General features: G+C 40.8%; 2 protein-coding genes across 2 annotated transcripts in view; both read left to right on the top strand.

Annotated features, from left to right (window-relative positions):
- The window catches only part of rsrc1 (arginine/serine-rich coiled-coil 1), a 455,856-nt gene extending 438,639 nt beyond the window's left edge, over positions 1-17,217 (top strand). The window contains exons 8-10 of the mRNA XM_060834209.1: positions 8,665-8,768; positions 11,261-11,404; positions 16,973-17,217. Of these exons, the coding sequence (XP_060690192.1) occupies positions 8,665-8,768; positions 11,261-11,404; positions 16,973-17,071 (347 nt within the window). The 3' untranslated portion in view covers positions 17,072-17,217. The remainder of the gene's footprint in view (positions 1-8,664; positions 8,769-11,260; positions 11,405-16,972) is intronic.
- A 12,606-nt stretch (positions 17,218-29,823) lies between these two features.
- mlf1 (myeloid leukemia factor 1) lies at positions 29,824-67,694 on the top strand. The gene is made up of 7 exons (XM_060834208.1): positions 29,824-29,936; positions 33,174-33,300; positions 40,417-40,503; positions 41,877-42,005; positions 50,966-51,125; positions 58,407-58,518; positions 67,577-67,694. The coding sequence occupies exons 1-7, from the start codon at positions 29,902-29,904 to the stop codon at positions 67,683-67,685; spliced, it is 759 nt and encodes a 252-aa protein (XP_060690191.1). The 5' UTR covers positions 29,824-29,901; the 3' UTR covers positions 67,686-67,694.
- Positions 67,695-72,089: the final 4,395 nt, after the last annotated feature.

Raw genomic sequence — 72,089 nt, 5'->3', positions numbered from 1 at the left:
CTGGGAAGTTTTAACTGCCTGCCTGCCCAGTTTGTATTGTGTGGAAAGTTGAAAATTGCTTCTGAAGTATGATGATGTATGAACAGTTAACTCTACAGCAAATAGGAAGAATTAATTTGTTTTGGATAAATTTCCCAAAATTAAATGCTCCATGCCCATCAGAAATGTATATGTGCAAATAAAGAGGGAAATATTGACTATTATAAAAAGTCGCGTCCAAAGTGTCATTAAATGTACGAAGAATGCAAATGTGCCCATTCAGTGCAGTTGTTCTATTTTTCATTTTGATATAAATATAGCTGTTTATATTTCATTCTGTGATTATTTTAATGGTGTTTGACATAACATATAAAGCTGAATATCTATGGTATTTGTACTGCAGCAATGAATTCAGTTTACAGCTTATTATCTACTGACCTCTACTGGCTCTGACTGCATATGACTATTTTAGAACAGATGTGGCTGCATCATTATCAGCCATCTAGTGGTGATTTTCAGGAATTAACTTCTAATCAGAAGTACAGTACAATTGTTGATACATGAGACAGTCTTTCACCTGTTTTGATGCCTTTCCATTTTTTTCTTTCTCTGTCATGTTTTCTGCTTTTGTCTTTTTGGTTTCTCCTATTCCTGTGACTCTCTTTTTGCTTCTCCTTCCTCCTCCTCCTCATCCCTGTCTCATTTCAACTTATAGTTCTCAGTGTTTATGTCATTCCTTAAAGCTAGCATAGTGGGGGAAGAAAGGCAGAAATGACTATATACTACAATGTGGTTTGCAGGAAAATATACTCAACAGCACACCCCATATTTTCACCTTCACTTCCCAGTAGCCCCTTTCCTTTTTACTCCTGTCACTTCTTCGGTACATTTACCTTTGGTGCCCGTGCCTCCCCTTCGTTCGTTCTTCTGTCATTTACATCTCTCCTTGACATACTTGCACTCCTGTGAGGACAGATGGAGGGATTCCAGAGGAGCTCTATCTCCACCTTTTTCCTTATATCCTCTTAGACCTTTCTCCAAATAATCCTGCAGTTAGAACAATTACAGTTAGGATCAGATGTCTGCATACAGTTCACTCTATTTGTATTTGACATACAAAACATAAATGACTTCCAAGACATTTTGAAAAGTTTTGATTCCTTTCTAGACTGTCAAATTTGCTCATTCATTCAAGATCATCCTGGAATTAAAAGATTACCTGCATTTATTACTGTATTGCATCCACCTGTCAAAAAGCTAGTACCTTGCTCAAAGATACTAGGTCCTTGATTTTTTTCAGAGGGGTAATAAACTAGGCTGGGGTCCGATCAGTCTGCCTTGGTACAGAGATGAATAAGATTTTGAGAGGCCTTTTGTTGATATGTAAACAGATGAGACTTCAGGCCAAAGTGGTCACGTTTCAGAAGTGACCTGTATGAAGAAAGTAGAGTGGTCAGCTCTCTAGCTGAGCTGAGCAGTTTAGTTCAGTCTGAACTAGTAAGGAATTCAACAGTGAGCTGTGGAAAAACTCTTTTCTCTCTCTCTCTCTCTCTCTCTCTCTGCCCTTCAACTTCAACCTGTAAGCATGTGTTCCACTTATCTGGTTTTTAAAGGGAGTTTGCTTATTAGGACTGTTGTATATATTGGGAACAGCATAATTAAGTCTAGTTTGGATAGACTGAGTTCTATAGGGGTTCTTTATTCGCTTCTTTGTGTTTCATTGTGTAATTTTGAGAATAAACTTTTGTCTATTTTAAAATCTAGTATTCAACCTGGTTAACTTACTCTGGGTAATTTTCTCTGTACACTTACCAAAACAAATTGCAAAGTTATGGTCTGGGGCTACCTGCTTAAGAATGTTTTGAGTGGTTTGGCCTAGTCCATAGATGAAAGTGAGGACTGCAGATGCTGGAGATCAGAGTCAAAATTAGAGTGTTCTGAAAAAGCACAGCAGGTCAAGCAGCATCTGAGGAGCAAGAAAATCGATGTTTCGGGCAGGAGCCCTTCATCCATTTAGGGCATTTCATATCTATAAAGAATTAAATTATTTTGTTTTCAATCTTCATGCTGATAGCCTCATGCAACTTCAATATATATTTGATATAATCTTCTCTCTCAGCTCTGAAGTTGTCTTCTTGGGTTTGTTGGAAGATTCTCTTCTGCATCTTGTTGAATGAGCAATGGTCATTTTCAGTCTCCCAGGAGAGCCCATTTGACCATGATTATTATTACAATTATACCATGATATTCCCTGCAAAATAAATTATGACTACGTTTGTATAATGCATGTTGTTGCAGGTGAGTGCAATCTCTTTTTTTTTCTTGCCCTAATCAACACCCTCTTGGCAGACCATTATAATTCCCAAATCTTGCATACTCCTACATTACTTCAACTATAGTTTTGAGCAATCTCACTCTTTCTGTCAGCTTCCCTTCCCAGGTATATTAATGGGACCTTACATTGCAGGTTTGTATAAAATTCCCTTATATGCAATGCAGTTTTAAAGAACTTCACAAGCTGTGGAAAACGTGAAGCAACACCCTTTTTGGAGTACTCTTGTCAACCTATAAATCTCCCGACTATTGCTCATAGACCCCTTCCAGTCAAAGCTTGCATCTGCAAGTAGTTCTTCATGGATCTGAGTAACCAGCACATTTGTAATACAACACTTGGAACCTCAGGATCAGAAGCTCTAAATTTTCTTGCAATTTAATGACACTAGACTGTTTTATTACACCAACAAACAGGAGTGATCATGTGTTACTGTCTGTACCTTTTGCCAAAAGTACATTTATGTTGGCAGGCAAACACTTGACAAACATGGCTATGTTTTGTTTCAGAATGTTGGTTCTTTCAAGCATAACTGATTGCCATGTTTTTATGACAAATTATGTCTTGCATAGGATCAGGCCCTAATTTTGGAAGGGCGTTCCCTATCCTGGTAAGGCAGTCCAGCATCCTTTTTAATGGTTTACCTTGATCTATTAGTGAAAGCCATAAGGGGGAATAAAACTGCCATTACCTCATTGTAAATGTTTTTCAAAATGACTTGGCCCTCCTGACTACTAGTCTCAAACCAGGAGCAATCTGGTTGCTGAGAACAAGATTAAACTCCAGGGATTATCCCTGAGATTTATTGAGATTATTATGAGCTGCTTGTTGTTTTCAACCTAGATTATACCATGTGTTAAGTCTCTCAAGAAGTTTCATATCCAGTGTCATATGTGTGTTCACATGTGTGCCGTTTGGTGGAAAGAACGACACTATGAATGTTTTGATAGATTTTAAGGGACAATTTCATTTGAATTATTTTTGTGGAAATTGTTGGGGGAGCCTCATAAAGTGGCATACGCAATTTTTAAAAATTTAACTTTTAAGTTCAAATACAGGAAAATGTTTAATATGGTCATTCAAACAAAACGCAAATACTATACTGTTCATTGTATACTTCAGTATGTAATGACAGAATATAGCCTTATTAGACAATGCTAGCTGGAAGATTTTCTGAGGAATCTAATTACATGTCTGTTAATTAGAAAACTAACTTTTAAGTTGCTTCTCAAAGTTTAGTGCTCAAGTTAAAACAGTAACATTGATTGGAGAGTGGAAGCTACCTGAATTTTTAATGTATAATATACTGTGAGTGAAAGAAAAATCACTTGAAGGCATGTGTGCATTTCATGAGGTTATTAATCTTCCTTTGTTTACAGCATGGTATGATAGTAAATCACCATTGTACTTCTTACCAAACTAAAAGAAAGAATCAGAACTAATATATATATATATATATAAAAACTTGGAGTAGCTTTTCAGTGCTCTTTGAAACAGTCAAAGTACTATATTGTGTAGCATGTTTCCAATTCTGCTTGTTATCAAAACATCGAGTAAAAAATGAGGTCTGCAGATGCTGGAGATCACAGCTGAAAATGTGTTGCTGGTTAAAGCACAGCAGGTTAGGCAGCATCTCAGGAATAGGGAATGTTATCAAAACATCTCCACAACAAACAGAACCGATGCAATGTGGTAAAGTTTTATTTCAATGCAGCAAATACAGTATTTAATTTTCAAATAAAAATTAACCAAGTAAAACAAAACTTCAGTCTTTCCTTGGATATGCTTTCAATAATCATAAAGAAATATGAACTCCAAATTCATCAAAAAATGAAATATATGTTGAGTGCTATTCCCCATATAGCTTCTAGAAAGCCTGAACCTGAATACTTCAGTTTCTGTGTTTCTAAATTATTCTGAGTTAGCGTCCTGCAGAATGCAGAAATCTTAAAACTGTCACCCTTCAAATTGTTTCTCATTCATTAAACAACTGCAAAAGATATGATGACACTGGTGCAATTTGCAATTAATTCTTCAGAAGCAATTGGATATGGTAGCATCATACAAGTTGCTTCTAAGATCTGCAAGACTCGGGTATCACAGCTTTAAAGGCCCCCAGAAGGTTGCTCTCTCATTCTTTTGAGATGGTAGTGAGGACTTTATCAAGGTCAAAACAGAACTTTTGGCCACCATCAGTTCCAAAGAAGGGTTACTGGACCCGAAAGGTTAACTCTGATTTCTCTCCACAGATGCTGCCAGACTTGCTGAAATTTTCCAGCAATTTCTGTTTTTGTTTCATGTTTTCCAGTATCCATAGTACTTTTTTTTCAAAATAGAACTTATTAATTTCTTCGTTTGACTCGAGCCAAGGCATTAAGTGCTGATAACTATGGCATATTGATTACAGCTATACCAGCACGACAAAGGATTATGAGCCTTTTATATGATTGGGGAGTTTGGGCACTAAATTCAACATCTTCTCTGATGACAAATCCAATTCCAGATACCAGAGTCACTGTCAGTCTTGCCTTTTTAGTAGAAGATTTATACCCCCAGCTTGTTCCTTCAGCTGCACCTGCCCAGGAACGCAAGTCTCATTGACAACAGTGATGTCAATTTGTAGTCTCAACAATTCATCTAATATGATTGCATTCTTCTTACCAGATGGTCACTCTTGATATTATCCATGAATGTTCTAACATTCCAAGTTCCAAATGATGACTTTGCTGTGCATGATGTCTCAGTAAGGAGGAAGTGGGACAACCAAATTTAGGATGTCTTTTCTGGCCCGTTCCTCATTTGGGAAAAGCAGAGAATATTCTGAAGTGGTCTGTTCAGTCACGGATGTTACACCCTAAAAGTACTCTGTTCTAACATGGGGGTCTAGCGATCTTCATTTTTTATTGTTTGTGTATAGATTCTTGACTAATGACTCACGATCACAGCCCTGTCCCTATCACCAAACCTTCATTGCCATAGTATTTGGAAAATGGACTGAGGTAGAAGCTTCATGTGACTTTGTTTAATGCCAAGAATTTTGAACGTCATCATTCTTCACAAGATCTTGACAGATTATTGATCAGAATTTAGTGACAGAATGCCAAGATGAGCCATAATGTTGATGTCTGGAGGTGAACCATAGAAAAGCTAATGGTGTTCTCCCACTGACAAAGTGTGTTGTAAAAACTGGAACCTCTTTAGTGATATCTTCTTTTGAAGGTCATTTATTTATTGCAAGGCTTACTTGTCTCCTAAACTCTCTGTTTATGAATTTCTTAAAACTTCCCATTTCTTCTAAGCCTTCAATCACTTCTGAGGATCTTCACATGACTTGCTGTTCCATCTTCTTGCACTGTTTTACTTCGTGTACAGAAGGTTGTAAAATTACATCTTTTCATTTTACTTTATTTTTGATGTTGGCCTGAATTGAGAAAATGACTTTTACATCAAAGGACTAAGGCATGAATTGTTATACTTTTATTCTCTTCCCATCTCTCCTCTCTGACACTCTCTGTCTCTCATTCTCTCTCCAGTAAAATATACATGAAACTGTTAAGAAAATCAGTAGTTTTCTCTCATCATTTGCAGTAAGCTGTTGTTTTTAACCAATAATTCAGAGACTTTATCATTTGTGAACCAGTTGCTGTTCGCCTCCTGGAAAGAGGTGAAAGAATATGAAGGACTTGGAAATCAAAAGAATCATCGCATCACACTCTGAGGACTAATGCAACTGAACTGGTTCCCCAGTATTACTTTTCCCTCTGCCAATAAAACATTTTGTTTATTGTTTTTATGCACGTCTGTGTGTATGTGTGTCGGGGTGTTAAGTGAGGCTTGATTTTCAGCGCTGTACCCCTGTTGGGTTTAACAAGCTGTTCTGTACCTATTTTATGAGGTACCTATCTTTTCCTTTGTGTCATGATCTAGATAGTATATATGATCTGTTAGAAATCTTATTTTTTATGATTTATGACAAAATAATTATTAATTACCTCATTGACATGCAGATGAGTCAACACTATCTTAAACAGTGATGGAATCTTAAAACACAACAGCAGACCATTCAGCCCATCTGTCTGTCCTGATCCCTGAAGGAGCTATCCTATTAATCCCATTTCCCTTCTGCTTCTGCTTCTGCCTGGTTCTGGAATTCTTTCCTTTATTTGAGTATATATCCAATTAATTTTTTAAAGGTCTTGTTGCATTTGTTTTCATCAGCCTTACAGAGGTACATTCCAGATATGTGTGTACCACATCAAGAAAAAACTCACTCCACACCACCCCCCCCCCCCCCCCCCCCACCAAAATTTCTTTTACCTCTCACTTTAAATTGTGTCCACCTACTAGTGGTAACTCTCTCTATATATAATGTATACATACATGTATATTCTTTCTATATATTCTATCTATTCCTTCAAAACCCCTCAGAAATTTGAATATCTCCATTTATGTCTTTTGTTGCTTAAAGGGAGACAATCTCAACATATCTGGTTTTATCACATCACATGAGAACTGATGTCTTTCATCCCTGGATGGTGCGTTCTTATTTACCATTTCAGTAATCTTTGCCTGTGCTCCCTTCAAGGACCTGATATCCTCCTTACATTTTTGATGTATAGAATGAGATAATAGTCCATCTAAGACTGAACTAGTGATTTCTGAAGCTTCTGTATATCTTCCTTGGCTGTCAACACAATGCACCTTTTAATATGCCAAGGATTTTGGGTTTTTTTTGTTTGAAAGCCATAAACAATTTGTTCTTCCACCTTCAAAGGTTTCAGTATATGAACTGCCAGATCATTGTCCTTACCATCCCGAATATAGTGTCAGTTACTTTATATTGCCTCTTCTCATTCTTTGTTCCAAAATGAATCACTTCACACTTCCCTGCATTAAATTTCATCTATCAATTTCACTTGTCTGTTGCTTCCTGAAGTTTGTTACTTGCCTCTTCATTGTTCTTGATATTAACAATTTTTGGTATTAGTTGCATAGTTTGAAATTATACCTCATGTACTCAAGTGCAGATTGCTGATATACATAAGAATGATGTGTCAGTCCCAAAACCAGTCCCTGGAGAACACAATTCTATACTTCACAACAGCATAAAAGGAACTGTTCAGGATTATTCTTTGATGTTTGTTGGAGATTTTTTTATTCCTGTAGTCACTGCCTAGATAATCTCATGAGCTTCAATTTTGCTGGCAAGCATGTTATACAATTCTCTGCCAAATATGTATACCACCTTCATCAACCCTCTCAATTATTTTGTTAACATGAACATTATTGAACATGATTTTGCCTTTATTATTTATTAGGCCATGTTGTTTCATGTGCTGATCAATTCTCCCATGGCCTGTGATCTTTAAAAAAAATTCTCTCACCACCAACATTATCTTAACTGGCCTATAGTTACTGAGTAATTCCTTTTTTTTTGAACAGCAATGTAACATTTGCAACTCTTAGTCCACTGTAATATCTGGAGATTTTGGCCAAAGCTTCAATATTTCCTCCACAACTTCCTTCAGCAACAAGTGTTCCATCTGCACTGGATGGCTTTTCTACTTTTGAGAGTGATACAGCCTTTTGGATAACACCTCAATATCTACTTCTTTCTTACCCCAATTTATCCAGCCCCGCTTCCTTTACTGTGACATTAACAGCATCATCTACTTGTGTATTGTAGTACCTTAGCCATATCCTCTGCCTCATCTAAAAGATTTTCTTTTCGGTCCCTAATCAATTCAGTTATTCCTTTCACAATTATAACTCTTTGTTTATTAAAAAAAAATTAGTGTTCCCATATGATACCCACTAATCTTTTGTTATACATTCTCTTTATCCCTCTTATTTCCTTTCTGAGCTATCTTATGCGCTTTTTGCATTCTGCTTTACATGAGCCTGCTATTTATCATAAGCAATGTTTTCTATTTAATTTCAATAACAATTACTTCAGTTCTGCAAATAACTTTGCTTTCTTTCATTCTTATAAGAATATGTCTAGTTTTTACCCATGTGTTTTGCCCCCACAAAGTTTACTTTTGCTCATTTGCCATTTTAACCAGTAATATTTGTTTCCCAACCATCCAAGCCAGACTTTTTTTCTAATTGTACAAAATTAGCCCTCTTGATTTCAGTTTTCATCCTTTTACAGACATGTTCTATATTGAATGAGATTGTCTGTGTAACTTCATACAACAATATTATTGGTTAGTCACAGCAGCCAATACAATAACTTTGAAAGACAGTTTTGAAAGTGATACATGTGACAACAATGAATCAATCAGGCAATCAAAAAATTACAGGATTAGTTCTTTAAATAAAGATCTGTAAGTCTTGCATTTTTTTTTCAGAATATACCATTGAAGAACAGGTGAAGCGAGTAAAAAGTATTGAAGCTATTGAAAGTGATTTCTTTATCCAACAAACCTTTAGATCTGGCAGAGATGTAAAAAAGGTGGGTCTTAACTTTTATGTCAGTTTATCCTCAGTATTTAGTCAAATATTTTAAAGAGGCACTTACAATTGCAGTTCCTTTTTTTTTTGCTGAGTACAATTGTAAGGTTGGTTATTTAAAATAAAAATAAACACATTCCAGTGGAAAACCAATCAAGCAGAGAACCAGTAGAAAAATGTTCCATTTTTAATTTTAGGTTAACATCACTCTCTTTGGAGAGTGCTAGTGAATGGAACAATTTCTACTTGAAGCAGCCAATGTCAACATCAAGCACACTAGCTTCAGTTACAGCCAGATAAAGAGTTAAGAAACAGAGGAGGAACAGATGACGTGGTCTCTTGATCTTTCTTTACCATTTAGTAAGATCAATTTGATTACCTTAGAGTCAAAAAATCTATAATCTTGATCTTGAAAACACACAATCGCTACACATCCATTGTCTTTTTGTGGTAGAGAACTCTCTGAATGAATCTTAAATAGATTATATTTGGTCCTTGTATTTGTTAACATAGATTGTAAATGCCTGAGGTCTCCTGTTTTCCTAGGATTCAGCTTGGCCAACCATGTGAGCGGCACGGTGGCTCAGTGGTTAGCACTGCTGCCTCACAGCACCAGGGACCCGGGTTCGATTCCCACCTCGGGCAACTGTCTGTATGGAGTTTGCGCATTCTCCCCATATCTGCATCTGTTTCCTCCAGGTGCTCTGGTTTCCTCCCACAATCCAAAGATGTGCAGGTCACGTCATGCTAAATTGCCCATAATGTTAGGCGCATTAGTCAGGGTAAATATATGGTAAGGGAATGTGTCTGGGTGGGTTCATCTTTGGAGGGTTGGTGTGCACTGGTTGGGCCAAATGGCCTGTTTCCATATTGAAGGGAAGCTATTCTAATCTCTGAAATTTCTTTGCTACAAGTATACCTTTCCTTAGTTAAGGATCAAAAATACACCCAATAATCCAAGTGTTTTCTCATCAAGTTTTTTCACAGCAAGATATGCTCCTGTGTTCAAAATCCCTTGCAATGAAGGCCAACATTGAATCCCCTTCCTAACAGTTTGCTGCACCTACATGCTTATTTTCTGTGACTGACGTACAAGATGTCAGGTTGATGATACAAGAGAACTCGGCTGAACATGGAAAATTAAGAGGAAAAAAGAAATAGAGAAAGAGAAAAAGAGAAACAAATAGAGGACGTGGGAAGAGTTTGGCAGCTAATATAAAAAGAACATTTATGGTGATACAAGGCTAATTAAAGATCAAAAAATGAATTTATGCTTGGAGGCATGGGACATGGTTGAAGTACAAAATGAGCATTGTGTTTTATTCTCTTGTGGAATGTGGGCATCGCTGGCTAGCCAGCAGTTATTGTTTGTCCCTTGTTCCCTTTAAGAAGGTTCCCTTTAAGAGCTGCTGCCTTGAACTGCTGCATTCCATATGCTGTCAGTACACCCACAATGCCATTAGGGTTGGAATTCAGGATTTTAACTTCACAGTTACTTCATGAATAAAAAAGATTCTGTTGAAGTTATTGTAAAAGAGGTAGTAGCTAAGGCACTGGATGAACTAAATATGAATGAAGGAGAGATATGAGAAAGGTTGATTATATTAAAGTTGATGAGATACCAGGACAAATCAAATGTTTCTCAAAATACAAGGGGTTCTGATGAAGGGTGACTGGACTTGAAAGGTTAATTCTGTGTTTCTGTCGACAGATGTTGCCAGGCCTGCTGAATTTATCCAGCACTTTTCTGTTCAAGTAAAGATGAAAATTAGAGGGTGGCAGGCAAAATTATAGCAGAACAATGGCCTCTTTTTAAAAAATAGATAATTTGGGTATGGCTGAGGTACTTTTGCCAGAAGGGACAAATAAATCAACAGCAGTCTGGGCAGTACAAGTGTTTTATGATTTGAAAGAAGACAATAGTTCTGGGGGCATTTCTAAATTTAGAAATTTGGCATGCAAAATTATAGCTGGTTTGGTGTGATCATGTATTACTATTATAAAGTCAAATTTAAATATACTGTTCAAATTATTATTCCTACTAATGTTCTACATAATGTAGAATACTTTACATTTTCCTGGTGCTTCTTCTAAATTCTTCTGCTAGTGTCTTATTAAATCAAATACCAATTGCGACTAGCAAAAATGAAAGGGTATTTTATTTTTATTCTCATAGAATGTGGCATTACTGGCTTTGCCAGCATATATTGCACATCTGTAACAATGTGCTAGAATTTAATTTAGGACAACGAAATATGCTTCATTTACAGAATGTTTTGGGAAAAAAATGGTAAATTCCACAAATCAATTGCACAAATATGGAATATTGTGCCATAAATTGTTCTGCATTGTTTATTTGTCAAGCAGAAACTGCTTTTCCACACCAAAATTTATGCATATTGCTAATGAATAGGAGCTGATATATTTAAAAATTATTAATTTGCACCATAAATTTGGATAATTATTGTTTGTCTTTATTTTTCCATTGCTTAGGCACAAGAACCTCCTGAAACCAAGCATGAATCCAATGTGCTGAGCAACAGAACAACTGATTTTAATATTGAAATCAAGCAAGAGCTTGATTACATTCCTTCTACAATCAAGTATCAAGATGATGACTCATTGGCTCATCCAAGTGTAAGCATTTTCTGACTAAAACATAAATTTGCAATGGCTACTTAATTTATGATTTGGTAATAACAAGCAATGAAATACAACAAACTGAACCAATTGTAATTAATATTCATAGCTATCACCAAGTGTGTTATTTGTTTTGCTGCAGGGAATTAGAGTCATACAGCACAGAAATGGCCCATTGATTTTGCACTACAATAATTACCACTAAAGGTGCACTTAATCCCAATTCCTTGCTCTTGTCCCACGTCCTTGAATGTTATGACATTTGAAGTGCTCATCCAAATATTTTTTAAAGCTTGGCCTTCACTATCTTCCCAGGCAGACCATTCCAGATTCCCACCACACTCTCCCCCTTACCATAAAACTATGCCCATCTGTGATTCAACCCTCACCCAAGGGAAACAGCTACTCTCTAGTCAGCCTACCTTATACCCTGCATAATCTTATATACCTCAATCATGTTCCCCTCAATCTTCTCTGCTGTAAAAAAAGCAAACCAAGCCTGTCTAGTCTCTCCTTGTAGTTCAATTTCGCCATTCCAGGCAACATCCTGGTGAACTTCTTCGTACCCTCTCAGATTACATCCTTCTTTAGTGGGGTGACCAGAACTGCACATAGTACTCCAGCTGTACCCTAACCAACTTCAACATCACCTCCTGCCTCTTATACTCTGTGCCACAACTGATGAAAGCAAGTATCTCATATGCCTCCTTAACTATTCTATTCGCATGCTTTGCCAACTTCAGGAATCTGTGAATAATTACCCCAAGATTCCTCTGATCCTGTAAGCTACCCAGTGTCCTGTCATCATCTCACACTTATCAGTGTTAAATACTATCTGCCACTGCTCTGCCCATTTGACAAGCCCTCTATATTTTCCTACAACCATCTTCTTCACTCGTAACCACCCCATCATTCTTGGTGTGGTCTGTGAACTTTCTTAACATTATCCCCCGCATTTTAATCTGTATCTTTTATGTGTATAGCAAACAATAAGGGTCCCAGGGCTGATACTTGTGGTACACCGTTGGACATTGGCTTCAGTCACACAAATAGTCTTCTAGCACTATCCTTTTTGTCCTATTCCTAAGTCAGTTTCTGATCAATCTTGTCACGTTTTCCTGAATTCCACATGTCTTAACCTTCTCAAACAGTTTCCTATGTGGAATCTTGTCAAAACATTTGCTAAAATCCATATAAACAACAACTTCCCTCATCCACACACCAGATCACGTTTTTGAGCAATTCTGATAAATTTGTTAGGCATGACCTCCCTCTGACAAAGCCATGCTGACTATCCCTACTTAACTCATGTCTTTCCAAGTGGATATAATTCTCTCCTTCAGAACTTTCTGCAATAGTTTCACTATCATTGACATGAGGCTCACTGGTCTGTAATTTCCCTGGTTCATCTCTATAATCCTTTTTGAAAAGTGGAACCACGTTTACCATTCTCCCGTCCTTTGTCACTTTATGTTTTGAGACTTTTACTCTAACAAACTAAAATTAACATTAGTTAAAAGGAAACTAATACACCAAACTAAAACTAAACTACTTCACATTAAAATTCCTCATATGACAAAATGCTTTCACATGTTTTTACTTCATGCATGCTCCCAGCATGCATAAATTCCAAACTCATTCCAGATTTTAAGCAGATTGTATTTTCCATATCAAACTCCATTGAAAGAAATTTCACTGTTTTTTAAACATGTCCAAACAAACATCTTATTTGCTAAATCTCTAGAATTCTCATCTCTTCAAATAAAAGATGAGTTCTTACTTGCATCCTTCTAAGTAGCTGAAATAAAATAAAGTTTCTTCTACAGCTTTTGCCAGAGTGGCTGCTACTTGTTCCCCACAGAGTAACTCCTTTGTGTTGTGTGTCTCAGTGTCCAGAAGACAACTTGTCCCTCTACTATAGAGTCATAGAGACTTACAGCATGGAAACAGACCCTTTAGTACAACTTGTCTTTGTTGACCAGATATTCTAAGTTAATCTAGTCCCATTTGTCAGCATTTGTGTCTGTTTGAAACCCAGTGATGAACAGCTGACTGCACTCTGTCTCTGTTACTGACCCAGGGGAGAACTGATAGAACCCATTGTGTGGCTGTCAGTTGCCACAGGGAGAACAGACTGACACCATTGTGTCTCTGTAACTGACACTGATGACAGAAATGTAGGAGTCAATCTGCTCTCCCTTGAGTCAGTGACATATTGTGCAAGTGTGTAAACTGTCACTCGATTTTCCTTTAAGTTTCAGTTATGAATCACATGGTCTTATCTACAGGCAGAATACGAACATTCATAGGATCCCTACAGTGTGGAAGTAGGCAATTTGGCCCATCTCATCGACACTGCCGCTCCAAAGAGCATCTCACCCTGTCCCTGTAACCCTGCATTTCCCAAGGCTAGTCCACCTAACCTGCACAACCCTGGACAACATGGGGCAATTTAGCATGACCAATCCATGAAACTGCACGTCTTTGGATTGTGGGAGAAACCAAATCACCCAGAGGAAACCCACATGGACACGAGGAGAATATGTAAGATCCACACAGGCAGTCGCCCGAGCTTGGAATCGAACCTGTATCGCTGGTGCTATGAGGCAGCAGTGCTAACCATTGAGCCACCATGCAGTCACTCCCTCGAGCTTGCTCTTTCATTCAATAAGATTATGGCTGATCTGATAGTAACCTCAAGTCCGCAGACCCACCTACCATTGATAAGCTTTCCCTTCTTGCTTAACAAGAATGTTCCCTAAAAATATTCAAAGACTCTGCTTTCAATCCTGTTTCAGGAAGAGAGTTTGACTAAGACACAATTTTATGACCAAAAGATTTACCTTAATTCTGTTGGACAAGCTCTTAATTTTGAACATTACCCCTAGTTCTAGATTCATCCATAAAATAAAGTATCCTCTCCACATCTACCCTGTCAAGGCTCCTCAGGATGTTGTATGTTTCAATCTATTCACCTCTTCTAAATTTGAATGGATATAAGTCTGGTCACCATCCTCCTCTTCAGAACATTTTTTTTTACCTTAAGTTAAATGAGATATTTTAAAACATAACTGTTTTCTAAACTCTCAAATTCAGAACATTGATATTTGAGGTTTGAATTTCCATCATGCACCAACTTCTCATTCATAAATTATTATATTCATGTAAATTTTTATTTATAATATCACAATACCTTAATTAAGTAGTTATCAACAACTTAGTCAAAATAATCAAGTAGGAGTATTTTACCAACACATTAAAACCACCCAGTCTAATTTCAGTCACTGGATATATACTCAGTTGTTTTCATTGGGTTATGTGTCCAAATTGTACATCAGTTGATAGCTTCAGTTTAGGCATTCTTAATTGGCAAAAACAAACTTGAAATTAGATCAAAATCCCTTTATGCTTTTTCCGCTACATTTTTGAAGTGCTTTTTCAAATAACCTAGAAATGAGGGGCATCAAAACTGAGTTCTGAAGCTATGTAGAGAAGTAATGGTACTAACTTTTGACTTCAGTAAAGCAAAGATTGGTATTGGCAGATTGGCCATTTGTTACATAAACCATTTAAATATCTTTTCCCTAACTTTCTTTTCCTGCTTTCTGGCAAATCATCTTGGATAGTGCTTGTCTGAATTTAGACTCGTGTTTGTGATGAGCAGTTAATATTTTGCTTGAAAAAGTGCAATAGTACATCATATTGCAAAGACAGCATTAATGAAAATTAATCAATGTCAAACAGACAGTTGGCTCAGTTGACTCAGTGCAGTGCAGGCTATGGCTGATAGCACAGTCCCCATACTGTCGTGAGATTGTTTTTTGAGACCTATCCCCTCAAATTGGTTAACAACTTTGAGCTGACTGTAGACATAGGAAAAACCCTGAAACAGTCATCCACTGCATCTGCTAACCTACCTAGAAATATTGGATCATTTTCTAGGATTATACAAAAGCAGTCAGGACAGTAACATGCACAGAAGTTAAATTGTTTTTGTGGGTTTATGTATAACAAGTAAATCTTTGAAATCATTTACATTTTGGACATGCTCAACAAGGGGTCTAACTTGCTAAAATGAACCTGTCATTCAAAATTTTAATAAGTATTAATAATGGTTCCTACTAACTTGCCATTAAACTAGGCAGTTAATAGGGTCCAAGTTTATAAACCTTCTGAGTAGATCATGCAAGAACACTAAAAATGGGAGCAAGGTTTAACTTACACTTGCTGTTTTCTTGATGATGAATGATAGGAGAAGTTTGAAATCATATGTCTGTGTCAAGAAGCGCATCCTTCTACAGTAATAATGTTACCCTGATCTCATTAACACTTTGACGCCAACAATGTTTTTCTCATTTCATCAGCATTCATATTATTTTATTGTAAATGCGAATGAAAGTGGACAATATGAAAAGTTGACTGCAGGTATTTGCAACCAAGAAAATTATCTGAGGCATTCATTGTGCCGCATTATGGACAGTGAGCACAAAGTGGGTATAAAAGCAGAAAGTGATGGAGAAACTCAGCAGATCCATCAGCATTTGTGGAGAAGAAACATTGTGTTAACGTTTTGAGATCAATAACTCTTCTACAGAAATTTTGCTTTTACTTGAGCATGAAGGGGATTCAGAAACTTGCACAAGGTGTGCACTAAGTTAATCAGGCTCCAGTTACTTCCAAATAAGATGGTTGCCCCAAACACATAATTAAAATGCTTTAATAGCTCTACGTTTGCTCAGTGACTATTTAAAATAGTTCACCTATTGAACTATTAAAAACAAAGTTGTTCTTTAGACTTTGTCCATTGCTTCCCATATTCCTTTTTCCTCCATCTACCTGATGCTGTTTACCCCGAGTTGTGAAGGTTTCTGGGCGACCACATTAGTCTATTGCTAACTGCTGATGTTTGACAATGCAACCTTGACACACTTGACACATCATGAAGCTTGTATCCATACAGCTTATGTGACTGGAGAACTCCATATTGTTGGGCCTTTTATAGAGAATAGTTGAGCCATTTTGACTTTTTGTGAATAGCAATTACTTTGAGTGTCAAATCCACTGGATATAATAAAAATAATAAATGTTTTATAATGACACTGGTTCAAAGCTTTAAAAATAACAAGAACCATTTTCACATATTCGAGTTATAATGGCTATTCCTAACATACGTTTGCTACATTGTGAACTTAGAAAATGAAAATTTTGTTGTTAATTTCATCATAAGGAAAATCATATTCTTGTTCTTCAAGAAATTAAGCTTTCTGACATGTTGATTTATATAAAACTTCTCTTTCTTAAGACACCATTATCATGCCTCAAGGAGGGCAGTTAAATCATTTTTGTTTCCATCCAAGAGTTGGAATTCAGATTTGTTCATACTATCAGCCAACCACAGAAACTTTTATGACAGATCAGTTGTATTATTTTGAATTTTCTTGCAACTGCACTTTAAAATAAAAATCAATAATGATAAGCAACTAAAAATGGATAAAGAAAGTTGACTTAAGCAATGACAATACATTGTTAGAATTCATTCCTGCACTTGATTCTGTTCTGCTACAGTTGTTCCTGGATAAGAAAGAAGCTGAAGAAAAGTGGTTCAAGAGATTAATCACGCTGCGGCAGGAGAAATTGATGGGAAGCCCAGTGCCTGGATTTTGAATCTATTTTTCTTAAATGATTAATCCATCAGCCAAAACGTTCATTGTGAAATTAGTGTATTTCATTGTTTTATGAATTTCCATTAAGTGTATTCATAAGTTGAGGCTCTCTGATTTAATAAACTACCTAATTTGTATTAGCAATAACTGTCTTGAATGAAATAATTTGCATATGCACAGCATTTTCAAATTTGTCACATTACATTGCGTCTTATTGATAAAGTGAGTAACTTGCTCATAACAATTCAGAAACTTAAATTCTTGCTTAGAATCCCTCCAGTGTGGAAGCAGGCTATTTGGTCCATCAAGTTCACAACTGCCATCCCAAGAGTATCCCATCCACACCCAGCCCTGTAACCCTGCTTTTCCCATGGCTAATCCAACTAGCCTGCACGACCCTGGACATTACAGAGCAATTTAGCAAGGCCATTGCAACTAAAGTGCACATCTTTGGACTGTGGGACGAAACCAGAGCAACCAGAGGGGACCCACATAGACACGGAAAGAATGTGCAATCTCTGCACAGACTATCGCCTGTGGGTGGGATTGTAACCGGGTCCCTGGTGCTGTGAGGCAGCAGTGCTTACCACTGAGCCACTTTGCTGCCCCAAAAATCTGCTACTGCTTGTCTGAATACTAACATTGCTTTCCTAAATAATTCAGGCCAGCATTCATTGTGCAAAGGGCATCGAGAGTCAACTACATTGTTGTGGGTCTGGAATCACGTGTAGACCAGACCAGGTGACAACACTTTCCTTCCCTATAGGGCGTTATTTGAACCAAATGGATTTTTCCTAACAATGGTTTCATGGCTATTTTAATTTAGATATGACTTTTAATTCCAGGTTTTTATTAAATGCAAATCCCGCCATCCTCCATGGCAGCATTTGAACCCAACTACACAGATCATTATCTGGGTTATTGGATCAATAGTCCAGTGATGATGCCACTGGGTCACCACCCCTCTTTCTGGGACGTTATAATCACAGAGATTTCCAGCACAGAGAAAAGCCAGCCTTTTAGCTAGTTATGCTAATCCTATTTCCGTCCCTTGACCATAGTCTTTTATATGTTGGCGTCACAAGGGCACATCTAAATACTTCTTAAATATTATCAGGGTTTCCACCTCTACCAACCCTTACAAGCAGTAAGTTTCAGATTTCCATCAGCCTCTGGATGAAAAATATTTTCTCCCACTCAGTTGTATTTAACCAGTGCAAAAGAGAAGAAAGAAACTGGATGGACTACTCAACATTGTCCATGGTACCGAAACCAACCAACGCAAACTCAGCCCTATCAACCCTGCCAGGTCCTCAAGGTTTATGCTGGAAAAGCGCAGCAGGTCAGGCAGCATCCAAGGAGCAGGAGAATCGATGTTTCGGGCATGAGCCCTTCTTCAGGAATGAGGAAAGTGTGTCCAGCAGGCTAAGATCAAAGGTAGGGAGGAGGGACTTGGGGGAGGGGCGTTGGAAATGCGATAGGTGGAAGGAGGTCAAGGTGAAGGTGATAGGCCAGAGTGGGAGTGGGGGCGGAGAGGTCAGGAAGAAGATTGCAGGTTAGGGAAGCGGTGCTGAGTTCGAGGGAATCGACTGAGACAAGGTGGGGGGAGGGGAAATGAGGAAACTGGAGAAATCTGAGTTTATCCCTTGTGGTTGGAGGGTTCCTAGGCGGTAGATGAGGTGCTCTTCCTCCAGCCGTCGTGTTGCTATGGCCTGGCGATGGCGGAGTCCAAGGACCTGCATGTCCTTGGTAGAATGGGAGGGGGAGTTGAAGTGTTGAACCACAGGGTGGTTGGGTTGGTTGGTCTGGATGTCCCAGAGGTGTTCTTTGAAACGTTCCGCAAGTAGGCGGCCTGTCTCCCCAATATAGTGGAGGCCACATCGGATGCAGCGGATGCAGTAAATGATGTGTGTGGAGGTGCAGGTGAATGTGTGGTGGATATGGAAAGATCCCTTGGGGCCTTGGAGGGAATAAAGGGGGGAGGTGTGGCCGCAAGTTTTGCATTTCTTGCGGTTGCAGGGGAAGGTGCCGGGAGTGGAGGTTGGGTTGGTGGAGGGTGGGACCTGACGAGGGGGTCACGGAGGGAGTGGTCTTTTTGGAATGCTGATAGGGGAGGGGAGGGAAATATATCCCTGGTGGTGGGGTCCATTGGAGATGGTGGAAATGACGACGGATGATACCTCTGAGACACCCGGACCAACCAACCCAACCACCCCGTGGCTCAACACTTCAACTCCCCCTCCCACTCCATCAAGGACATGCAGGTCCTTGGACTCCTCCATCGCCAGACCATAGCAACACGACGGCTGGAGGAAAAGCGCCTCATCTTCTGCCTAGGAACCCTCCAACCACAAGGGATGAACTCAGATTTCTCCAGTTTCCTCATTTCCCCTCCCCCCACCTTGTCTCAGTCAAATCCCTCGAACTCAGCACCGGCTCCCTAACCTGCAATCTTCTTCCTGACCTCTCCACCCCCACCCCTACTCCGGCCTATCACCTTCACCTTGACCTCCTTCCACCTATCACATTTCCAACACCCCTCCCCCAAGTCCCTCCTCCCTATCTTTTATCTTAGCCTGCTGGACACACTTTCCTCTTTCCTGAAGAAGGGCTCATGCCCGAAACGTCGATTTTCCTGCTCCTTGGATTCTGTCTGACCTGCTGCGCTTTGCCAGCAATACATTTTCATCTCTGATCTCCAGCATCTGCAGTCCTCACTTTCTCCTCAAGGTTTATGCCAAAATTGGGAGATAGACTAGTCAAGCGGCAACATAATGTGGTCATTTCACAAAGTCATAGATATTCAGTGTCCCAGACACCATTTTCACTATTGCTGGTTATGGCCTATTCCTCTGGTAGAACAGAACCATTAGAAGTGGTGAAGCAGTCATATGCAGTCTGGAGGGAATTGCCCTGGGAGATCTCCTCCTCCTCCTCACCTCTGGGCCCCATGAGGTTTTATGGCATGAGGTCAAACATAGAGTCATAGAGATGTACAGCATGGAAACAGACCCCTCGGTCCAACCTGTCCATGCCGATCAGATATCCCAACCCAATCTAGTTCCACCTGCCAGCACCCAACCCATATCCCTCCAACCCTTCCTATTCATATACCCATCCAAATGCCTCTTAAATGTTGCAATTGTACCAGCCTCCACCACATCCTCTGACAGCTCATTCCATACATGTACCACCTTCTGCATGAAAAAGTTGCCCCTTAGGTCTCTTTTATATCTTTCCCCTCTCACCCTAAACCTATGCCCTCTAGTTCTGGACTCCCTGACCCCAGGGAAATGACTTTGCCAGTTATCCTATCCATGCCCCTCATAATTTTGTAAACCTCTATAAGGTCACCCCTCAGCCTCTGATGCTCCAGGGAAAACAGCCCCAGCCTGTTCAGTCTCTCCCTATAGCTGAAATCCTCCAACCCTGGCAACATCCTTGTAAATCTTTCCTGAACCCTTTCAAGTTTCACAACATCTTTCCGATAGGAAGGAGACCAGAATGGCATGCAATATTCCAACAGTGGCCTAGCCAATGTCCTGTACATGATCTCCCAACTTCTGTACTCAATACTCTGACCAATAAACATGGGCATGGAAGCCTGCTGTTGATTACCACTTACAGCCCACCACTCCCTCAACCGATGTATCAGCTCTTCTCCATGTTGTACACCATTCAGAGGACAAATGAGGGTCTGAATCTTTTTTTAATGGCCATGTCAGTTTCAATGAGTCTTGTGGAGCATTTCATTCTGCAAGGCCTAGCAACATCTCTCACCAAATCTGAACAAACCCATCTCATTAACTACTACTTACCATATATCTGCTGAAAGACCAGCATCCCGCCCAAGCCATCTTTAAAATGCTGCTGAGCACTCCGATGGACTCACAGGCATTCCAAGGCCAACCTGCTCTTTGATGGACAGTTGTTTTGAAGGGTTTGGAGAAGGGGAAGATGACGCTGCAATTCTGCGACAGGGACCTGGAGTTCGGGTGGATATGGAGACTGAAGGAAGGCTGTCCACTTCCTGGAGGACTGACAGAGCAAGCCATAACACCAGAACCTGGGAGTCACCATCCACAGTCCACAAGAACCAAAAGAAAGTCAATAATCTTACCAGCTCTGCCAGGCTGAGTACCTCACCTTCTTTTTGCTATCTCTCAATTTCTGTTGTTTTCTCACTCACTGCAGGGAGAGAATGCTGTGCCTCACAGGACACGCCTGACACCATTCCTGTGAGGATACTGAAATATTCATGTCTCATCAACTGAGTAAATAACATTCTTCATTCCAATACAACTTTCGCATTCACCCCAGTTGTCATTGTCATCTATTGCACAACTACTTGGAACCATTGGCCACAACTCCTTCTCTGTCTTGTGCCTTGCAGGTAGGTGCCAGTGAGATAGCGATGATCCCAGAGAAACCACCTACTCCACTAGCTGCCACCACCTTGACCTCTGAGGAAGAGAGTTCTGAAACCTTAGAGGAAACATCGGCAATGCCACTTGCATCATCCATCAGCCCAGATACTAGCACTTCAGTGGGAATAATGAAACATAATTATTGTTAGGGGAAGTTTATTGGCAAATAAGCTCGTAGATAAATGTAGAAATTAATGCAGCGGAGACCTAATGGAATCAGGAAACTGGTGATTGTTATCTGTTAACCAATAATTGGATGAGAACTGGATGTACTAAACTGGCAAGTAAGTGATCAGTGTGGTTCTAGTTTGTGGTGTGTACATTTAACTTCTGTTAACAGAATCATTAGCCATTTGCATGTCTAAGATTGAACATTAAATAATATTCTAACCAAAGAATAATTTGGAGAAAACTTCAAAGAGATGGCTGAAACTAATCGGAAAATATCAAGATATAATTACACACGCCTGTTTTCTGAAAATGAGCATTATGACATATGGTCGAATATGGTAAGTGTGATTATTATCTTGCCAAGGAAGAGTATTGTCACGTTCAATACTATGTAGCAGTAAGAGAAGTAGCACGCAAACAAGAAATAAGAGTAGGCTACTTGGCCCTTCAAGCTTGCTTTACCATTCAGTAAGATCATGGCTGACCTGTTTTTAACCTCAACTCTACATTCCTGCATATCCCCTCTAATCTTTCACTCCTTTGGTAATCAAGAATCTGTCTTGAAAATCAGTAATGATTTTTTTAATCTTCTGCCTTTTGATGAAGGGAATTCTAAAGCATTTCAGCTCTCAGAGAAAAACTGTTTCCCCATTTCTGTTTTAAATGGGCACACCCTTATTTTTAAACTATTTTAAACTATCAAAGTTTATTTTCAGAATTGTGGCCTGATTTAAATACAGGTGACAGTTTGGATAAATTATTGATTTTCATGGATAAAATTTATCAGTAAGATAATTTACTAACTGGTTATGTAGCATGGACAGATTTTGTCAAATTTTGGAAAAGATAGTTCCAAAGAAAAATATATAAGATTGAGTAGGTTACACAAAACTATATAAATTCCAGCTAGAAACCCCTGAAACTGTGCTATCATTTAAGTTATTAGTTTGTGCAAAAGTATCTAGTATCAACAGGTTTCTGGTTTTGACAGGAGAATTTTTTTAGAAAGACACACACTGTTAGAGGCACTAAAAAAAACTCTTGGAAAGCATTACTTTCTAGTAATATTCATGGCACAAATGAGACAATTGGCCATACAGCAGAAATGGGAAGATACAATGTTAATTGTCTGGTGAAAATGTGTTGCTGGTTAAAGCGCAGCAGGTCAGGCAGCATCCATGAAACAGGAAATTTGACGTTTCGGGCATGAGCCCTTCTTCAGGAATGAGGAAAGTGTGTCCAGCAGGCTAAGATAAAAGGTAGGGAGGAGGGACTTGAGGGAGGGGTGTTGGAGATGTGATAGGTGGAAAGAGGTCAAGGTGAGGGTGATAGGCCGGAGTGGGGTGGGGGCGGAGAGGTCAGGAAGAAGATTGCAGGTTAGGAGGGCGGTGCTGAGTTCGAGGGAATCGACTGAGACAAGGTGGGGGGAGGGGAAATGAGGAAACTGGAGAAATCTGAGTTCATCCCTTGTGGTTGGAGGGTTCCCAGGCGGAAGATGAGGCGCTCTTCCTCCAACCGTCGTGTTGTTATGTTCTGGCGATGGAGGAGTCTAAGGACCTGCATGTCCTTGGTGGAGTGGGAGGGAGAGTTAAAGTGTTGAGCCACAGGGTGGTTGGGTTGGTTGGTCTGGGCGTCCCAGAGGTGTTCCCTGAAGCGTTCCGCAAGTAGGCGGCCCGTCTCCCCAATATAGAGGAGGCCACATTGGGTGCAGCGGATGCAATAGATGATGTGTGTGGAGGTGCAGGTGAATTTGTGGCGGATATGGAAGGATCCCTTGGGGCCTTGGAGAGAGGTAAGGGAGGAGGTGTGGGCGCAAGTTTTGCATTTCCTGCGGTTGCAAGGGAAAGTGCCGGGAGTGGAGGTTGGGTTGGTGGGGGGTGTGGACTTGACGAGGGAGTCACGAAGGGAGTGGTCTTTGCGAAACGCTGATAGGGGAGGGGAGGGAAATATATCCCTGGTGGTGGGGTCCGTTTGGAGGTGGCGGAAATGACGGCGGATGATACGCTGTATACGGAGGTTGGTGGGGTGGTAGGTGAGAACCAGTGGGGTTCTGTCCTGGTGGCGGATGGAGGGGCGGGGCTCAAGGGTGGAAGAGCGGGAAGTGGAGGAGATGCGGTGGAGGGCATCGTCGATCACGTTTGGGGGAAATCTGCGGTCTTTGAAGAAGGAGGCCATCTGGGCTGTACGGTATTGGAATTGGTCCTCCTGGTCTGGTGAAACCACCTCATACAAGTCACACGAAAGTGACGAATTTTAACTAAAAGAAGTGAGGGATTGAAATTATTTTGATCATTTAAAGAAACAAAGAGAATATGGGACTTACAATAAAACCCAGAAATGCCAATAGTATAATCAGTCAGCTCTGTAGTTCGAGTCATGTGCAATGAGATAGGATGAGTAAGAGATTTCATAGTTAGGGATCCTCCAGGGGTAGTTCTCAAAACCTGACAAAATTTCAAATTCAGTTTGAATGAGAGCAATTCATATCTCTAACCAGCGTCCTCAGCTTAAATAAGGGCATTTACAGGAGTATGGAGAAACAGTTGTCTAAAGAAGGCTGGGATAATTGAGTCAGGTCAAAGTCAGTGGATAAGCAGTGACGGATATTTAAGCAGATATATCATCATGCTCAGCAACAATTGATTGCAGTGGAGAGGGACTCGATGAGAAAGATGAGCCAGCCACGGTTAACAAAGGGAGTAAGGGAGATATCCAATCAAAAGTACAAGTACTGAAAAGCTAATAAAGAAGAAGAAATTTGAAAGTGTATTGGAAAGTAATATAAAACAAACAGCAAGAGCTTATACAAGTTATAAACAGGAAGAGAATAGCAGAGTAAGTATCCATTCCTTGGAGTATAAAACTGGGAAATTAACTGATTAATTAACTGGGAAACAGCATACAATTCAAACCAGTACCTTGTAATTAGCCTCGTGGTGAAGTTCATTATAATCTGCCAAAGATAACAGATAAACAAGGTGCTAACAAGAGGAAAGGCCTTGTAACAGTAACAAAGTATTTGACCAATTAATGGGACTTAATACAGGCAAGTTGCCAAGACACAATAGCCTGCATCCAAAGGTTTTAAAAAAGAAATGGCTGCAGAGATGATGACGCATTGGTTGAAATATTCCAGAACTCTCAGGATTCTGGGAAGGTTCCAGCAGATTGAAAATTTGCTAATGTGATGCCTGATTCAAGAAGGGCGATAGTATTGGACAGTTAATCAAGGCTCCTCTTGTTAGACTAGAAAACCCCTACCCAGTTAACACAACTAGATCATGAAAGCCCCTGAATAATCCTGAACACCTATAAAATATGGATGGTAGCATATACAGAATGGACCCCTTCTCCCCCACCACGATATCAACCTCTTCTCGCATCAGATTTATCTTGACAGCTAGATAGACTAAATCTGGCAAGCTGTGACAGAGGCTTGTCAATTTTGGGCAAATTTATAATTTTATTTACATAGTGTCTGGTCCTCAAAATGTTCCAGCCATTTTGCAGTATCCTTCGGATGACCACTCGTTGCTTAGCCAGAGGCAGTACTGGACACTTAAGCAGCAAAATCCAGGCTAATACTTTCAGGGCAATTCCAAGATAAAGATATGCTATCAGAGGTGTCATCTTTCTGATGAAATATCAAACTGCTTTCTCACATGAACAATAAAAATGTTATGAAGGATGAGGAGGAGAATTCTTTCTTTTGTCCTGGATTTTTTTTAATCCCACAACAAAAACTATTAAAAGAAAACTATTATGACACAAAAGTCGGTGGAGTTGTGGATAGTGAGGAAGGAAGTGGTAGGTTACAGCGGGATATAGATAAGTTGCAGAGCTGGGCGGAAATGTGGCAAATGGAATTCAATGTAGCTAAGTGCGAAGTCGTTCACTTTGGTAGGAATAACAAGATGATGGATTACTGGGCTAATGGTAGGCTACTTGGTAGTGTGGATGAGCAGAGGGATCTTGGTGTCTATGTACACAGATCTCTGAAAGTTGCCACCCAGGTAAATAGTGCTGTGAGGAAGGCATATGGTGTACTGGGCTTTATTGGCAGAGGAATTGAGTTCCGGAGTCCTGAGGTCATGTTGCAGTTGTATAAGACTCTGGTGAGGCCTCATCTGGAGTATTGTGTGCAGTTTTGGTCGCCATACTATAGGAAGGATGTGGAAGCTTTAGAACGAGTGCAGAGGAGGTTTACCAGGATGTTGCCTGGAATGGTAGGAAAATCTTATGAGGAAAGGCTGAGGCACTTGGGGCTGTTCTCATTGGAGAAGAGAAGGTTTAGGGGAGATCTGATAGAAGTGTATAAGATGATTAGGGGTTTAGATAGGGTAGATACTAAGAACCTTTTACCGCTAATGGAGTCAGGTGTTACTAGGGGACATAGCTTTAAATTAAGGGGTGGTAGGTATAGGACAGATGTTAGGGGTAGATTCTTCACACAGCGGGTTGTGAGTTCATGGAATGCCCTGCCCGTATCAGTGGTGAACTCTCCTTCTTTATGGTCATTTAAGCGGGCATTGGATAGGCATTTGGAAGTTATTGGGCTAGTATAGGTTAGGTAGGATTCGGTCGGCGCAACATCGAGGGCCGAAGGGCCTGTACTGCGCTGTATCCTTCTAAAACATTATCCAGTCATAACCACATTGCTGTTTGTGCAAGAATAGATTGCCTTTTTTGCTATGTTACAATGGAGGTTACACATCAAAACATCCTTAATTGGCAAAGTATTTTGGTACATCTTGAGATTACAAAAAGCATTATGGAAATGCCACTAGGGGACTGTTAACTGAGTTGGCTGGACAGCTGGTTTGCAATGCAGAGTCATGCCTACACTAGGTTCAATTCCCACAGCAGCTAAGGTTAAGGACTTTCTTTTACACCCTCTCCCCTTACCCGAGGCAGACTGACCCACAGATTAAATCACCGCCAGTCATCTCTCTCTAATGGGAGGGCAACCTGATGGTCTGAAAGGAGTATGGCACCTTTATACAAATGCAAATCATGTTTTGTTCTTTCCACTAAATACTCCGATGGTCTTTTGTTCTACATTTATCTCAGCAGTTTAACAATTTTCCAAAATATATTTTGGTTTTTTTATTGTCTTCAAGGTTTTTTCAAGCATATAGCTCTGGAACCCAAAGCTGGAAAATGTGATTTTGCTGGTAAGTTCTTTCTCTGACCTAGCACTGACAGATTGGGCCTAGTTGCCTTCTTCTGTACCATGAATATTTTCTTGAGTAATAAACATTTATCTAGTAGATAAATGTACCTGACCACTGATTAATTTGTAAACTTCTTCCACCATTTTTAAAATTATTAGTGATGAGTATATTTTGGTACTATAATGAATGTCATGTTCAGCAAACAAGGCTTTGGTTGCATTTCTTTTCCAATGTTGTAAAATGTGGCACTGGAAAAGCACAGCAGATGGGGCAGCATCCACAACAATTTCTCCTTCAAATCCTCCCACTTCCTTCAGACCAAAGCGTAGCCATGGGCACCCACATGGGCTGCAGCTCTGCCTGCCTCATCATAGGACACGTGGAACAGTCCATCTTCTGCAGTTACACTGCCACCATCTCCCACCTTTTCCTCCACTACACTGAAAACTGTATCGGCACCACCTCATACTCCCACGCGGAGGTTGAACAGTTCACCAACTACACTAACACCTTCCATCCTGACCTTAAGTTCACCGGACCATCTCGGACCCCTTCTTGGACCTCTCTATTTTCATCTCCAGCAATTGACTTAACACTATTTCAAATCCATCAACACCCACAGCTACCTGATACTATACTTCCTCCCACACCCCTCCCCCGTAAAAACACAGTCCCTTAGTCACAATTCCTCCACCTCTGCCGTTGCTGTTCCCAGAAGGAGAAATTCCACTCCCGCACATCCCAGATGGCCTCCCATTTCATGGACCCCAATTTCCCATCCCACGTGATCAACAACACCCTCCAATGCATCTCCTCCACTTCCTACACCTTTGCCCTTGAACCTCATCCCTCCAACTGCAACAAGGACAGAACCTCCCTGGTCCTCACTTTCCACCCCTCTATTTTCTGGATACAGTGCATTATCCTCTGCCATTTCTGCCACCTACAATCAGACCTGATCACCAGAGATACATTTCCCTCCCCACTCGTATCTGCGTTCCACAAGGCCAATTCCTTCCCTGACACCCTTATTAAGTCCTCACTCCCCACCAACACACTCTCCTCACCGGCTACCTTGCCACCACAAGAGGTGTAAAGCATGTGCCCACATCTCCCCCTCACCTCCATCCAAGCTCCAAACAATCGTTTCACATCCAGCAGAGATTTTCCTGCACATCCAAACACCTCATCAACTGTGTCCATTGCTCTTGATGTGGGCTCCTCTACATCAAGGAGACAGGACGCCAACTTGCGGAATGTTTCAGGGAATATCCCTGGGACACATGCACCAAACAACCCCACCGCCCTGTGGCCAACCACTTCAACTCCCCCTCCAACTCTGCCAAGGACATGCAAGTCCTGGGCCTCATCCACCGCCAAATTCAAGCTACCCGATGTGTGGAGGAAGACACCTCCTCTTCCAGCTTGGGACCCTTCAACCACACAGCATCAATGTTGACTTCACCAGTTTCCTTCTCTCACCTCCCCACACCTCATCCCAGATCCAACCCTCCAACTCAGTACTGCCTCTTGAACTGCTCCACTTGTCCATCTTCCTTCCCACCTATCTGCTCTACCCTCCCCTCTGACATTACTATCAGCCCCCATCTGCATCTACCCATCGCGTTCCTGGCTACCGTCCCCCCTCCCCCTCCCCATCCTCCTATTTATCTCTCAGCCTCCTTCCCCCCCCACCCCCCACATTCCTGATGATGGCTTAAGCCTGAAACGTCAACTCTCCTGCGCTTAGATGCTGCCTGACCTGCTGTGCTTTTCCAGCGCAAACCTTTTGACTCTGATCTCCTGCATCTACAGTCTTCACTTTCCCCATTTTCAATGTTGCCACTAGTATGACATAATCCCTCCAGCAGTTGAATTCATTGACAGTATTGGGTTTAGTCACTTTGCTTCCATGGTGAGATAGCACATCAAAAGAAGATGGTGTAGCATTTACATAGATTGACACTTGTACCTGGACATTAACTCCGAATCAGGCATTTGTTTCCTGCCCAACTGGTTTACTTTGTTAGATCTTTGAGCTTTCACGTACTTCACTTGATAACTTTGTCATGAGTTAAAATAATGGCAGAGATGGATATACCTCATGGAAATTGTACTTATTTTAACCATCCTGTTTAAACGTGTTTTGATACATCTCCAGAACAAGCAGCAATGTTCTGGCCCAGAAATAGGGACATTACTAATGCACCAAAGGAGTATTCAAACTGGAGACTTCCAACATTACAGAATCTGGCCAGGTATCCAGTTGCTGAACTCGAAACAGTGTTCTCCAGTGTGATCACTCATTGTTTTAAAATATTGCCACCTTTGCAATGGTGGGGACACAACTTTCCCATTTTACAATGCACAATATCAGGTTGAATTAAGGTAATGACAAGTCACACAGGGAAATTGTAAGTTTTGTCCGATCTGAAAAATATTGCATATTTTCATTTTCAAGATGTTCGATAATATAATCACTGCACTTTATGTCACTATATATTCAACATATTCTGAAATATTAGTTTGGTTACCATTTACTGAAATGCGTTCATATTAGAGTTTAGATCGTACAGCACCTATTCCCAGTACAACTCGGCGTCAGTGAGGACTTTGATCAGCAAATTGGGAAAAAAAGTTATCACTTCCTCCAATGAGCCAAACGCGCATGCTCACCGCAGCACAGCTGATGTCATCGCTCTCTGTTTGTGATACGGCGGCGTCCGCGCCTGTGATTGGAGGTTGCCGCGGTGACTATTATGGCAGGGGACGCACGTCCACCAATCATGCTGCGAGTCACTTTGTGAGCGTTGCCATGGTGACGCTGGCACCGCCCGTTAAAACAAAACGAGGTCCAGCTCTGGAAGTTTCCCCGAGAGTCGGTCAAAGGAGGCAGGGGCTGAGTTCCCTGGAGGGAGGGAGGGAGGGAGGGAGGGTTGGATGGGTGATTGTCGGCGACCTGGAGGGGGCTGAGGCGCAACGCCAGATTGAAAAGCGTCTGAGGCAGTGCGGAGCCGGGCGGCAGGGACAGCAGCAGTGAGGGTCCCCTTCCCTGGACCATGTTCCGTGAGATAGAGGAAGATCCGTTCTTCGCGTAAGCTTGGGTTACAATATTTACTTAGATACATGAGGGACATGTAAGCGACTAGATCAGAGTGGTGCTGGAAAAGCACAGCAGGTCAGGCAGCATCTGAGGAGCAGGAAAACCGAGGTTTATTCCTGATGAAGGACTTTTGTCCGAACCTCCTGACCTCCTCAGCTTTTTTCAGCACCACTCTGAGCTAGACTCTGATTTGCAGCATCTGCAGTAATTGTTTTTACCTACATGATGCTGCCTGAACTGCTGTGCTCTTCCAGCACCACTGATCCAGAATTCACCTACATGCAAGCGACTCTTGGATAGACACATGGAAGATAGTACGATGAAGGGTATGTAGGTTAGTTTTTATGTAGGTTAGTTTGATCTTAAGACTCGGATAAAAGGACAGCACAACATCGAGGGCCGAAGGGCTGCTACTGTTCTATGTCCCATGTAAGCTGGAGTACCTCCTTTACACATCCTGTACGTTCCTTTCTAGATTTGATAGAGGTAGTTGTCACGACCAGGGAATGGAGCTGAGAGCTATCTGAATCATGTAGATGGAGAAAGAATTAATATATAGGAAGTCTGGAGAGCAAAAAGGGTGCAGGTCTAAGGGAGTTGCAGAAAAAAAAATGGACCACATGTGAAACAAAATCAGAAATTGCTGGAAAACTCATCCAGAATAGTACTGTCTGTGGAGAGAAAGCAGAGTTAACATTTCGTGTCCAGTGACCTTTCTTCAGCACATGAAACTTCTTCTGATAGCACATTGGCGCCCACTGCATCAAGGCAGGTTCAATGAAGACATTCAAGAAGGAATTGAATTACTTTTTTATTCGTTTCTGTGGGAGATGGGTGTCACTGGCTGACCTGCATTTATTGCCTATCCCTGATTACGCTAAAGAAGGTGGAGGTGAGCTGCCTTCTTCACCCGCTGCAGGCCACATGTGGGGGAGAGCAAGGGGTGTGTTACTTGGCTTGGTATTTCTAGACTCTGGCCTGCTTTTGTAGCTGCTGTATGTGGTGACTCCTGTTGAGTTTCTGGTCAAGATAACCCCCCCCCCCAAGATGTTTATAGTGGAAGATTCAGTGTTGGCAACACCATTGAATGTCATGGGCCAGTGGTTAAATTGTCTCTTATTCATGATGGTCATAGCCTGTCATTTGTGTGGTGTGAATATTACTTGTCAGTCTAAGCCTGGATATTGTCCAGATTTTGTTGCAATTGAACATGGACTACTTCAGTATCTGAGGAATCACAAATGGTGTTGAACATTGTGTAATCATTAGCGAACATCCCCACTTTTGACCTTATGATGGTCATCAATGAAGCAGCTGAAGATAGTTGGGCCTAGGATACTACCCTGAGCGATGTCCTAGAGCTGAGATGACTGACCTTCAGGAGAGGGTTTAGGGTGGCAGAGACTAGGGCTAAGTGGCATGAGGCAACAGGGTGGTGATGAAGCACAGAGATTGGGGCCAGCTATGACTGAAATTGGAGATTAATAATGTTGGGAGAGGAGCAAGTTTATGGATTGGGATATGACCATGCTGAGAACAGAGAACAATGGGTTTTAGAAAAAACACTATTGTGACCATTTTCAAGTCTGCATCAAACAAGTAGGGGTCTTATTCAAGCTTAAGAAAGGGAAAAGATCATCCTAGTTGCACAAAGAACTTCAAGATGGAGTTATATTGAATTAAGTTTATTGTCATGTGTACCGTGGCACAGTGAAAAGCTTTGTCTTGCGAGCAATACAGGCAGACTACAGAGTTAAGTAGCATAGATAGTAAATAATAAGTAAACAGCAGCAAAAACAAAAACACAAGTGTTAAGAGTTTGTGAGTCCATTCAGTATTCTGTCAACAGTAGGGTAGAAACTGTTGCAAAACCAGCTGGTGCATGTGTTCAGGCTTCTGTATCTTCTCCCCGATGATAGAGGTTGTAAAAGATGCATTGCCAAGGTGGGATGGATCTTTGAGAATGCTGGCGACCTTTTCTTGACAGCAGGCCTGGTAGATGGATTCTATAGATGGGAGGTTGTCTTTTGTGATTGTCCGGGCTGAGCTCACCACTCTCTCTAACCATCTCCGATCTTGATTGGTACAGTTGCCATACAAGGTAGTGATACATCCAGACAGAATGCTCTCGATGGCGTACCTATAAAAGTTGGCAAGGGTATTCGCTGTCATCCCAAATTTCCTTAGCTGCCTGAGGAAGAAGCAACATTGGGCCTTTGTAACATTCTAAGTGCACATTTATCATTCTCAGACTTGTTATCTTAGCATTCAGTCTTTGGTCTGCTAACTTCATGTTAACTCAATCCTTTTATTGAGCTTCTCAGTTTCACTGATCTCTGTGTGGTAATAAATAATATGCCTACATAGGCTATTATTATAGAAGTCAAAATTGAGTAAGAAGTTTAATGACCGATTAAAGACCCATAATTGCCATATCATGCGAGAGCAATATCTTAAGAAATGCTTTTAATTTCCATGTTCCCAAGGAGAAACATTTCTATTCTGTATACCCTGCAGGCAGCATTACTATCTGTTCCATCTGGGATACTATCAGTCTCTGATATCAGCAAATACAAAGACTGACCAGGAGAAAACAAAATGCAAAGATTGCTGCCACTCTCCTTTCATCCACCAGTTATAATGCATTCTTGTAATGTTGACTCAATTACTATCCAAGTCATCTGATACTCTAACCGTGCTATTGGCTAGGTTCGTCTGAAGCTTACCCCTTGTTAATGTTTGACAGCTCTTGACCTCGTTACAGTCTTAATTCAAACATGGACGAATGAGATGAATATCACCTCATCTCTGGAACTATTAATCCCTAACATCAAAGCATTTGAATAAGTGTGACCTCAAGGATCCCTAGCAAAACTGGAACAAAGGGAATTAGGGCAAACTCTCCATGAGTTGGAATCATACCTGCCAGAAGGAACATGGTTGTGGTTGCTTCAGCTTCAGGACATCTCTATAGGAGTTCCTCAAGGTAGTGTTGTAAGCCGAGCCATCTTCAGCTGCTTAAACAATGACCTTCCCTCCATCATCGGGTCAGTGTGGTATGTTCGTTAATGATTGATTGCACAAATTTTCAGCACCATTCTCAACTTCTCAGATACTAAAGCAGTTGCTGTTCAAATGCAACATATTCCTGTCTATTACCTTTGCATAACTCAAACTATTACTCAAAGTTGTTACGGTTTAAACAGTTCACCTGTACCTCAATTATAGGGAACCATTCCGTTTTCACCATGAGCACTTACGTGAGATGATGGGCAATGTTCCAAATGTTTTAGGACAAGACTTCATATCAAATTCCCAACCGGGATCCTCAAACCAACCAGTGACAAGGAATGAGGTATTATATTTAATATTTCTGTACTCTCATTAAGATGCAAGAGTTTTGGGTTTTAGAGAAATATCATTCGTAACTTGTAGAGCTAAATATATAACAAATAGTTCTCTGTTTTTTTTAAAATAAGATTTTAGTTCAACATAAATCTACAGGAACAGTGTCACAAAATGGGCAATGTTGCGGCTGATTTTATGATGGATTTTAGATTCTTGACGGTGTTTGGGTTGGGTAGCAAATCAAAATTACATTGCAATTTTATTAGAATGTGGAGAATATTATATTAAAAGTTAGAGAGTTGAAGATAGTTTCCTGGAGAAGTTCCAAGGTAAAGATGAAGTCACCACAATCGTACCACACCATAGGGCTGTTCTCTCATTAGAGAGAGACACGACTGGTGGTGGTTTTAACTTCTCACCTCAGGCAAGGATAGAGTTTGAGAAGAAGAGTCCTTCATGGTAACCTCAGCCTGTGTGGGAATTGGCATCATGCTGCATTGCAAACCAACCATCCAGCCAACTGAGTTGGTCCAAGGGTAAAAGTATATGGAGGGAGAACTGAAGCCATATTTGAGTGTTGATTAGCTGAGTGTTATGACCAGGGATAGCAAGCCAAACCAAATCAGCTTTACTGTTGCAACGTGAAATTAAAACATTCAGTCCCTCTCAAGGTTTGTTCAATTGTTCCCAATCAGATTCGATGAATAACAGACCTTAGAGACCAAATTTATAACTTAAACAAATATTAATAGTTTATTATTGATACTGTAACTATCGCAGTACAAAGCTCAACAACAAGGAAATCTAATTATGTCATAGAAGATTTCCAACACCCACAAAGCAGCATCAGAACATTATTTCAATGAGCCAACACATACTGCAGCACAGAGGAACTACGCAGAACAGAGGAAAATCACCTATACTGTGTATTCAAAAAGAATGGGTACCCAATGAACACAGTCCGCCGATTTCTCAGCAACAAACCCAAACAAGCTGACAAAACACATCCAGACACCATCCCCTACATCAAAGACATATTGGAAATGACTGCCAGACTACTCAGACCCCTTGGCATCATGATAGCCCACAAACCCACCAACACACTAAAACAGCAGCTCATGACCTTGAAAGACCCTATACAGACAATGAGCAAAACTAATGTTATTTACAAAACGCCTTGCAAGGAGTGTAACAAACACTACATTGGACAAACCAGCAGAAAACTAGCCACAGGATGCATGAACACCAACTAGCCACAAAAAGACATGTCCCTCTCTCACTAGTATCCTCATATACAGATGAGGAAGGACACCACTTCAACTGGGACAACACATCCATCCTAGGACAAGCCAAACAAAGACACGCATGAGAATTCATAGAAGCATGGTATTCCAATCTGAACTCTATCAACAAACACATCTACCACCCCCTGAGAAAAGGAACAGGAAATGATTTTACCACAGGAAATGACATCACCAACCCATAGAAACCCAAATATATAAATAGAAAGCAGGAATTTTCAGCAATGCTTCACCTGAGGCCCACTGAAGATATTACCTCGTAGAATAACGAACCATCTGGAAATGAACCTCCAAGCTCAGCAAGCAACCCTACATCCAGAACCTCAACCTGAGCTACAAATCTTCTCAAAACCCCACTAAGACCTATGGGCGCAATACGCTAAAACTGACCCAAAAATGGGAAACGAATGCCATCCGTCAGAGTGCCACCTGCAAACAGTTATAATTCCTGCATGAATACGTAAGGAAACAGGTATGACCTAAATGCCTGCAATACAAACCTCCCCTTCACACACCACTAGCCATAAGAACAGCAGAGCAAAATGACCGCAGAGTGCTTAGAGAACTGATTAATGATGCCCACAACAGACTCGTAAATACAACCAGGAAATTTTGCAAAAAAAGTCTTTACTCAGTCATGCAACAGACCATGAATGGATAAACACGGTACGACAAGTCATAGATATTAGACAGCGACAAACCCAGAAAATGAAAAACTAGACCTGCAGAAAAAACTAGACAAACTTCCACAAAGTAACAACACTGACAACACAGAAGCATGGTTAGAAAACTTATCTGACCGACTCTTATGAAACACTGAAAAAGCTGTCTTAGTAAGAGGATTAAATTACAACTGCCGGGATGCGGACCCGAAAGATTTTTTAGCAGCATTAAAAACAACACTAAAAGAAACCAACTCAGAGAAGAAACCCACCAAACCATCAGACGGGTAGTGGCACCAACATTAAGCTGAAAAAAGGAAGGAAACACACTCAATACACAAGAAAGGAAAGCACTAGAAAGACTAAAAAAAAGATAAAGACATTGTATTCCTACCTGCAGACAAAGGACGCTTGACAGTCATTCTAAATTGAAGAGACTACATTGAGAAAGCGATTCACTACTTACAGATACCAACAGGTGGCGATAGACCCAACCCCGCAACGAGAGAATCAAATCACAGCCCTTCTTTGAAAAACGTCAGAAATCTATAGAAATAAATAAGACCCACTTCCAAAAAATGAAAGCAGACGGATCCAACACACCACGCTTCTACAGATTACTGGAAATTCATAAACAGGAGCCCCCCCCTCAGACCCATAGTCTCGCTATCTTGAACACCAACTTACAGATTGGCCAAGGAGCTACACCAAAGACTAAAGTACTTAGTAGGAGACTCACACCACTCCATCCACTCCACCCAAGAATTCCTGAAGACCATCAAAGGCACTAAGATAGAAGAGGATGAAATAATGGTCTCCTTTGATGTAACAGCACTGTTTACATCAATCAACATTAACCTGGCCAAGGAAACACTGACTACACTATTAGAAGACTCAAAGACACATACACCAAACACCACTAACTCCATCAACATGGACAGTATCATCAAGCTAGTGGACCTATGCCTTACCACACACTTCCACCTTCAACAATAAAATCTACAGACAAACCAATGGCACACCCATGGGGTCTCCGATATCAGGGTTCTTAGCAAAGGCAGTAATGTAGAGACTTGAACAAACAGCTCTGCCAACCATCCAACCCAAGCTTTGGGTCCACTACATGGATGACACCTTTGTCATTACTAAACAAAACAAATTAGAGGAAACCTTCAAGACCATCAATAATACCCTTACTGGCAGAAAATTCACTAAAGAGGAGGAAAACAACAACAAACTGCCATTCCTAGATGTCACAGTAGAGCAAACAGCCAATGGGGAGCTTCAAACCAGTGTCTACAGCAAAACAACACATATAGACCAATATTGAACTACAGAAGCAATCATCCCTACACCCACAAACAAAGCTGCATCAGAACATTATTTCAACGAGCCAACACACATTGCAGCACAGAAGAACAATGTAGAGCAGAGGAAAATCACCTATACCATGTATTCAAAAAGAATGGGTACCCAATGAACACAGTCCGCCGATTTCTCAGCAACAAACCCAAACAAGCAGACAAAACACATCCAGAAATCCTAGCCACTCTACCCTATATCAAAGACATCTTGGAAATGACTGCCAGACTACTTAGACCTCTTGGCATCATAGTAGCCCACAAACCCACCAACACACTAAAACAGCTGCTCATGAACTTGAAAGACTCTATACAGAAAACGAGCAGAACTAATGTTATTTACAAAGTACTGTGCAAGGAGTATAACAAACACTACATTGGACAAACCAGCAGAAAACTAGCTGCCAGGATACATGAACACCAACTAGCCACAAAAAGACATGCCCCTCTCTCAGTAGTATCCTCATATACAGATGAGGAAGGACACCACTTAACTGGGACAACACATCCATCCTAGGACAAGCCAAACAAAGACACGCATGAGAATTCATAGAAGCATGGTATTCCAATCGGATCTCTATCAACAAACACATCGAGTTAGACTGCATCTACCACCACAGGAAATGACTTTACCACAGGAAATAACACCACCACAAGAAATGACATCACCAACCCAAAGAAACTCAAACATATAAATAGAAAGCAGGAATTTTCAGCAGTGCTTTACCTGAGGACTACTGAAGATGTTACGTAGTGGGGAAACGAAACGTCTGGAAGTGAACCTCCAAGCTCAGAGAGCAAAGCTACATCCAAAGCCTCAACCTCAGCTACAAATCTTCTCAAAACTTGCTAGGATCGTGGATAAGTAAGTGGCATATGGAATATAATGTGTGAAATATGAGGTTATGAACTTTGACAGAAAGAATAGAAACACAGACTGTTTCTTAATGGGGAAAAGCTTTGGAAATCTGAAACATGATGGAACTTAGGAGTCCTAGTTCAGGATTCTGTAAATATTAGCATGCAGGTTCATTTGGCAGTTAGGAAGGCAAATGCAATGTAAGCATTCATTTTGAAAGGGCTAGAATAGAAGATTAGAGATGCAGTGTTGAGGCTGTATTGACTATAGTCAGACCATATTTGGAATATTATGAGCAGTTTTGGGCCCTATATCTAAAGAAGGATGCGCTGGCATTGCAGGGGTCCATAGTAGATTTACAAGAATGATTTGAATTGTTATGAAGTTGAAGACGTGTTCTACACCTTTAAGAGAGAGTGAATGCTGTTCTGAATTGAGAGCTTATAAGTCTGTACTTGGTCAAGTTTAGAATGATGAGGAGAGTCCCATTGAAACTTACAGAATGGTGAGAAACCTGGATAGAGGGGACGTGGAGAAGATGTTTCCACTACTGGGAGAGACTTGTGCCCAAGGACACAGTCTCAGAGTGAAGGGACAACCCTTTAGAACTGAGATGAGGAGGCTAATGACTTTACATAACTCACTGCCACAAAGGGCGGTGCAGGTCAAGTCATTAAGTGTACTTAAGGCAGAGATTTTAGGTTCTTGATTAGCAAGGAGATTAAGGGTTCTGCAGAGAAGGCAGGAGAATGGAGTTGAGAAACATATCAGCCAAAATCAAATGGTAGAGTAGATTCAATGGGCTGAATGGCCTGCTTTTGGAGAGTGAAATATATCCCTGTTGGTGGGGTCTGTTTGAATGCAGAAATGCCGGTGGCTGATACAAAGTATCTGGAGGTCGGTGATTTGGAAGGTGAGGACCAGGGGGCTCTGTCCTTGTTGTGGTTAGAGAGGTGGGGTTCAAGGGCGGGGGTGCAGTAAGTGGATGAGATATGCTGGAGGGCATCGTCAACCGCATGGGAGGAGAAATTGTGATCCTTGAAGAAGGAGGCCATCTGATATGTTCTGTGGTGGAATTGGTCTTCCAGGGAGCAGATACAGCAGAGGTGGAGGAATTGGAAATTAGGAATAGCGTTTTTACAGGAGGCAGGGTGGGAGGAGATGTAGTCCAGGTAGCTGTGGGAGTCGGTGAGTCTGTAGTAGCTGTCCATGTTGAGTTGGAAATGGAGATGGAGAGGTCCAGGAGTGGGAAGGAGGTGTCTGAGATGGCCCAGGTGAACTTAAAGTAGGGGTGGAATGTGTTGGTGGACTTGATAAACTGTTCAACCTCCTTGTTGGAGCACAAGATGGTGCCGATACAGTCATTCATGTAGTAGAGAAAATGGTGGGAAATGATACCGGTGTAGCTGCAGAAAATGGACTGTGAAATAGATTGCTTGTTAATGTTTTGACAGTCATTTGAATTTAACAAACCATTTAAAATTATGCCCCAGGATACTAAAACCTAATCGAGTTCGAATTTATTGTTTTGCCAACATCAAATCAATGAGAAGATCTGATGTTGGTGATATAAAAATGCTATTGGAAAGATGTTATTGAACTGGAAATAGTGCAGAAGAAACTTTTAAGGATGTTGCCAGGACTCAACAGTCTGAGCTATAGGGAGAGGTTGGACAAGCTATAAGAGCGGGAATCTTATAAAAGTGTATAAGATCATAAGAGGCCTGGAAAGGGTGAGTGCATATGGTCTTTTCCCCAGGGTTGGGGAATCAAGGTCCAGAGGGCATCAGTTTAATGTTAGTCAGGAAAGAAGGAAAGAAAACCTAAGGGGCAATGTTTATACACAGAGGTTGGTACACACATGGAATGAGCTGCCAGCAGAAGTGGTTCAGGCACATAGATTAACAACATTTAAAAGGCATTTGGACAAATACATAGTTAGGAAAGGTTAGAAGGATATGGGTCCAGTGCAGGGAAATGAGGTTAGTATGGGTGGACATTTTGGCCGGCATGGACCAATTGGGCCAAAAGGCCTGTCTCTGCTGTACGACACTATGACCTCTACGTCTGGTGAAACAGAAACCACACAACTGTGAACAGGTTACTGATGAGTAAGAATTAGACAAACTGTGTGGACAGGGCCAGTTTTGATATGGAACCTAGAATGAACATTATGAATAAATCAATACTGCCAAAAGCAGAAGTAGAAATTTAAAATACATAAAGGTAACCTCCTTGATACGTAAACATTGGTAGGGATGCAAGAATGGATTTGAACTTCCAGGAATTAAAATGTCAACAACGAAAAGTTGTTAATTGGCAAAGATGACACTTTGACAATACTTTGTGCAAGCATTTACAAAAGTGGAAAGTGAGAGATTTGGAAAAAGACCGATGTTAAAATGGAAAATAAGTGGATGAGATATGCTGGAGGGCATCGTCAACTGCATGGGAGGAGAAATTGTGATCTTTGAAGAAGGAGGCCATCTGATATGTTCTGTGGTGGAATAGGTCCTCCTGGGAGCAGATGAGGCGGAGGCAGAGGAATTGGGAATAAGGCAGGGTGGGAGGAGGTGTAGTCTAGGTAGCTGTGGGAGTCGGTGAGTCTGTAGTAGCTGGGAATTGAGTTTGGGAACTGAGCTCCCGATAACAAAATGAGAGTCAGTTGGCAGACAAAGAGTTTGTAGCATTTTGTTTAGTCAATGGGGTTGTCAGATTAAGCTATTGAAGTTCACACAATATTCACATGATGTGATCCTGATTTCACCCTGAATTGCCCAGAGAAAGTTGAAGCGGCTTAACTGTACAAATACTTTACCATAGGAAATTGAACTCTGTGCTATTTATAATTTAATTTTAGTGTTGCCCATACGTTATTTTATTCAGAAAAACACTATTGCTGTGCTAAGTTTTTTGTTTGCTTTTGCCATACAATTATAGGCTTCTTCCTGGACAGATCCTTTCAACAGGATGAGCACCATGATGGAACAAATCAGAAAAGAAATGTTTGACATGCAAAACAAAAGTGTAAGAGCAATTTAGACACAATCAAAGGGAAATTCTTCCTTTTCAGAATTGTAGCCTTGCTTTTCATGTTGTAAAAATATTCAAAATGCAGTTTTTATGACATAGTGGTGAACTGTTAATTAAACCAAACACCCAGAAAAGCTCACTTCTCCTCATAATCTGTTAAAATATGAGTGCAGAGAACCCCCAACAACCGTTCACAACTCTAAGCCCCCTTTTCTCTTAGCTGTTTGTATTGAAAAGATGGTGTGAAACTTGAAAGGGTTCAGAAAAGATTTACAAGGATGTTGCCAGGGTTGGAGGATTTGAGCTACAGGGAGAGGCTGTACAGGCTGGGGCTGTTTTCCCTGGAGCGTCGGAGGCTGAAGGGTGACCTTATAGAGGTTTACAAAATGATGAGGGGAATGGATAGGATAGATAGACAAAGTCTTTTCCCTGCTGTCGGGGAATCCACAACTAGAGGGTATAGGTTTAGGGTGAGAGGGGAAAGATATAAAAGAGACCTAAGGGGCAACTTTTTCATACAGAAGGTGGTGCGTGTATGGAATGAGTTGCTAGAGGAAGTGGTGGAGGCTGGTACAATTGCAACATTTAAGAGACATTTGGATGGGTATATGAATAAGAAGGGTTTGGAGCGATATGGGCCGAGTGCTGGCAAGTGGGACTAGATTGGGTTGGGCTATCTGGTTGGCATGGACGGGTTGGACCGAAGGGTCTGTTTCCATGCTGTACATCTCTGACTCTGTGCTTATTACCTGCCTCCAACTCTATAATAATATGCTGTTCCAATAACACTCTTATTAAATTATATCAACTTAATTTCAAAACCATACAGCGGCTGTCATCTTTGGTGTCTTTCTTCTTCCAGCTGAAGATTTCCGTAGGTCGTCTTCTTTCTTTTTAGTGCAAATCTGTTTTATATGAAAAGTTACCTTTGATGGAGAGTGTTTCCTAATTTCTTGGATCTAAGTTGATGGCAGTGACTCTGTCTCCAATTTTCAAAATGCCTGCATTTTTATTTCTCCAACATCGGATCGTCTCATTGGTTCAATGTTGGCAAGGCAGTAAATTCAAACTCAACCGATTTAGTATCCTGGGGCATAAGTTAAATTTGAATTGTTGTCAAAAATCAACCAACTCATGTATCCGTTTCACAGCCAAATATTACATATTTTCAGTTTTTCAGTAACTCTGAGACTGCCATCTAGTCATATCATGCAGATCTTATAAACTGTCCATTCAGAACAGTATTCACTCTCTCTTAAAGGTACAGCACACTCCTTCAACCTCATAACACAGTGTAGGCTTCTAAAATTTTCTAAAATGTTTTGTCAAGCTGCATCTTCTAAAAACGTGTTTTTTTTTGTTGATAGGGAATCCAACCTTCAGACCGCATTGGACACTCTTTGAACAGCTCCAGTGTAATGACTTATACAAAAGTGGGCAATGAACCTCCCAAAATATTCCAGGCTACCAATCATGTGCACAACGTTCCTGGTGGAGTAAGTATTCAAAACTTCAGTAAGCTCCAGGCATTAATCACAGTAGGCATATGCATAAACATAAAAATTTTACAGTTTCACATAATCAGACCATAACTGTAAAGGGATTCCTTGTGACTTTGGACAGCTGTTATCTGTGTTGTAAAAATTTCTTAAGATAATCCCTTTGGAAGAGGAAAAACTACCATTCTTTGTATTCAATACACCAAATTATTTTAAATAGCATCATTAACACAATAAAATTCCCAATCCTTCACAAATTGATAGATGGAGAGATGCCAAGATATTGGGAAGAGGTCAGGTGTGATTGAAAGGCTTTCAAGGAGAAAGAGTGAGATCCAGCGAGAAGGCCCAAACTGAAGACTGTATAACAATACTGAGACAAAGGTAAAAGGGGAATGCAAAGTAAGCTAGGTACACAGGACTGAAGCCTGCAACATACAGAGGTAAGATCAGAGAAAGAATGTGTGTAAGAGATCACGGCAGAGAGCTTTCACAATATCTGCATCAATTGGGCATTATGAGAGTTGGAAGAATAGGTTAAGAATAAACTAATAAGATTCTTAACTCAAGAATAAAAAGTCTGATTCTCCCCCTAAGATTTGAGCATCTTCACAAAACTCTTGCGAGAAGCAACGAAGGATATATTTGCATGCATTGACATCTCAATATTAGCTGATTTTGCCTTGTTTATATTCAGGATGCTTTTTTTTTGGTGAGAAACTAGATGTTGCCAATACCCAGTGTAGGAGCACATTAATGTAGATGCTGGAATTTGGACTGAAAACAACAAATGCTGGAGATTGCAGCAAGTCGGGCAGCATCCACAGAGGCAGGAGAGCAAGTTTTGAGTCAAGATGACTCTGATGAAACTCTCCAGTGTTTGATGACAATACCCAACTTGAAAATCAGAGCCAGTTACTTGGTGGCTCCAACTTGCTTACACTTCTAAGGAGATCCATCTTGACCAACATTCCTCACACTTTAGAACATGCTGCATGGACAGCAACACATACATCTTCTGTCTGTAGAAATCAGCATCACAAAAGCACCAGTCTTAACACGTCATCAAGTCAAATGTTGACCTAACTTATAATACAGTCCAATGCTTCAATACTGCACTGTGGAGCTGTCTGACATGTTACATTGCAATGCTGTGCTGATCTGCTTCATGGGCAGTATAGACACCCATTTCATGCGTCATAATAGGACATATCTGAGGGCTCAACTTGCTTTCTTAGTACTTATACAAACTTTGCACTTATTTTAATGATCAGAGTTTCTGCTTTGCCTTACCTTTTGTGCGTTAGTACTTCATTCAGTCCTAACAGACTTCTGGTAGTTCTGTGTTGCACAGCCTTTCAGCACAGAGAGAAAGCTAAGCTGCTTGTCATGCTTGCCAGCACTGAGCAGCCATGCAGCTGTGCAGCATTATGCTACGTTAATGTCACACCCACAGCCAAGCCAGCAACCTAAGTGGCATGCACTCTATTCAACTAAGTTGCTATTCTGAAGGCCTAAGTCGAGTAGTCCTTCTTCCAATCAAGGGGGTCTATGGTTGGTCAGAAGGAGCATGGTTGTGTGGTAAATGTGGGGCTTGGAGATAATTTGTGGTACTAATAGCTAAACAAAAACATTGGATGGGAATATGGGGTGGCTCAAAGTTGATGTAGTTGATCGGTACTGCAAGCAGAATAGAACATGAAGTTTCAGGATGGGGGAGGGGGTTTGCACCTAGTATTCTAGGCAGAGCCTGTAATACGCTTAAGTGTGATTTGGAAAGCCTTCCATCTTCTACCAAATCTCAACTGAGTAATGATTGAGCATGAAAAATGGCTCCTGGCACACCCAAGGTGGGCAGAGTAAGTTTGTTTTATTTAGTCTGTGGAGGCATAGTCCACACGTAGCTGATGTGAAGTTTTTCAAAGGACAATTGCATTAATCAGGCACTCATAAATTCAAAATTGAACACATCTGCAATTACAAAACTCTGCCTGTGCATCGTATTGCAATGATTAACAATGTAGATTAAAAGTCCTGGCCACAAGCATTTCTAATCATATCATTGATCATTGCGAATTAATCCTAGTGATTCCTATAAAGCTGAAGTGATCACAGGAGAACTTTAAAGTGTCACCTGCAGTGGACAATTCCCAAAACATTTCAAATTGTTATATGGTGCACAAGGGCACCAAGCTGCTTTCCACTCACATTGATTTGTAATATATTAGAACATGTTCTTATATGAATGCTGTGTTTCTTCGGTGGTGTGAAGGATTAGTAAAGGTTTCAGTAAATCTATTGCACTGCTAATTTCCTGTTTATTTGCGCTGCACCCAGGTGTTCTTTTGTCACTTTTCCTGTGGTTTAATAAAAGTTAACATGAATTGTTCGAAGGATTCACAATGTCTGATGCTCTCAAATTCAATAATAACAACATGTAGTGTGATGACAGGCATCAGAGAAAGGTTAATACCCTTTCAGATGGGATTCTAATATCATGTAGCACTAAGAATAGTCTTTTCTCGTGCCTCATTCTGGTTCTTGCAGCTAGGATGACGTCAATCACATAGTTAATGATTTAAAATGCCATAATATTTTCTGATGAGATATTCTATTTAGAACAAAAATTGGCATCTGTCTGCCTGAGATACTTTGCTTTTTCCTTGCCCACCAATTGTATCTAGGAGTAATCCCAGTTCCACAGCGGGGTGGAGGGACTCTGTCCTGTGGTGGAACTTATTGGTTTTGATGGTTTGGGCATTTGTTTCCTCCTCCATCTGCTGCCTGCTGGCATCAGCCTGTCTTGAAAGGGGCTGAGAGAAAAGCTGCACCTGAAAATGACGTCAGCTAAGCTAAGTATGAGTGCCAGTCTGCTTGCATTGCCAGTAGAAACTGAGCATTTTGCTGAATCTAATTTCCCACAGTAGCCACCAGTCTGTCCATGGAGACAGCTGTGCTTGCACAACCCAGAGCCAGCATGATACTGATAATATTGATGGACTACTGCAACCTTCAATCCTGTTAACCAAAGTCTGTAACAAATGGTCCACACCATGGAATCCACTTATCTCTATGCTAATCAGGTGCCTGGTCTCCAACAGACCTCTGAGTGCCAATGACCAGGGCATTTTTTTGTTGGTCAGCTGTGAAGTCATGGCACAGATGGCACAGATGACTAACTGGACTATGCTCCTGAGTCTAATCTAGCTAATGTACTCACTTGAGGTGAAAGTATCTGAGCTGATAGAAAGTGCAATAGAAGACCCTTCTAGTATAAACACAGTTTTTAGCTTCCTCCTCAGTGGTGGAAGGAGAGCTACATCTGGTCAGACTCATTTCTTGCAGGCTGAAGCTGTTGAGATGCCATTGGTGCTTGCCTCCGAATCCACACCTGTCAACCATTTGTGGTGAAGGCAACATACAGCATATAATTTGGATCATTTAGCTCATTAACAAATTCAATTGCACATTTTTAAGAAAAGCAGTGGTGAGCAGGCTGTTGATTTTAGCACCCATAATAGGGAAGCTCAGTCAAGGGTAGGTAGGTAGGTGGTGGACTAGCCACATGGTATATTTTATGTGCCTCCCCATTGAAAGCCTGAGGAGGCCTGTAAAGTCCAGACACCAGTCTATAGGCAATTAATACCTTTTGGATGGGATGGCTCTCACACTAACTCCTCAGATTGGGGTAGCGAAAGCCCACCATCTCAAAAATCCTGCTTTTAGATTCAGTCACTGACCTATGCTAAATTGATCTTAACTTAAGAATCATTTGGTATGTTGCAACTGGCTATAACACCTGAATTCCAACTAGTGATTATTGCTGGGTTGATGGGTGTAACCATCTTGATTATGATGCTCTCCATAGTTAAACATTATCCTGAGATGTACAACACAGAAACCGATCGTTTGGTCTAACTCATCCATGCTGACCAGATATTCTAAATTAATCTATCCCATTTGCCACCACTTGGCCCATATCCCTTTAAACCCTTCCTAATCATGTACCCATCTAGCTGCCTTTAAATGTTATATTTGTGCTACCCTCCTCCATCACTTTCTCTGGCAGCTCATTCTGTACACATGCCACTCTTTGCATGAAAAAGTTTACCCTTAGGTTCCTTTTAAATCTTTCTCCTTTCACCCTAAACCTATGTCCTCTAGTTCTGGACTCCCCCACCCCAGGGAAAAGACATTGTCTATTTACCCCATCCATGCCCCTCATGATTTTATAAACCTCTATAAGCCTCTGATGCTCCAGGGGAAAGAGCTGCAGCCTATTCGGCCTCTCCCTATAGCTTAAGTCCTGACTTGAATTTTATTCTTACTTCCTGTTTGATACTTGCTGTACTTTCCCACACAAGGAACATCCTGAAAGGAAAATGATTGAGCAACATTTGGAAGACATTTTTCAATTCAATGCTGTGTGGTTTTAGGCACAAATGGGGAGGCAGCATTGACCAAACAAAAATTATTGATGTGGCACTATCAGTTCTTATGAGTGGACACGCCTCAATGTATGCAGCTAGCACACCTGTGGCAATTTCATTAACTTACTGAAATAAGAATCAGATTAGGATACTGAAGCAATTTTGGTTCAAATCTGCACTGCAGCTTTGTTACCAAACCTGCCCAACAACTCAAGTATGGCACAGGTTGGCTTATGACCATTTACATTTCAACTGAAAAGAATCATAAATTGCAGTCGGATAAAGCTTGAAGCAAATCGGACTAGTTAAGTGAAATACTCTGTTGTTGATTTTCTCTTTACATTTCCAGACAACTTTAAATTTACTATCTGCTTACCAATAACCTTAGCACATAAATTGGCTATTTCCATGCTCATATTTCCTTGCCTCTTCACTTTCCAGCTCACTAACTTGATCTGTCATGTTAGCCTCTTGGTTCTCCTTTATGGTCAAAATGTTTATCACTTCTAAATTAAAAATCAGCTGCCTTCCAGAAGAAGATATTCATCTCCAATTTTATCAGAATATTTGTAATGTTAATCCCACAAGATGATAGAGGAGCAGGTTAGAAATGTAAAACCGACATCCAGTCCCTGTACACCTCCATCCCCCATCATGAAGGACTCAAAGCCCTCCGCTTCTTCCTTTCCCGCCGCACCAACCAGTACCCTTCCACTGACACCCTCCTTCGACTGACTGAACTGGTCCTCACCCTGAATAACTTCTCTTTTCAATCCTCCCACTTCCTCCAAACTAAAGGAGTTGCCATGGGCACCCGCATGGGCCCCAGCTATGCCTGCCTCTTCGTAGGATATGTGGAACAGTCCATCTTCCGCAACTACACTGGCACCACCCCCCACCTTTTCCACCGCTACATCGATGACTGTATCAGCGCTGCCTCGTGCTCCCACGAGGAGGTTGAACAGTTCATCAACTTTACTAACACCTTCCATCCTGACCTGAAATTCACCTGGACTGTCTCAGACTCCTCCCTCCCCTTCCTAGACCTTTCCATCTCTATCTCGGGCGACCGACTCAACACAGACATCTATTATAAACCGACTGACTCCCACAGCTACCTGGACTACACCTCCTCCCACCCTGCCCCTTGTAAAAACGCCATCCCATATTCCCAATTCCTTCGTCTCCGCCGCATCTGCTCCCAGGAGGACCAATTCCAACACCGCACAGCCCAGATGGCCTCCTTCTTCAAGGACCGCAGATTCCCCCCAGACGTGATCGACGATGCCCTCCACCGCATCTCCTCCACTTCCCGCTCCTCCGCCCTTGAGCCCCGCTCCTCCAACCGCCACCAAGACAGAACCCCACTGGTTCTCACCTACCACCCCACCAACCTCCGCATACAACGTATCATCCGCCGCCATTTCCGCCACCTCCAAACGGACCCCACCACCAAGGATATATTTCCCTCCCCTCCCCTATCAGCGTTCCGCAAGGACCACTCCCTTCGTGACTCCCTCGTCAGATCCACACCCCCCACCAACCCAACCTCCACCCCTGGCACCTTCCCCTGCAACCGCAGGAAATGTAAAACTTGCGCCCACACCTCCACACTCACTTCCCTCCAAGGCCCCAAGGGATCCTTCCATATCCGCCACAAGTTCACCTGTACCTCCACACACATCATCTATTGCATCCGCTGCACCCGATGTGGCCTCCTCTATATTGGTGAGACAGGCTGCTTACTTGCGGAACGCTTCAGAGAACACCTCCGGGCCGCCCGAACCAACCAACCCAATCACCCCGTGGCTCAACACTTTAACTCTCCCTCCCACTCCACCGAGGACATGCAGGTCCTTGGACTCCTCCACCGGCAGAACATAACAACACGACGGCTGGAGGAGGAGCGCCTCATCTTCTGCCTGGGAACCCTCCAACCACAAAGTATGAATTCAGATTTCTCCAGTTTCCTCATTTCCCCTCCCCCCACCTTGTCTCAGTCGGTTCCCTCAACTCAGCACCGCCCTCCTAACCTGCAATCCTCTTCCTGACCTCTCCGCCCCCACCCCACTCCGGCCTATCACCCTCACCTTGACCTCCTTCCACCTATCCCACCTCCATCGCCCCTCCCCCTAGTCCCTCCTCCCTACCTTTTATCTTAGCCTGCTTGGCTACTCTCTCTCATTCCTGATGAAGGGCTTATGCTCGAAACGTCGAATTCTCTATTCCTGAGATGCTGCCTGGCCTGCTGTGCTTTGACCAGCAACACATTTGCAGCTAATTCCTCTACCTACTTAACTCAACTTTTAATATTGCAGGTGGCCAGTCTGATCTCTGGAGTTCATTGATTAGTCAAGACTTTTCTCATATAGAGGTTGGGGATTCCATACTACCAATGAGGGAGATGAGTCTGTGTAAAGAGGATGAACAAAGTCAAATTCAAGTCCTGTTATGTAATTTGCTAGTGTCACTGGGGAGGATTTAATCTAACTTGGCTGGGGTGTGAGAAGCAGATGTAATATTTGAAAGGAAAAACAAGGAACACAAGGAATTGGGAAAGACATAATGTGTGGAAATAGGTGGGATTCAGGGTAAAAGGAAATATAATCAAATCTAAATTAGGCTTACTCTGCAACTATGTGGATACATGGGGTGTGGCAAATAAGTTTGGTGGATTTCAGGAAGTAGGTTGTGGCAATAATTAAGACCTGAATAAAAAAAACGCAACAGTCTGCATACTAAATATGGTCCATTCTATGTGTTCAGAAAAGTTGGGGAAAGGCAGAGTAACAGTATCAATTAAGGTGAACATCACAGAGCTGGAGTGAGAAACTGTTTCCCAGAGGGGACAAGGACAAAATCCATTTGGTTAGTGTTAACAAAAAAGCAGAAATATCATTACTTGGTTGTAGTCTGTAGTCGACTGAGAAGTTAGAATTGGTAGAGGAACAAATTAGCAAATAAATTACAGACAGGTAATGGTGGCGGGGGGTGGGGGCTTTAATTATGCTAGAATACATGGGAACAGTAATAGTGTAAAAGGCAAAGAAAAGCAAGAATTTCAGAAATGTGTTCAATAGAATTTTCTACAGTACATTTTCATTTCCACAAGGAAGATTCATTGCTGGATCACGATCTGGGAAATCAAATGAGTCATGGGAATTATATTTGAGAAGGGGAACATTTACTTAACAGTGATCATATTCTCCCTAGGTTTTGGACAGTATCAAGAAGGGTGAAAAGCAGATTCATGTAAAACTAACTGACTGATGGAGGTTCAATATCAGTGAGCTATGCACGTCTCTGATTTCATAAATTTGATTTAGAAATTGGCAGGCAAAACTATGACAGAACTATCGTCTTCTGCCTTTGAAGTGGAGATAATTCAGATACAGACAAGATGCATTCCCATGAGGGGGAATGTAGAACAAATAAATCCAGATTCTGGATGATAAAAGGTAGGAAGTAAATTGAATCAAAGCAAAAGGTTGCACACTGACAAATGTTAGGTGAATAACATCAGTGATAACTGAGTAGAATATAGATGGTTCTGCAGACAAGTATTAGAACAAATAAGAGAAGCAAAAAGCCAGAATGAAATGAAACTGGAGGCTAATGAAGGGAACCCGAAAGTCATCTATAGGCAATAAATTGTTGAAAAGGAATAGTAAAGGAGTGAAGCTGACCAGAGATCCAAAAATAGATTTACAAATGGAGATAGGGCCTGATTGAGATACTCACCATCTTTATTAGGTGGAACATGCTACCTAAACTGTGGTAAAGGAGGAGATAGTTAAGACTATATTGAGATTAAAAATTTAGAAAGAAGAGGTATTGTGTCAGCACTTAATTTTTAGAATTCAATGGAGGAGATGGATCCAAGGGTTCTGAGGAAAGTATGTGAATTTTCAAGCATAATGTTCTGATACTCCTCGGATGCACAGCATTGCCCAAGGATCATAGAATTTACAGTCTTGTTCTGGAAATTGTGTGAGAATGAACATAAGCACTGTAAGTCCTTCAGGTTAATTTAATGGTGGAAGAAATTTTAGAAATGATGATGTTGTGTCCCAAATTAACAGTCACTTGAACAACTGCACATTAATTAAGGAAAGCCGGAGTAGATTTGTGAAAAGCAAATAATGTTTACCTGACTTGCTTGAATTTTGGTCAGGGGCTGATGAGGGTGATGTGGTTCATGTAACCTAACTGGGTTTCTAAACAATCTTGATACAGTGCCATGTGCAGTCTTGTCAATAAAATTAGTGTCTTACGAAATAAGTGTTAAAAGTATAGCAATATTGATACGAATTTAGCTGAGTGACAGAAAGCAAAGTACAGTGGTATATGATAGACATGCACAAATTATTAATAGTGATGAGGGCTGATAAGGCATTCAGAATCCTACATTTTATAAGTGGGGGCACAGAGTACAAGAAGTATTTACTGAAAAAAAATAACTGGTTTATTGTATAAAGTTCTTTTGGAGGTATCATTGTGTGAATTAACAACCTATGAATTTTACAGATCAAAGAGACAAGGCGGGCAGTAAAAGACTCTGAAAGTGGAATTGAAAAAATGTCAATTGGTCATCACATTCAAGACCGTGCTCATGTAATTCAGAAATCCAGAAACCAGAGGACAGGCCACGAAGAAATTGATCAGCAATTTATCAACCTAAATGAAAGTGAGGCAACTGCATTGTTATTCGGTTTATTTCAAAATATAACATTAAATAATATAAAGATATCAAAAAGAATATATGCAGCATTTATTCTTATGCATATATATTATGTTATGATTATTTTCAGAAGCCATTCTTTTCACCAAGTTCTGTGCTTATATTTTAGTTTTTCACTTAATGTGCATTGGGCGGCACAGTGGCACAGTTGGGCGGCACGGTGGCACAGTGGTTACCACTGCTGCCTCACAGCACCTGAGACCCGGGTTCAATTCCCGACTCAGGCGACTGACTGTGTGGAGTTTGCACGTTCTCCCCGTGTCTGCGTGGGTTTCCTCCGGGTGCTCCGGTTTCCTCCCACAGTCCAAAGATGTGCGGGTCAGGTGAATTGGCCATGCTAAATTGCCCGTAGTGTTAGGTAAGGGGTAAATGTAGGGGTATGGGTGGGTTTCGCTTCGGCGGGTCGGTGTGGACTTGTTGGGCCGAAGGGCCTGTTTCCACACTGAAAGTCTAATCTAGATTATCTAACTGTGTCAGGATGCACTAAACTATTGAAGCTCTATAAAGACAAACCTAGTAATTATGCTGGCATCAGACTTCCATTGTGAGGCTCCACTGCTAATCCTACATAGGTTTCCATGGTCTAAAGGAGTGGTCTGGAAAACCAGACCTTCATCCATTTAGCTGTGAAAATAAACAGCTTTAAAAACTTAAAAATAAATCTTGCCTCCACTTTCTTCAGAGATCCATGAACCTGGATCCTCAAGTGATCCCCACATACATTCTTAGGTCCCAGCTGAGAAAAAGAATCGCAGCATTAACACAACATGTCTCAACTGAGGCTGGAATGAGGGACCTAATCCAAGGCTCATATCTTTCACATCAAAGGCCTTGTAAAGAATAGTCAAAGACGCAACAACTTAACAATGCTGATCAGAAAACTTTGGGACCTGGCATATCTGAGTCATGGCTGAGTTTGTGACCATTCTGTAAGCTTCAATGAAGTTACTGTAGGAATCTGCTGTTTTTTGGAACCCTGTTCAGTAACCACTATTTTTATTTCTCATCTGTGGTTAAAAGTCCCATAACTTACTGATTGGTTCATAAACTAGGTACCAAGGTTTTAATTTTACCAGCAGATCCCTTGCAATATTAGTTATCCTAAATCAAAGGCTGTTTTATAATAATAGGTCTATAAATCTCATTCAGTGCTATAACCAATGTTAAATGCTACTTTGCAGTTGCATTAAGTATTCTGAAAGTTTTGCTGGAGCTTAGTGGTTTTAAAGGAGTGTGTTTTTTTTGTCATACCATTTTGTCACACAAAATTGACAGGACACGTTGAGATGATAATTTGAGATCATAAATCTATGTGAAAATGTTTAGAGAAAAATAAGGTGATTTCAAACTGTCCCAATGGAGCCTGGATCCCATCAGCAGCTGCTGCAAAGAGTACTGGATGATATGTGACTGCTGTCCAGGCTGTTAGTGCCATTAACTCTTCCAGCAGGAGCCAGTTGAGCTACACCTGTGTGCATCTGTTTGTTCTACCTAGAATCCTGATGACTACTACCAGTTGAATACCTCCAATAGCTGAAAATACATTTTTACTCCTTCCTGTCGGTGCTATGTATTTTGTTATGCTTTCATGTTTCAAGGAAATATGCCTTAAAATTATACATATTACGGTGTCTTCATTTTGAAATAGGTATTAGATGGTTGCTAGTGAAATCAAAAATAAGCACTTTTATTGTAGTTATGGTGTTGGGGATGGTTGGTGTGTAGGGAAGTGGATTGGTCAAAGCATAGCAGTAGAAAGGCATGAGCAAGAACAGGCTGGAGGGTGCATAGGGTAGCAAGTTGTGGCAGAGATGATGAGTTGTAATCAGCAGAGGCTTTACTTAAGGAGATGAGATGATATGTTCTGCATCTCTTGACTGACAAAGAGAACTAACATAAATACATCAACAGGTTTCACATCTTGAGAAAAAGATACTGCCATGCTAAATAATAATGAAAATTGTAATAGCCAGGCTTCAAATTCAGATTTTCTGGCCATTATAGAGGGATGAATGTTGACCCCATGTCTGCCCACAGTGTAGAGAAAAGATGCAGGTAATCACCTTTCCAACATTATGGGGATATCCAGATCTGGGATCACTGTTTTTGCAACTTTCAAATACCTCTTGATTACACATTATGCCATATCAGTGCAGTTGTTTGAGCAAATATGTAGTGGGAGTATGTAGATCAACATATCATGTCAGTGCTGCCACTGTGAGCACACAGTGTCAGCCATCATCTTTCTGAAGCTCACACAACTGAATGTGTTATGAAGCTGCAGCGTGGAACCAGCACTAGCACTATTTGAAGGGGTCACTCACTATTTATCATCTCGTGATAAATTTCTGATTAATTTCTTCTGGCAATTCTTACAAATCTATACATTTTTGTTGCTTTCCATAGTTGCAGATTTCAAACACCAATAGGTGTTACAGTATTGTTTGCTGACTTCATGACTTCAGTATCAATCAATTTCACCCAGATAAGGGTGCACTAGTCATCCTCCCTCTTGGAATTGAACATGACTCAAATAGCAGAACAAACTACCTGAAAAGGAGTGGAGGTGAAGTCTCTTTGTGGTGGACATACCGTTACAGGCTATTCTCACTTCATCAGGGAACATTTGTGAGACATGGCCAAGAAGTGATCATAAGACAACTGGCTCTTTCTGTGCCAGTGCTGTGTTTATTAGTGACAACTCATGATTTGCCGTCCAATGTTGTTAATTTCATTTTACTCCCATGCCAGACAAGGGCAAGCAGGGTGAGCATAAAGGTTATTTAGGATTACATGCTTTTTCATGAAGGAAGCTGCTATTTACCAAATGCATATTCTTTTCAGATCGTGTCAGCCATTTCCTTGAATCTGGTATGTAATCATAGGCAGCAAATTATGCAGATCAGTACCTTTTTGGTTATAATCATGGAGTCATAGAGATGTACAGCATGGAAATAGACCCTTCGGTCCAACTCGTCCATGCCGACCAGATATCCCAATCCAATCTAGTCCCACCTGCCAGCACCCAGCCCATATCCCTCCAAACCCTTCCTCTTCATATACCCATCCAGATGCCTTTTAAATGTTGCAATTGTACTAGCCTCCACCACTTCCTTCTGGCAGCTCATTCCATACACATACCATCCTCTACATGAAAAGTTGCCCCTTCGATCTCTTTTATATCTTTCCCCTCACTCTAAAGTTATGCCCTCTAATTGTGGACTCCTCCACCCCAGGGAAAAGACCTTGTCTATTTATCCTATCCATGCCCCTCAGGATTTTATAAACCTCTCTAAGGTCAGCCCTCAGCCTTTGATGCTCCAGGGAAAATAGCCCAGCCTGTTCAACCTCTCCCTATAGTTCAAATCCTCCAACGCTGACAACATCCTTATATATCTTTTCTGAACCCTTTCAAGTTTCACAACATTTTTCTGATAGGAAGGAAACAAGAATTGCATGCAATATTCCAACAGTGGCCTAACCAATGTCCCGTATAGCTGCAACATGATCTCCCAACTCCTGTACTCAATACTCTGACCAATAAAGGAAAGTGTACCAAATGCCTTCTTCACTACCCTATCCACCTATGACTCTACTTCAAGGAGCTATGAATCTGCACTCCAAGGTCTCTTTGTTCATCACCAGTCCCTATGACCTTACCATTAAGTGTATAAGTCCTGCTAAGATTTGCTTTTCTAAAATGCAACACCTCGCATTTATCTAAATTAAACTTCATCTGCCAATTCTCAGCCCATTGGCCCATCTGATCAAGATAGCGCTGTAATCTGAGGTAACCTTCTTCGCTGTCCACTACACCTCCAATTCTGGTGTCATCTGCAAACTTACTAACTATCCCTCTTATGCTTGCATCCAAATTATTTATATAAATGATGAAAAGTAGTGGACCCAGCACCAATCCACTGGTCACAGGCCTCCAGTCTGAAAAACAACCCTCCACCACCACCCTCTGTTTTCTACCTTTGAGTCAGTTCTGTATCCAAATGGCTAGTTCTCCCTGTATTCCGTGAGATCTAACCTTGTTAATCAGTCTCCCATGGGGAACCTTGTCAAACGCCTTTCCTTCATTCTGTGGCAGTTTGCTGTGCTTGGAGTTCAACAATGACAGCAAACTAAACTATGTCTTCTGGGCAAGAAGGGCTATTTGACCATAAGGTGTTGACTGTCCTTGTTAATTCACTGCCAGACAGTTTAAAAAACCCGCAGTAATATCTCAACATCAATCACAATTGATGATTCAAAAGGGATTCAAAATTCAATTAACCTTGAGGCAACATTGGTCCTTACAGGCCCTTCAAATCGTCTCTGAGTCCCAGGCTAGGGACACTACCACTACGCCACAGGAGGGTCACTGGTGTAGTGCTGAACCAAGCCATTAAAGACCATCACCTGCATTCCACTAAAATCAAAATAAAAGAGGTTTGAATTTCCTCAAAGCCTGGGTGAACCTGTAAGAGAAATCTCCGACTACAGAAACCATTGCAGCTCCTAAATTATGATTTCAGGTTTTCAATCTGTTCTTGTGCGAAGGAGAAATCTCCAGGCCTGCAATGATAACAGACCAATCTTATTCTCATCTTTATATGTATCTTATCTGTACCTTCTTTTTGTGTAATAAGTCAATGATTCATTTAACTTAAAACTAAAACCTCTACTGCTCATTATTTTTAAACTTGGCCATTCAAAAACTGAATGAGGGCTGTACAAGCAATAACAATTTGTGGTTCACTAACTGCTCTGTGGATGCACCTAGTGTCACCATGGCAGAAGAGATCGTGGAATGAGGAAGAAAGATTGGATGTTGTGAAACTTGAAAGGGTTCAGAATAGATTTACAAGGATATTGCCAGGGTTGGAGCGTTTGAGCTGTACGGAAAGGCTCAATAGGCTGGAGCTGTTTTCCATAGAGAGTCAGAGACTGCAGGAAGGCCTTAGAGAGGTTTATAAAATCATGAGGGTCATAGATAGGGTAAATAGATTAGATTAGATTAGATTAGACTTACAGTGTGGAAACAGGCCCTTCGGCCCAACAAGTCCACACCGACCCGCCGAAGCGCAACCCACCCATACCCCTACATTTACCCCTTACCTAACACTACGGGCAATTTAGCATGGCCAATTCACCTGACCCGCACATCTTTGGACTGTGGGAGGAAATCGGAGCACCCGGAGGAAACCCACGCAGACACGGGGAGAACGTGCAAACTCCACACAGTCAGTCGCCTGAGTTGGGAATTGAACCCGGGTCTCAGGCGCTGTGAGGCAGCAGTGCTAACCACTGTGCCACCGTGCCGCCCGAGACAAGATCTTTTCCCTAGTTTGGGGCAGTCCAGAACTAGAGGGCATACGTTTAGGGTGAAAGGGGAAAGATTTAACAGGGACCTAAGGGACATCATTTTCTCACAGATGTTGTGCATGTATAGAATGAGCTGCTGGAGAAAGTGGTGGAGGCTGGTACATTTGCAACATTTAAGAGACACCTGGATGGGTAAATGCATACGAAGGGTTTAGAGGGATATGGGCCAAATGCTGGCAAATTGAACTAGATTAATTTAGGATATCTGGTTGGTATGGATGGTTTGGACTGAAAGGTCTGTTTCTGTGCTGTGTATCTCTATAACTATGAGGAATAGCTATGAAGATACTCAACTCTTTAGCCCTGCCCGCTGTCCTCAGTACAGTTACCTTAATGAACTTATCAGGTATCCTTTTCCCTCCAGTTAATTTCCTGCCAAAATTTGTGTACCACCTTCTAAAAGTGTGGAGGATCTACATAAATCAGTGCAGTGTAACATGTTTGGAAAATTTGGTTGCCATGTTGACTAGTTCGCAAGCTAAGAGATCAGAGGTTTGCAACAGTGCCAAGTTATGAGCATAAAGCTAAGCAAATGTAAGTAGGACTTAACCCTGATAGTGATTAACAGTAGCTGCATGATAGAGGTGTGATGATTCGGCAGTCATAGAGATGTATAGCATGGAAACAGATCCTTCTGTCCAACCTGTCCATGCCAACCAAATATCCCAACCCAATGTAATCACACCTGCCAGCACCTGGCCCTTATCCCTTCAAACCCTCCCAATTCACATACCCATCCTAATGCCTCTTAAATGTTGCAATTGTACCACTTCCTCTGGCAGCTCATTCTATACACGTACCACCTTCTGTGTGAAAAAGTTGCCATTGAAACTGTAAGTGGTACAATTCGTAGGAGACATAATTTGAACACATGCGTTCATAACTGCAATCGCATGTAATGCCTTTTCCCTGTGTAAATCCATCCTAGACAACTTCTAAATTCCATCTGATTTGTCCCTTTAAATAGTGAACTTAGGTTCACTTCAAGTAGATGAATGTTACTGTGCAAGTTGGAGATGCAAATCCAAATAAAAAGGTAAGGATTCGATTGAGGAGCATTTAAACAAGGTATCCCTCTACCTTTACTCCCAGGTTTTACTCTCATTGTTGCCCTTCCACATGGAACATACCTTTGTACCAACTTCAGGGCTATCATTTTTCAGTACTCTGTTGCTGAGATGCCCTTGTGATAACGTATTGCCAAGCTGACTTTATCAAAGAGCTTCTACAGACTTGGATCTATGATTTAGAAAGGTCTTGGTATTTTGAAGCTATAACTTTGAAATATGCAGGTGCTTGCTCCAAAGTTGACTGTGTAGTCCTGTGTATCCTTCTGGGGAATGTGGCTGCTCAGCAGCTAAGGCTCTGTAAGATGAACAATGCAGTATAATGAGCACCAGTGGGAAGAAGGAGTGCCAAGTTATCAGTTCATTGTTGATATATTGCATAAATGTGATCTAATGTTTCAGATTCTACCACTTGCCAAGATCATTAAATTTCTTAAAACACTATAGCCCGTCATTTCATGAGCGGATCTGCGTACAGTCATGGAGTGATCATTTCCTTTGCAAGTTCTGCATCTTATGATCTGTACTTAAGAAATAGTGTATCTTTCCTGAGCTGTTTTTCCTTGGACAATTGCCAGACATTTCTTGAGTGCAGTTTCAAATCAATAATTTCATATCAATCCCATGTTCATCAGACATTAATAACTTACAAGTCATAAAGCCAAATCTGAAATATGCCCAAATAGAACTCACCATTTGACTTGAGCTTGAGTATGTGTACCTTGGAAGGGTGAAGGAAAATTCATAAGTATTTCTAACTAACTGTTTTGTTTTCTTATAACAACAGATGATGCAGCAAATTTTGACCAAGAATGGCAGAATAAGGTGTCAAGGTATATGCCTTCTGGAACTTGTCCCTCTGGTATTCAGGATGCACGAAAAGCCATGGAGGGACAAAGGTACAGTAGAGTATTGAATGGAATTTAAAATGGAATTTAAAATTTAGGAGTTTGACCTTCATGGATAAGAGTTAGGCACTGAGACATTTTGCACCTTTAAGGTGGAATCATCAACCTAAACAAGCCAAACTGAGGATAAGAAAATCTACCACCCCCTTTGATAAGAGCTTCTACCATATTTTATTTCCCCTTGATAGAACTGATGCTCTCACACATTTGCTTTGCTTGAAAACCACATGAAATTTTGGGGACTTAAAACTAGTGCATGCACAAAAATAAATTAAAGGGATAGAAGATAATGGGGAACAAATTTGGTCAAATTACACAAAACTATGGTTAGACCTATGTACAGTTGAGGACACTCATCTTTGAAAGACATGTTGGATAGGGAAGAATTGAAGCGCAGGTGACCAGAATGTTATCACACTCCAAAAGTTAGATAATAGGTAGAGGTTTCATAAACAAGGCATGCATTGTCTGGAAGATTGAAGAGTAGGAGGTGATTTTATTGAGGACCTTTTGGAACTTTAAAATGTCACTAACTGTTGGTTGCTCTAGTTTTGATAAGAAGATTTGTGTTCGGGTTGGCATTATTGTCATAGAGTCATAGAGATGTACAGCATGGAAACAGACCCTTTGGTCCAACCTGTCCATGCCAACCAAATATCCCAACCCAATCTAGTCCCATCTGCCAGCACCCGGCCCATATCCCTCTGAACACTTTCTATTCATATACCCATCCAAATGCCTCTTAAATGACGCAATTGTACCAGCCTCCACCACATCCTTTGGCAGCTCATTCCATATACGCACTACCCTCTGCGCAAAAAAATTACTCCTTAGGTCCCTTTTATATCTTTCCCTATATCACCCTAAACCTATACCCTCTAGTCCTGGACTCCCAACCCAGGGAAAAGACTTTGTCTATTTATCCTATCCATACCCCTCATAATTTTGTCAACCTCTATAAGGTCACCCCTCAGCCTCCGATGCTCCAGGGAAAACAGCTCCAGCCTGTTCAGCCTCTCTCTGTAGCTCAAATCCTCCAACCCTGGCAATCCTCCAAATCTTTTCTGAATCCTTTCAAGTTTCACAACATCTTTCCGATAGGAAGGAGACCAGAATTGCACGCAATATTCCAACAATCGCCTAACAGATGTCCTGTACAGCTGCAACATGACCTCCCAACTCCTGTACTCAATACTCTGACCAATAAAAGGAAGCATACCAAATGCCATCTCCACTATCCTATCTACCTGTGACTCCACTTTCATGGAGCTAAGAGCTTGCACTCCAAGGTCTCTTTGTTCAGCAACACTTCCTAGGGACCTTACCATCAAGTGTATAAGTCCTGCTAAGATTTGCTTTCCCAAAATGCAGCACCTCACATTTATCTGACTTAAACTCCATCTGCCACTTCTCAGCACATTGGCCCACCTGGTCCAGATCCTGTTGTAATCTGAGGTAACCCTCTTCGCTGTCCACTACACCTCCAATTTTGGTGTCATCTACAAACTTACTAACTGTACCTCTTATCCTTGCATCCAAATCATTTATATAAATGACAAAAAGTAGAGGGCCCAGCACCGATCCTTGTGGCACTCCACTAGTCACAGGCTTCCAGTCTGAAAAACAACCCTCCACCACCACCCTCTGTCTTCCACCTTTGAGCCAGTTCTGTAATCAAATGGCTAGTTCTCCCTGTATTCCACGAAATCTAACCTTGCTAATCAGTCTCCCATGGGGAACCTTGTCGGAATGCCTTACTGAAGTCCAGATAGATCACATCTACTGCTCTGCCCTCATCAATCTTCTTTGTTACTTCTTCAAAAAACTCAATCAAGTTTGTGAGTGTTTTACATTCTGTTGCTTCAAACCAATCTTTTGCACATGCCTTTGGAAAAAGAGTTATTTTAAAGCAAATTGAGCAAGCCCGGGCAGATTTCAGGCATTACCATATGAAACTTGAGCCTTTTATTTGAGACAATGGTTGCTTTTGGTGAGCACTAGGTCTGAATTTACACAGATGTTGATGGATGTCTTCAGCATGAAGATGGGACTTCCTCTGCACAAAAACTGTGCAGAATCATTCTTGCCAACGCTATAATCAGCAGATGCATTTTTGAGATGTAGATTTTTTTAGGTTGCAATAATGTTGATTCTGTCATCTTCTAATGCAGGCCCAATCTTTCAGGTCTAGAGTGGTGCAACCAAGCCATTTTTGGTTGATGGTTATTAAAGCTATTTGTAATGCATTTTGTATCCTTGCTATCCTCAGCCCCACTTCAATGTGGTGTTTATGATTAGATTAGATTCCCTACAGTGTGGAAACTGAACGTTCGGTCCAACCAGTCCACACTGACCCTCCGAAGAGTAACCCACCCAGACCCACCCCCCCTTTGACTAATGCACCTATAACCATGGGCAATTTATCACCTGACCTGCACTTCTTTGGACTATGGGAGGAAACCCACACAAACACGGGGAGAATGTGCAAACTCCACACAGTCACCCAAGGCTGGAATCGAACCTGGGACGCTGGTTCTGTGAGGCAGCCACCCGTGCCGCCAATATCATAGATGAGAACTGATTCGTCAGATGAAGGAAGGTGTTAGGTAATACTCGCCAACAGGTTTCCTTGTCCCTGTTTGGTCTGAAACCTTGAGAATTCATGGAGTCCAAAATCAATGAGTTTGGGACTTTATACAACTGTGCTGCTACCTAGTGTTTGTCTGATATGTCATTGGTATAGGACATACCTATGCATAATGAAGGAGAAGTCTAGGATACAATTCTATAATTATAATTCTGTGAGTATGACTAGATTCTAGATTAGAGTGGTGCTGGAAAAGCACAGCAGTTCAGGCAGCATCCGAGGAGCATGACTACACCAGGCTATTACTTAATTAGTCTGTTGGTCAGCTATCTTAATTTTGGCACAAAGTTCCAAATGGTAGTGAAGAGGGCTTTTCAAGGTCCGTCGACAGTGTCTTTACCACACCTGATTCTTTGGTAAATATCAGTGTTTTGTCCAGTTGGGTTACTGAGTTACTTGCTCAGTCATTTGAAATGTCCACTACATTTCTGTACTTCTAGAATGCTGTCTAGGGTTGAACAAAGGCTTTCCTTCCTTAAAGAACAGGAGTGAACCAGAATGATTTTGTATGACAATCCTTTAAGTTTCATGCTTATCATTCCTGAAACCAAATTTATTTAATTGAATTTAAATTTCCCACACTGTGGCAGGATGTTAAATGCATGTCTGTTGAAAATTAGTGCAGATCTCAGTCCGTCTCCATTTATCTCTGGCTTTCCTATCCTGCTTGGTCCCTAATGCCCTGCTCTGCATTGTGTTTGATTATTCTGCACAGAAATAGCAGCAGTGCAATCTAATGTGGGAAAATGCAAGTTGGCCACTTTGTCAAGATGAATAACAGAGCAAAACATTATTTAAATGAATGTTCCTTGTGCCTGAATCACAGAAAGTTAGAATGCAGGTACACTAAGTAACTAGGAAGGCCAACAGAATATAGAATTGGATTGTAAGAGGAATAGAATATAGAGGCAGGGAAATCTTGCTGTAACTGTACAAGGCATTAGTGACATTGAACTGTGCTGCTTTAATTGCTGCTGTCCTTTCCTAAGGAGGGATTTACTTGTTTTGGAAATGGTTCAAAGAAGGTTGATTCGGCTGATTCCTAGAATGAAGTGTTGACTGATGAGAAAAGGCCTCCATTCATTAAAGCAAAGATGAATGTTAGGTGAACTTATTGAAACATATAAGGGAGTTGGACAGAGTGTTTCTTGGGAAGGTCTTTCATCGCGTGGAGTAACATAGTATTGGCACCATTTAAAAATAAGGGATCTTTAATGATTTTTTAATCTCTATCTTGGTGCCATTACTCTTCTGACAGAGAACAGTGGTGGTGGGTCACTGAATACATTAATGCTTGAGTTGTACAGATATTTGTTCAAAAAAGAATGTGTTTGGTATCAAGCAGGAAAGAGGAGTAAAGGTCACAGTCTTAGCATGTCTTATTGAATGCCAGAACAGGCCAAATGACCAACTCCTTTTTCTTATGATCTTTCAAGCATTATTCCTTTCCAATCCCACTTTCCGTTGGTATCTTTTACCTATTCTTCGAGGACTAGAAAAACCTTTGCAGTTCTTTATGTTTTGATGGCTACCGCAATCTGGTTTTTTTGCCTCCTTTCTTTGTAAAGTGCTCAAAAGTTTCCATTTATGTGAGCAGCCTTGTGGAAATCCATGTGCTTGGGATCATCATCAACTTCAAGGGTTTCTCTACCACAAGGAGTAGTGGTTACTGAAGCTGTGTCATGATGTTGAGAGAAAGGTGACAAAAAAAAATCTTCCATGGTAATTTCTGAAAAAATTTCCTTGTTATTTTTGGAACTTCAGACTCTTTTGTTTTAAAGCATATTGTTGCTATTGTGGACAAACCAAGATTCTTGTACATTTAACCAAAGCACAAATCTGTAAGCATCGATGCAGAGTTCAGCAAAAACTACAAAGGCTTAATTTTGGCAACATGTCATTTATATAACACCTTTAAGACAATAGAATATCCTTATGTGTTCGGCTGGGGTAATATCAGATCAAACTTTATGCTGGCCTCTTAGCAACATATGAAGACAAGGGACAAAAACATCAATCAAGGAGGTTGGTTTTAGGTACAGTTTAAAGGTGAAAAGATGCAGAACAATTGAAAACTTCAGGGAGAAATTATACCCTAGGCAAAGAAAAAAAACAATAATGAAACAATTGAAATAAGAAGAAATACAGAAACTTAAATAACAAAAGCACAGGAACTAGAGTAGCACCAATATCTATAACCTGGTGTTTTGATTTTTAACTTTCACATCATGAACTGAATTAGGTTACAAAGATAGAGTGGGTGAGACCATGGATTGATAAGAATACCAGGATGACAACTTTGCATCATAAGTAAAAAAAAAATCAGTTCTCTCATTTAGCTTCAGATCCATTGTCTGGATTTTCATGAAAATCTCTAAGCACCACCTGAATTCTTCTTTGTGCTTCAAGCTTCAGTCAAAAAAAAACAAGAAATAGGGATGAAGCCACCTACATATCTGGCTCAGTTTGAATGATTGTGATTTCACCAACCTGCTTTTTCATTCTATAATTTGATTACATTTTTGCTCTGAAATGAATCCAGTTGCCTCGTGTAAGTATTTGTACCATTCCCTTAAAGAGCAACCCATATCAAAGTATTACTTGTTTTGTAAAATGTTTCAATCTCCTTTCTAAATCCTCCTTTTAAAATAAGAACAGAAAATGCTGGAAACACTAAAGCAGAGCAAGTGACACCAAATTTATGATGTTAGGTTGATAATCTTTTACTGAGCTGAAAGATGTTAGAGGTGAACAGCTTTTAAGCAAGAATAAGAGAAAGCTAATCATTTTTAACTTCCATGTCATACCCTTTGAGCCTTTCACCACTGTAAATTAAACCAATTTTACATATATTTTCAAACAGGAGAAAACCCAGCTTTATTTTAACCACTCCTCTTAAAGGTAGTTCCTGAAACTTCTCTGCCCCTTAATAAGTAATAATATTGTTTGTATAATTCTTGGTTAGAATTCTACAATGCTCCAGAGACTTAATCCAGTGCCTCAAACAGTAATACTGGAATGTATATTCGTTTGTCCTCTAACTTTCTGTTTATACCAAACTGATGTTGTTCTTCCTGTACTGCTCCAGCAAAATCACATCTAAACTTCTTATATTATTTTAATTGTAAGGATTCAAATCATTCACAAACCCCAGATTAATTTGACTTGTATGTTTCTGATGTATTGAAATATGAAGCTATTTCGAAATATGTTTTGTTTAACTTCATATGTACATAATTTTCATTAATCATCAATTAAGACAGAGGGTGGTAGTAGAGGATTTTTCAGATGGAGGTTTATGACCAGCAGTGTGCCACAAGGATTGGTGCTGGGGCAACTGCTTTTCATATTTTGTATAAACTATTTGGACAGAAATATAGGAGGCTTGGTTAGTACGTTTGCAGATGACACCATATTGGTAGTGTTATGGATAGTGAAAAAGGCTATCTCAGATTACAAAGGGATCTTGATTAGATGGGCCAGTGGTCCAAGGCATGACAGATGGAGATTAATTTAGATAAATGTAAGGTGTCACATTTTTGATAAGGCAAAGCAGGGAAAGACTTAGACAATTCATGGTCGGGCCCTGGAGAATGTTGCAGAACAAACAGACCTAAGGGTGCAGGTGCATAATTCCTTGAAAGTGGAGTTGCAGATAGACAAGATGATGAAAATGATGTTTGGCATGCACGATGTCATTGATTAGTGCATTGAATATAGGAGTTGGGATGTCATGTTGCAGATGTACAGGACATTGGTGAAGTCACTTCTGGAATACTGTGTTCAATTCTGGTCTTCGAGTAAAAAGTGAGGTCTGCAGATGCTGGAGATCAGAGCTGAAAATGTGTTGCTGGTTAAAGCACAGCAGGTTAGGCAGCATCCAAGGAACAGGAATTTCGACGTTTCGGGCCAGAGCCAAGGGCTCTGGCCCGAAACGTCGAATTTCCTGTTCCTTGGATGCTGCCTAACCTGCTGTGCTTTAACCAGCAACACATTTTCAGCTTCAATTCTGGTCTCCCTGCTACAAGAAAGATGTTGCTTAAACTTGAAAGGGTTCAGAAAAGATTTGCAAGAGTGTTTACCGGGATTGGAGGGTGTGAGCAATGGGGAGATGCTGATTAGGCCAAGGCTATTTTACCTGGAGCATCGGAGGCTGAGGGGTGACCTTATCCACATTGCTAAAATCATGAGTGGCATGGATAAGGTGAATAACCAAGGTCATTTTCCCAGGGTAGGGAGGCCAGAACTAGAGGATGCAGGTTTAAGATGAGAGAGGAAAGGTTTAAAAGGGACCTGAAGAACAACTTTTTCACACAGAAGGTGGTATGTGTATGGAATGAGCTGCCAAAGGAGATGGTGGAGGCGGATATGACTGCACTATTTAAAAGGCATCTGGTTGAGCACATGAATGGGAGGAGTTTAGAAGGGATATATCCCAAATATTGGCAAATGGGCCGAGATCAGCTTAGGATATCTGGTGGGTGTGGATGAGTTAGACAGAAGCTGTACAACTCTGTGATTCTTTAAGTATTTGCAAGATAAAACTTTGCAAAATGAATGGTGATGTTATAATGCACATAAACAGCAATCTTCTGGCTAAGTCATTTTCAAACCTCATTATTACAATTTGTTGGATATTCATATTGTTTCCCTTCCCCTGCCAGAGGTAATAGGCTGAACTATGATCATCACCAGTAAGGGACAATCTAATCACCACCTCTTAAAACTCACTGGTGTTACCATCACTGAATCTCCTACTATCAACATGCCGGTGTGTGTGTGCGTGTGTGTGGGGTGGGGGGGGAGGGGATGGGGGTGGTGGTTGGGGATGGGGTGGGGTGGAGGGTGGTGTTGGTGTTGGTGGTGGTGGTTACCATTGACCAGAAACTCACTGGATTCATCACATAAACACAGTGGCTACAAGAGCACATCAGAGGCTAGGAATACTGTGTTGTGTAACTCATCTCCTGACTCCCCAAAATCTGTCCATTATCTACAAGGCACAAGTCAGGAGTGTGATGGAATACTCCCCACTTGCCTGGATGAGTGCAGCTCCAATAACACTCAAGAAGTTTGAAGCTATCCAGGATAAAGCAGCCCATTTGATTAGTAATACATCCACAAGTGTCCACTCACTCCACCACTGACCCTCATTAGCAGCAGTGTGTTCTGTCGACACGATGCACTGCAGAACTTTATTCAGAATCCTCAGGCAGCTTCTTCCATATCCACAACCACTTCCATCTGGAAGGACAAGGGCAGCCATACATGGGAACTCTACCACCTGCAAATTTCCCTCCAATCTACTCACTATCCTAACTTGAAAATATATCCTGTTCCTTCACTGTTGCAGGGTCAAAGTACTGGAATTGCCTCCTTAATGACATTGTGGGTGAAGGTGGAATGGGCAATAAATGCTGGCAGCCAGGGACGCCAACATTCCACAAATGAATTTTTAAAAAATAATACTGCACCATACATCGAAGAGCAAATAACAGATACTTTTATCTACCATTTCAGCCAACCGTTGCTAGTTAACTCAGCCAATTACAAAAGCTCCATGAGCAAGAAATCTTGGTTGTGGGCAGGAGAGGTGCAAATACAATTAGATTATTTGGTCAGTTAAAAATCTTACGGCTCAAGAAGCTAGAGAAGAAGCAGTGGTAGCTTGCATGTTATGAAAGTGATAAGATTCTTGCAAATTTTCCTTCAATTGTTCAAAGTTATTGACTGGACTTGTGGCACTTTGAAGTTTACAATAAAATGTATTATTTTGTATCTGCAGTAATCCTTCATGGATTCAGCATTCACCAAAATTAGTTGTGTAAAATTTATGGCAACTTTCCAGCATGTACATGTACTCTTAAATGTGAAATGCAGAGGTTTGAGTCACTGATACCCTTCTCCATAACATGTGCTAAATCAACTGGAAATCGATTCATTACAAGAACCAACAAAACAAATCCTATTCAATCTGAGTTTTTAATGGCATTCAGAGTCATAATTCCTGTTAAGCAATCTCTTTGATTCCTCAAAAGATTTAAAAAATGTAATTTTAAAATATATATTTCATAGTTTGTATTCTGATAATTACACGTGGCGTTAGAGAAGCAAGTATCTCCCAGACTTTATTATATAGTGCCATTGCTTCACTATTGTCCACAAATCCTATGCCAATATTGCATATCCATATGTTCTAAGCAATAATTATGTACTGTATTCTGATTGAAATTATAAGATAAAGACCCTAAGATTTAAACTTCTGTACTGTAAATAATAAGCTGTTATTGCTATTAGATTCTGACAGCTGAAGTAAAAGAGTTATTGCCAGTATATTCAAAACTCATAGCAATGAAAATTGTTCGTACTTCATTAATATTATACTGGAATTTTTCATTGTAGTACATGTGCCAGAGGACCAACTGCTCCACTTCCTGTTACTCCCTCTGGTGGTTGTGGCTGTCCTGCTCAACGAAACGGACAGCATATGATGAAACATGGAAGAAAATGAACATCTCACTGAAACTACCTGGCTCTTCATTTTGTGTCTTGGGACATTTTATCGTTTGTTAATATTAAGGCTGTGTTTTTAAAGTTGTAGTTGTGCTCATGTAGAATACTTTTGTTCACTTTTAGCTTTTGGCTAAGCCTGCACAACCAGCACTTAATCTTTTGTCATCAGTAGTGTGCAATAAATAAAGGGAATGCATTTTATGGAAGTTTATAGTCAATATCTATTTAGTTAAGATTGACAACAAAAATAGAGGTGTTCAGAAATATAGGTGAAGATTCTGATTTGATTTAGTAACTGTGGATCAAAATACAGAGTTTAATTTTTATTGGTGATGTACATCAAGTGGACGCTAAGGGCAATTGCTACTTCCATTTGATGAAGTTGTTAGGATGTACAATGTTTTGTGAGCATGTAACCTGATTTAAGTAGATCCTGCAAAGTTCTCAGCATTAAGTGCAGCTTATAGCATTTAAATCATATGAAATAGCAGCAGAAGTGGGCCACTTGTCACCTTGAACCTGTTCCACCAATTGACAAGATCATGGTTGATATGATTTTGGTCTCTACTTTCTTGTCTCCTCCCATACCTTTGTCAGACAAGAATTTATGTAACTCAACTTTAAAAATATTTAACAACCCTGCCTTCAATCCTCTCTGGATTAGAGAATTCCACAGACTGACAACCATGTGTGAGGAAAAAAAATCTCATCGCCATCTTAACTTGAAGAGCTCTTAATTTTAAATTGTACCCTGATCCTCATCTTAGCCTCTCCCATAAGGGGGAACATCTTTTTAGCATTTGCCCTCTCTAGTCACTTTAGGATTTTACATGTTTCAAGATGATGGTCTCATTCATCTAATTTCCAATGAATACATGCCAAGCCAATCCAACTGAATTCCCACCAAAAGCCAAGCTAATTGGAAGACAGCAGTGGGAGCCACAGGTAGACTTCCTGCTCTGGGGAATAGTTTCTCTTGTGGAGCTGAGGATGGGAAGAGAGATAGGAAGTGGGACAGAGAGAAATAAGTGGTTTGTAGGGATGGGGAATCAGGAAACAATGTCAGGGTCACTGTGTGGAAAGTGGTTGTTGATTATGGTGAGGGTTATGAGTAAGACCATAAGACTTGGTGCAGAAGTTAGGCCATTTAGCCCATTGTGTCTACTCTGCCATTCAATCAAGGCTGAGGCGTTTCTCAACCCCATTCTCCAGCTTTCTCCTGTAACCCTTGTTCCCCTTGATACTCAACAACATACCTATCTCAGTATTAACTACACTCAATGACCATTAATGATATTGGGGTGAAGGTTCTAATCAAATGGGAAAGGAGCAACCACTCTTGGCCCTTAAACAGTACTGGAAGGGCCCTAAGCCTCCATGTACTTCCCAATAGCTGGCATCTTTAAGCCTACTTAAAATATTTAAACAAGCATTTTCCATCCTGAGATCAAATCAATTATATAGTTTCAGTGGAGGGTGATGAATTTGATTATTCAAAAGAGCAGGAAAAGTTTACAACTGGGAACAATGAGGATAGTCAGGGTATTTGTAAAACTACATGCATGAAAATAAAATTGATGATAAGAAAACAGTGTCTTGGTTGCTGATTCATTGCCAAGTTGCATCCATTTAACTCACATACCTTCCCACACTAACCGTCTTGTTTCCATTAAAATCATTAGTGTTTAGGTTTATTTAAGATTCTGAAAACCGTTCCACCTACTCAAACGCACCAGTTTTGAATTCCGCCATAGTAGAATAATTATTTGCTTCTTTCATACACTTTCTGTCACTATTGGATTTCTCTTTTTTTAAAAAAAATGCATTCCTTAAAAAATTAATATAACAGTAAGAATATTTGCAGAAAACTTTGTTTCACCTTTATTAGGAGACTGTTGCAGATATACTCGACACAAATTCACGCCCGGAAGCAATAAAACAGTCATCAGAGTGTAATGAAAAAATCAGGAAGCTCACTAAAACATAAATTTCAGGCTTCTGTCTAGATGTGAGCACATTCTGAGTGTGATAAATTCTAATTTTCATTTTGTTTTAAGAATAGTAAAGTGATGGTTAATTGAAGCTATGTGGTCAGCCACACCAGTAAGGACTCTGGCACTCAATTTTGCTACATGAACATTATTAGCACTGCGGCACATTTTCTAAATAATAACAGCATTGCTGTTTTACTCTTTTTTTACAATGCTTACAGAAGAGTATACAACTATTTTTCATTATACAAAGCACATTATATGTGATTTTTATATTAAATTCAAAGAACTTTAATACATGTGGCACCTTTTAATATAAAAAGAAACAAGATGCAGGAGCATAATCAGATAAAAATTGAGAAAATCAAAGGAAATATTCTAAGGCACAAATAACAGTTTGGTCAAAGCATGGAACTCTTCAAAGAGGCCTCAAAGAAAATTTATGAAAAATAAAACCAGAGATTAGACCTAAATGACAAAGATGGAAAGACAAAGGTAGAGCAAAAGGAATTGAAATGTTTACCAGAAACTGAATTGGAAGAAAACAGATTTTTAACAATCGTAGGGCTGGCAGAGTTTATAGAGAAATGGAAAGGCTGAAACCATGCAGGTATTTGAAGATTAACTGAAAGAGAATGAAAGTAAACAAGTACAGTACTTTGGTAATAGGTGAGCAGGATTTAGGACTGGATTTAAAAACATGGGATGGCAGAATTTTGGGTTAATTGTTTTAATGGAAAATAGGTTGGTCAAAAGAACATTGGACTTGTCTGGAGGTGACAATGACATGTGTGACAGTTTTGACAGAAAGTGGACCACCATAGATGGTCATCTATGAGGAATTTACAGCAGTGAGGCCTCAAGAAGGGGATCTAAGAATTTTTGTATAGCCTTGACAAGGGCAGGGACATTGTCCTTTGTGAGATTGCCAAAATAGCATGAGTAGAGGAATTGCTCATTGATGTTGAAGCAGAACTATTGAATGTATTTCTGCTTAGCAAGCTACTTGTAATTGCTTCAACTGTCTATCCCAAACATGACAGGACCATTCCATTTTCCAAAGATGTGCGGGTTGTGTGGATTGGTCATGCTAAATTGCCCATAGTGTCAAGGGATATGCAGGGTAGGTGGGTTAGCCATGGGAAATACAAGGTTACAAGAATAGGGTAAGGCAGTGGGTCTATATGCAATGCTCTTTGGATGGTCGGTGTGGAATTGAGACTGAATGACTTGCTTCCACACTGTTAAGGGAGGATTCTAGAAGTAATGTGTTCTCGTAATGACTAAGCCAGAATAAGTACTTTTGAAAAGCTCAAGTGATAAAGTATGGTATTTTTAAGATGCTATTGTTTCTTAAGATAGTGGCTCAACAATTTCATCCTTGCAGCCACTTTGGAGCTTAGTCAGAACAGCAGCAGGAGTGAAGCGAACCTGGGTGTGAATGGCAGCAGCAGAGCTTCTGGATCAAAACCTGTGGAGCAGAGTCTAGAACGGGCTCAGAAGGAGGGGCACCGGAGAGGATCAGAGCAGGTGGAACCTTCACTGAATCCAGAGGTGCAGTTCCTGAGGTTCAAAAAGTGATGTAGTTGGAGGATTGACTGCTTGACGACCAGCTTTAGAGACTGAGTGAGTAGTACCAGAAGGGAGACAAAGTGCATAATCCTTATTTTTGTTGTCTGTAGTTTGTTAAGAACAGAGAGGGAGAGGGGAGAACTCTGCTTTGGTGAGTAGTGGATAAGGTTGAGTAATCTATTCCTAGTTTATTGTCTGTAGTTGATATGGGTTGTAATGGCAGGGGGAGTACTTGGCCCAATGGAATGCAGTACCTACAGTATGTGTTAAATTAGGAATACGCCCAGTGCCCATAGTGACCATGTACACAGGATGTGTTTTCAGCTGCAGGTAGGTTCTCTATTAAGCATTCATAATACTGAATATGTCACGGAAAGCATGTTTAGTGAGCTGATCACACCCCAAGTAAGGGCTAGACTAGACATAAAAGAGTTGGGCAAACAGTGTAGGAGTTCCCTGTGGCCATCCTGCACTCAAACAGATTTCCTGTGTTGGACCCTATTGAGGCCTCTCAGGATAAAGAAGCAATAACCAGATTTGTGGAACCATGGTTGGCTCTGCTGTAGTGTAGGGGAGGGAAAAGACAGGGAGAATTTTAGTGATAGGAAACTCGATTGTAAGGGGACCATGCCGACAGTTCTGTGGCGGCAAACCAGATTTTTGAATGGTATGTTGCCTCCCTGGTGCCAGAATCAGAGATATGTCAGCTCCTTCAGGGCATTCTGAAGTGGGAGAGTGAACAGTCTACAGTCATGGTTCTTATAGGTCTCAATGATGTGGGTGAAAAAAGAAATGAGGTATTGGAGCTCAAATTTACAGAGTTAGCTAGTAAATCAAAA

This window comes from Hemiscyllium ocellatum, chromosome 13 (assembly GCF_020745735.1).
Source record: "Hemiscyllium ocellatum isolate sHemOce1 chromosome 13, sHemOce1.pat.X.cur, whole genome shotgun sequence".
NCBI classification, from domain to species: Eukaryota; Metazoa; Chordata; class Chondrichthyes; order Orectolobiformes; family Hemiscylliidae; genus Hemiscyllium; species Hemiscyllium ocellatum.
Note: the sequence above shows the minus strand (reverse complement) of the source record. Positions and strands in the feature narration are given on the sequence as shown.

Coding starts and splice junctions, on each gene's coding strand:
- mlf1 (XM_060834208.1), top strand. CDS start 29,902: ATGTTCCGTGAGATAGAGGAAGATCCGTTCTTCGC. Junction 42,006..50,965: donor TGCACAACGTTCCTGGTGGA/GTAAGTATTCAA, acceptor TGAATTTTACAG/ATCAAAGAGACAAGGCGGGC. Junction 58,519..67,576: donor AAAGCCATGGAGGGACAAAG/GTACAGTAGAGT, acceptor TTTTCATTGTAG/TACATGTGCCAGAGGACCAA.